The following is a 55,437-nucleotide window of genomic DNA, read 5'->3' as shown; positions in this document are numbered from 1 at the left end:
AAAAAAAAATAGATTTTGTGGGATTTATAGTGGGGTTTTTAAAAAGTGAGGTGAAATTCACATAACATAAAATTAACCATTTGGTGTGTGTGTGTGTGTTTGTGTGTGAGGAAGATTAACCCTGAGCTCACATATGTTGCCAATCCTCCTCTTTTTGCTGAGGAAGATTGGCCCTGGGCTAACATCCATGCCAATTTTCCTCTACTTTCTATGGGACGCCGCCATAGCATGGCTTGGTAAGGGGTGCGTTGGTCTGCGCCCGGGATCCAAACCTGTGAACCCCATGCCACCAAAGCAGAGCACGTGACCTTAACTGCTATGCCACCGGGCCGGCCCCCAAATTAACCATTTTATAGCTAGCAATATATTGGTGTTTGGTACATTTAAAATGTTGTGGAACGACCACCTCTATCCAGCTCCAAAACATTTTCATCACCTCAAAATAAAACCCCATACACTTTAAGCGGTTACTGCCATTTCCCCCTCTCCTGCCTCCCCTGGCAAACAATCTGCTTTCTCTGTCTATGTATTTGTCTCTTCTGGAAATTTCACATAAATGGAATCATACAGTATGTGAGATTTTGTGTCTGGCTTCTTTCCCTTAGCATAATGTTTTTGAAGTTCATCCACACTGAAGCATATATCAGTACTTCATTCCCTTTTCTGGATGAATCATATTCCAATGTATGTATATACCACAATTTGTTTATCCATTCATCCCTTGATGACAACTCATGGACCTATAAGTTGTTTCAACCTTTAAAATATTGTGAATAATGCTGCTGTATTTGTGTACAAGAATGTGTTTGAGCACCTCTTTTCAATTCTTTTGAGTATACATCTAGTAGTGGAGTAGCTGGGTCATATGGTACTTCTGTCTTTAATTTTGTGAGGAACCACCAAACCATTCTCTGCAGCAGCAGAACCATTTTACATTCCCACCAGCAATGTACTGGAGTTCCAATTTCTCTACATCCTCACCAACACTTCTTATGTTCCTTTTAAAAAATTATAGCCATTGTAGTTGATGTGACGTGGCATCTCATTGTGGTTTTGATTTGCATTTACCTAACAATTAATAAATTTTCCTCCAAGCACAGCTTTTGCTGCATCCCACAAGTTTTGGTATTCTGTGTTTCTGTTTTCAATTGTCTAAAGGTATTTTAAATTTCCCTCATGATTTATTCTTTGACCAATAGGTTGTTTAACTGTGTGTTGTTCAGTTTTCACATATTCGTGCATTTTCTAGTTTTCTTTCTGTTATGAATTTCTAGCTTCATTCCATTGTGGTCAGAGAAGATACTTTGTATGATTTCAATCTTTTGAAATTTATTGAGAATGACTTTTGTGGCCTAACATATGGTTTTCATGGAGAATGTTCCATGTACCCTTGAGAAAAATGTGTATTCCAGTGTTGTTGGGTGAAGTGTTCTATACATGTCTATTGGTTACAGTAGATTTATAGTGTTGTTCAAATACTCTATTTCCCTATTGATCTGTCTAGATGTTTTATCCATTATTGAAAGTGGGATATTGAATTCATCAACTATCTTGTGAAACATCTATTTGTCCCTTCAACTCTGTCAATGTGTGCTCCATATATATTGGGTCTCTGTTGTTTGATGCATATATGTTTATAATTATTATATCTTCTTGATTAATTTATGCTTTTATCAATATCTAATGATCTTCTCTGTCTCTTGTAACAATTTTTTACCTAGAGTCTATTTTGTCTGATTTTGGTACAGCCACCTCAGCTCTCTTGTTCTTACTCTTTGGATGGAATACCTTTTTCCCTTCTTTCAATTTCAACCTATTTCTTTTTTTGGGGGGGGATCTAAAGACAGTCACTTGTAGACAGCATATAGCAGTATAATTTTTTGAAATCCATTCTGCCAGTTTCTGTCTTTTAATTGGTAAGTTAACACCACTATGTTTAAAGTGATTACTGATAATGAAGGAATATTCTGCCCTTTTGCTATTCTTTTTTTATATTCCTTGTATCTTTTTTGTTCCTCAATTCCTACTAAAGTGGTTTATTTGTGGTTGATTGATTTTTTCTAGCCTATCTTTTTGATTGACTTGTCACGTATGTGTGTGTGTGTGTAATTTACTTAGTGGTTACCATGGGTATTACATCAACCTTCCTAAATTTTAAACAATCTCTTTTGAATTGACACCAACTTAACTTCAATGGCATACCAAAGTCTGTTTCTGTATAGACACATGCCCCCCCCTTTATGTTGTTATTCCCACAGATTACTTCTTGATACTTTGTGTAACTCTTAACATAGATTTATAATTATTGATTTATGGAATTCCTTTCCAATCATATAGGAAACAAAGCAGGGGTTACAAAGCCAAAATTCAATAATACTTGATTTTCTATTTACCTATGTAGTTACCTTTACTAAAGTTCTTTGTTTCTTCATATGGCTTCAAGTTACTGTCTAATGTCCTTTCATTTCAGTGTTAAGGACTCCCTTTAGTGTTACTTGTAGGACTGGGATACAAACAACAAACTCCATCAGCTTTTATTTATCTGGGAATGTCTTAATTTCTCCTTCATTTTTGAAGGATAGTGTGAAAATCAATAAAGGGAAACCTCATTTAAAATGGAGTTGGGAGGGGGCCAGCCTGGTGGCACAAGTGGTTAAGTGAGTGTGCTCTGCTGCGGCAGCCTGGGATTCACCGGTTCAGATCCTGGGCGCACACTGACGCACTGTTTGTTGAGCCATGCTGTGGCAGCATCCCATATAAAGTAGAGGAAGATGGGCACATATGTTAGCTCAGGGCCAATCTTCCTCAGCAAAAAGAGGAGGATTGGCGTCAGACATTAGCTCAGGGCTGATCTTCCTCACACACAAAAAAATAAAATAAAATAAATAAAATGGAGTTGGGAAACCCTATAAGGGGAGCTCTCACACCCACACCTTCCACCAAAGCTTACTTTATAATTTTGGGCAGGAAGTGCAACTACTTTAGCAGTCCAGCAGGAGGAAGGAAGGTTTTCTCTTTGCCCAGCAACAGCCCAGCCAATGAGAAGTGCCTCACCTCAGCCAGTCAAAAGCCATTGCCACCTTGAACTCTTACTTTCCTCCAATGAATTTTCATTTAGAACAGGCCCTCCCAACTTCCCCCTTTTTTCTATAAAAGCAAGCTCCCCTCCTTTGCTTTCTGGGTTTGCCTATGGTCTGCTATAGCTTGCATTTACTGAATTGCAATTCCTCTAGCTATTCCCAAATACACTTATTTTGTTGGTAAGGTAAATGGCTATTTTATTTTAAAGTTGACATTAAATGGTGTCAGAAAGTGAGATCCAAGGAAGGTGACCCCCAAGTGATGGTGACTCCTGGAATCAAGCGAGGTACCCACATTGAGCCTCTTGTGCTCCTCAGTTCCATGAGTCGCTGCCTACTTTTGGTTTGCTAAGTCTCCTCTCAGATTCCAAGCTCTGCTATCCTTGCGTTTTGAGCTCTCTGACTTTTTTCGGGATCATTAAAGGCTTTGTCCTTTCTGGTTCAAGGCTTTGTCTTTGGTATCAAAACTTCATCCTTGGTGAGTACTCAGTTATTTTCCTTTTAGAAGTGCACTGAAACTTTGGTAAGCTTCCTTTTGGAGTCAAGCTAGCTAGGAATTTTCTTGTTCTTGGAAAAAATTGAGAAATGGGATCCCAGTAATCTAAATGCTATAAGGGCAGCCCTCCTTCAGGGATCCTGGTGGCTTTATGTTTAAAAACTATGGTCCCTCCTCATGAGCATTTTTAACTAAATGGACCAACTTAGCCAAAAATGATTTAGAACACCAATGGCCATTTTGGAGGATTTTTGATCTCCCCAAACTTGCTTTTCTCAGAACTAAATTAGAAAACTGTGATGCTAAAATTCAACAGATTGAATGGGATGCCTATTTTAATTGGTACCTTGAGGCCTCCAAACATATTCAGGACTCTAAAATCGCCTCTCTGCAAAACACCATATCTAAATTCACTGAGACAACCAAACAACTAAAAGAGAACAAAATGGCTTATGAAGACTTGTGTTCTCCTCCTCTGGCTTCTTTGTCTCAGGCTCCACCTCTGATGCCATCTTCGTCTTTTCCTTCTGCACCGCCCTCACCTCTGCTTCCCCATTTTAATTCTCTTGCCAAACTTCCCTTCTTCTCTGAACCTCTCCCTACTCCCTCCTCCTCTGAACCTATCAGTACCTGCCCCTTTAAAGTTAAGTCTTCTGAGGATCCAAATAAACTCTAAATTTCTTATGTTCCCTGGACTAAAGCTGAATTGCAAGCCATAGTTAAAGAGTTTCCCAAAGTAACTGAGGACACCCATAGGTTTGCTGAAAAATTTAACATAGTCATTCAAACTTATCAACACAGCTTCTCAGATTTATATCAATTAGTCCACAAGCCTGTTGGTGAAGGTCAGGCCTAACATTGGATGAAATTTGCCCAATGGAAAAACCCTGAAAGGGATTTAGAAAAACAGACCCCTAACTTTTAGCAAGATACTCAAACTCTCGCTGGAGAGCTTCACTGAACAATTACAGTAGCTTTTCCTAAGCCTGTTGATTGAAACAAAATGCAGGCTTGCACACAAAACCTGATGAACCTGTTCATAACTATTATAATTGGCTTCGGATTGCTTTAAAAAAAAATTCTGGCCTTCCAATGGATGTTAAGTCCACTCTGGTAGCCTTTAATTCTATGTTTATTAATGGACTGAACCAGGACGTTTCCCTTCTAGTCAAAAGGACTAGGATGAAATGGGAGACTATGTCCACTCCAGATTTGGTCAATCCAGCAAATCAGCTCACTCACACCCTAGATGATTCATCTAAAAGGAGGACCACAAAAATCCTTAGTTTTCAATTTCAACAAATAGAGGCCCCTAGACAGAACCAGAAATTTTCCAGTCTCTTCTATTATTGTAAAAAGCCAGAGCATTTGAAGAGAGATTGCCTCAAGCATAAGCCCTCCAGGGTTTTTCAGCCCTCTAACCACCCTTTCCAATGCCTTCTTAATCCCCAATGATGAGGCTCTGAGGAACCACAGGGCCTTTCCCAATCCTTCCCCTTAATCAACTTGGGGAAATCACTCTCCAGATTGGGAATGAATATTTCCCTCTACTTATTGACACTGGAGCCATACTCTTGGTACTGAACCCCACTGTTATTAAACTGCCCCTGCCTCAGAGTAGTAAAACAGTTCAGATAGTAGGAGTCTCAAACAAATCTCAAAAGGTCTCTGTCTCTAAACCCATTCCTTTGTATTTAGGGAGATACCCACCCTTTTCTCCTTAATTCCTCTGCTCCTGTTCATTTATTGAGCTGAGATTTCTTAGAAGAATGCCATGCTGGAATTTCTTTCTCCTAAAAGGAGGAAATAATTCTAGAATTTGACGGCAACAACCAAAATTCAACTAGGTGAATTAAATGGCCCTTCAACATCTTTTACTTGCTCCATCTCTGATGACACTAAAGCTAATTCCAAAGACATTAGTCATTTGTCCCTATTAGATCAGCTACCACCCTCTTTATGGGCACAATCCACAACCAATATTGGCAGAATCCACAGAGCACCTCCTATTAAGATCCAAATAGATCCCTCAAAGCCTCTTCACAGAATTAATCACTATAAATAGAGGTCCTCCAGGCCATTAAGCCAATAAAAAGAGGACTATAAGGCCCAAGGCCTTACTGTCCCCTTCACTAATCCCTGTAACACTCTTATTTTGTGTGTGAGAAAACCTAATGGCCAAGGATGGAGGTTTGCCCAGGACCTCCGAGCAATAAATAACATTGTCACCCCTTGGCACCCGCTTGCTCCTAACCCTAATACGCTGCTGACATCCATCCTAACTGAAGGCGAATTCTTTACTGTAATTGATTTATGCAGCACATTATTTAGTATACTAGTTGATGAAGCTAACCAATACCTCTTTTTTGTTCTTTGGTGAGGAAGATTGGCCCTGAGCTAACATCTGTTGCCAATCTTCCCCTTTTTACTTGAGGAAGATTGTTGCTGAGCTAACATCTGTGCCAATCTCCCTCTATTTTGTATGTGGGATGCCTCCATGGCATGGCTTGATAAGCAGTGTGTAGGTCCGCACCCAGGATCTGAACCCGTGAGCCCTGGGCCCCCGAAGCAGAGTGCATGAACTTAACCACTATGCCACCAGGTCAGCCCCGAGCCAATACCTTTTTGCCTTCACTTGGGAAGAAAAACAATTCACCTGGACAGTAATACCTCAGGGCTTTACTGAAAGTCCTTCTTATTTCTCACAAATCCTGAAGGCTGATCTGGATATTTTAAAGTTTCCTAGAGGCTCTACTTTGTTACAATATGTAGACAATTTGCTTCTTTGCTGTCACTTCCAAGCCTCTTCACAGGAAGACAGCATCCACTTGGTAAAGCTTTTAGCCTTAAAGGGATGCAAGGTCAACAAGGAAAAATTGCAGTTTGTCCAAACCTAGGTTTGGTATTTAGGGCATTTGATATCAAAACAAGTGCTACACCTAGATCCAGACATGCTTCATGGTGTCCTGAGTTTCCCAGAACCCAAAACTAAATGCTAACTGTGAGGTTTTCTCAGGCTAGTTGGTTATTGTTGACATTGGCTTCCAAATTTCTCCCTTTGTGCCAACTTTCTGAATGTTTTCCTAAAGAACAACAACGCCAATCCAATTTTATGAGAAGAACAGGATGACGCAGCCTTTAAAGCCTTAAAGGACAGTTTAATGAACCCCTCTGCCCTTGGGCATCCCAATTATCAGCTTCCCTTTCTCCTTTTTGTATACAAAGAGGAAGGGAAGGCCCCTGGGGTGCTCACCCAAAAACACAAGTTCTGCCATCGAAGCATAGGGTATCATAGCCAGCAACTGGACCCTGTGGCATGAGGATACACCCCTTGCCTTAGAGCCATTCTTGCCACTGCGCTTTTGGTTAAGGCCACTGAGGAAATAGCTGTGGAATCCCCTTTAACCATCCTTGTACCCAATGCAGTGGAAGCCCTCCTAAATTCTCACCATGCTCAACATCTTTCAGACAGCTGTCTTATCTCTTATGAGATCCTCTTACTAACTGCTCTTCATATAACTCTTTCTTGCTGCAATAACCTTAACCCTGCTACCCTTCTCCCCTCCATTACCAATGAGGTCCCTCTTGACTGGTTAACACTGACAGATCACCTCCGGACCCTTCATGATGATTTGCAGGAAACTCCTTTGAGTAATGCAGACTTCTCATGGTTCACTGATGATTCTTAATTAAAGGTGACAATGGCAAATACTGAGCTGGGTATGCAATGTTGACATCTTTTGATGTAATCGAATTAGTACTTTTGCCTTTGGCTACTATGGCCCAACAAGCTGAATTATACATACTCACACGGGCCTGCACCCTAGCCAAGGGCAAAATTGCCAGCATTTATACTGATAGTAGATACACTTTCAGAGTAGCTCACGATTTTGGAATTTGCAGAAGCAATGTGGTTTCCTTACTTCCAGCAGAAATAAAAGTAAAAATGGCCATTATGTTTGAGAATTATTGGACGCTATACCTTTACCAACTGCTTTAGCTATTATTAAGATCCTGGGAGAGTCGAAGCTTGACGCTCTTGAAGCTAAAAGAAATCACCTTGCTGACACTGCTGCAAGGAATGCTGCTCTTAAAAGAATCAACAGCAGCCAAATCTCTATCATGGTTCAATAGATATTTCCCCAAATGATAGCTTAGAAAAACTGGCTAGAGAAGCCCCAAAATTGGGCGTAGAAAAGTAAAAAGAAGATCTTCAGAAAAAGAACTAAACAAAACAGAGATCGATAATCTACCTGATAAGGAGTGCAAACTAATAGTCATAAGGATGCTCACTGATCTTGGGAGAAGAATAGATGAACACAGTGAGAACTTCAATAAAAAACTAGAAAATATAAAAAAGAAACAATCATAACTGAGGAATACAATGATGGAAATAAAAAATTCACTAGAAGGAATCAATAGCAGAGTAGATGACACAGAAGAATGAATCAGTGATCTGGATGAAAGAGTAGAGGAAATCACCCAAGATGAACAGAAACAAGAAAAAGGAGTTAAAAAGAATAAAGACAGTCTAAGGGATATCTGGGACAACATCAAGCACACTAACATCTGTATTATAGGTGTCCCAGAAGGAGAAGAGAGAGACAAAGGGGCAGAGAATCTATTTGAAGAAATAATAGCTGAAAAATTCCCTAACCTGAGGAAGGAAGCAGACATCAGGGTACAGGAAGCACAGAGAGCACCAAACGAAATAAACCCAAAGAGGCCCACACCAAGACACATCATAATTAAAATGTCCAGAATTAAAGATAGAGAATCCTAAACCCTGCAAGAGAAAAGCAACAAGTTGCATACAAAGGAAACCCCACAAGGCTATCAGCTGACTTCTCAGCAGAAACCTCACAGGCTAGAAGGGTGTGGCATGATATATTCAAAGTGCTGAAAGGAAAAAACCTATAGCCAAGAATACTCTACCCAGGCAGGTTATCATTCAGATGGAAGGAGAGAAAAAGAGCTTCCCAGACAAGCAAAAACTACAGGAGTTTGTCAACATTAAACTGGCCTTATAAGAAATGTTAAAGGTACTTATTTAAGTGGAAAAGAAAAGACCACAAATAGGAATAAGAACATTACCAAAGAAAAAATATCAATGGTAAAGGCAAATATACAGTAAAGGTAATGGATCAAGTACCTATAAAGCTAGCGTGAGGGTCAAAAGACAAAATTACTAAAATTATCTATTTCCACAGTAAGAGGTTAAGGGATACCAAAAAAAGAGGTAAAATATGATATCTAAAACATAAAATGTGTGTGTGGGGGGCAATAAAAGTGTAGGGCTTTTGTAAGTGGTCAAACTTAAGAGACTATCAACTTAATATAGATTGCTATTTACATAGGTTATTATATATGAACCTCATGGTAATCATGGTAATCACATGGTAACCAAAAACTTATAGTAAACACACAAAAAATAAAGAGAAAGGAACCCAAACGTAATACTAAAGAAAGCCATCAAATCACAAGGCAAGAGAGCAAGAGAAGAAAAAGAGAAAAACTACAAAAACACCTAGAGAAAAAGTAACAAAATGGCAATAAGTACATACTTATCAATAGCTACTTTAAATGCAAAGGGACTAAATACTCCAATCAAAAGACATAGGGTGGCTGATTGGATAAAACAAACAAGACCCATATATATGCTGCATACAAGAGACACACTTCAGACCTGAAGGCACTCACAAACTGAAAGTAAAGGGATGAGAAAAGATATTCCACACAAATGGCAATGAAAAGAAATCTGAGGTAGCAATACTTATATCAGACAAAATAGGCTTTAAACCAAAACTGTAACAAGAGACAAAGAAGGGCATTACATAATGATAAAGGGAACAATCCAACAAGAGGATATAACACTTGTTAATATCTATGCGCCCAACATAGAAGCACCTAAATTCATAAAGCAGATATTAACAGACATAAAAGGAGAAATTGACGGTAACACAATAGCAGAGGACTTTAACACTCAACTTACATTAATGGATAGATCATCCAAACAGAAGATCAATTAGGTTACATTGGCCTTAATTGACACATTAGAATACATGGACTTAGTAGATATATATATATAGAACATTCCATCCAAAAACTGCGGAATACACATTCTTTTTGAATGCACATGGAACATTCTCCAGCATACATCTCATATTAGGCCATAAAACAATTGGTAATAAATTTAAGAAGATTGAAATAATACCAAGTATCTTTTCTGACCACAATGGTATGAAACTAGAAATCAATTACAAGAAGAAAACTGGAAAAGCCACAAATATGTGGAGATTAAACAAAAAGCTACTGAACAACTGTTGGGTCAAAGAAGAAATCAAATGAGATATCAAAAAATACCTGGAGACAAATTAAAATGAAAAAACATCATATCAAAATTTATGGGATACAGTAAAAGTGGTACTAAGAGGAAAGTTTATAGCAATACATCGCTACCTCAAGTAACAAGAAAAATCACATATAAACAACCTAACAATATGCCTAAATAAATTAGAAAAAGAGGAACAGATGAAGTCCAAAATCAATAGAAGGAAGGAAATAACAAACATAAGAGTGGAAATAAATGAAATAGACACTAAAAAAAAAAAAAAAACTAGACAAAAATCAATGAAACTAAGAGCTGGCTCTTTGAAAATATAAACAAAATTGACAAACCTTTAGCTAGACTCACCAAGAAATGAGAGAAGGCTCAAATAAATAAAATAAGAAACAAAAGAGGAGAAATGACCACAGACACCACAGAAATACAAAGGATTATAAGAGAATAGTATGAAAAGCTATATGCCAAAAAATTGGGTTACCTAGAAGAAATGGACAAAGTCTCAGAATCATACAACCGCCCAAGACTGAATCAAGAAGAAATAGAGAATCTGAATAAACCAATCACTAGTGAGGAGATCGAATCAGTAATAAAAATCCTTCCTAAAAACAAAAGTCGAAGACCTCCTTGGTGAAGTCTACCAAACATTCAAAGAAGACTTAATACCTATCCTTCTCAAACTCTTTCAGAAAATTAAAGAGGAGAGGATGCTTCCTAACTCATTCTATGAGGCCAACATTACCCTGATACTAAAACCAGATAAGGACAACACAAAAAAAGAAAATTACAGGCCATTATCACTGATGAACATAGATGCAAAAATTCTCAACAAAATACCAACAAATCAAATACAACAATACATTCAAAAGATCATAGACCATGATCAAGTGGGATTTATTCCAGGGATGCAAGGATGGTTCAACATCTGCAAATCAATCAACATGATACACCACATTAACAAAATGAAGAATAAAAATCACACGATCATCTCAATAGATGCAAGGAAAGCATTCAACAAGATACAGCATCCATTTATGATAATAATTCTGAATAAAATGGGTTTAGAAGGAAAGTACCACAAAATAATTAAGGCCATATATGACAAACCCACAGACAACATTATAGTCAATGGTGAAAAACTGAAAGCTATCCCTTTAAGAACAGGAACAAGACAATGATGCCAAGTTTTGCAGTTCTTATTTCACATAGTATTGGAAGTCCTAGCCAGAGCAATCAGGTAAGAAAAAGAAATAAAAGGGATCCAAATTGGAAAGGAAGAAGTAAAACTGTCACTATTTGCAGATAACATGATTTTACATATATAAAACCCTAAAGAATCCACCAAAAAACTATTTAGAAATAATAACCAAATACAGCAAAGTTGCAGGGTATAAAATCAACATATGAAAATCAGTTATATTTCTATACACCAACAAATGAAATAGCAGAAAAAGAAATTAAGAATACAATCTCATTCACAATTGAAATAAAAAGAATAAAATACCTAGGAATAAACTTAACCAAAGAGGTTGAAAGACCTGTACACTGGAAACTATAAAGCATTCTTGAAAGAAGTTGAAGACACAAAGAAACTGAAAGATATTCCATGCTCATGGATCGGAAAAATTAGCACAGTTAAAATGTCCATACTTCCTAAAGCAGTCTACAAATTCAATGCAATCCCTATCAAAGCCCCAGTGACATTTTTCATGGAGATAGAACAAAGAATCCTAAAATTTATATGGAACAACAAAAGACCCTCAGTACCCAAAGGAATCCTGAGAAAAAAGAACACAGAAGTATCACACTCCCTGATTTCAAAATATACTACAAAGCTATAGTAATCAAAACAGCAAGGTACCAGCACAAGAACAGACACACAGATCAACGGAACACACAGAAATAAACCCACACATCTATGGACAGCTAATTTTTGACAAGGGAGCCAGGAACTTACAATGGAGAAAAAAAGTCTGTTCAATAAATGGTGTTGGGAAAATAGGACAGCCACACACAAAAGAATGACAGGAGACCATTATCTTATACCATACATGACAACTAACTCGAAATGGATTATAGACTTGAATGTAAGACCTGAAACCATGAAACTCCTAAAAGAAAACATAGGCAGTATGCTCTTTGACATTGGTCTTAGCCGTATCTTTTTGAATACCATATCTCACCAAGCAAGGGAAACAAAAGAAAAAATAAACAAATAGGACTAAATCAAACTAAAAAGCTTCTGCATAGCAAAGGAAACCATCAACAAAACAAAAAGACAACCTAACAATTGAGAGAAGATATTTGCAAATCATTTATCTGATAAGGGGTTAATATTCAAAATATACACAGAACTTATACAATTCAACAACAAAAAAACAGACAACCCAATCAAAAAATGGGCAGAGGATATAAACAGACATTTTTCCCAAGAAGATATACAGATGATCAACAGGCACATTGAAAGATGTTCAGCATCACTAATTATTAGGGAAATGAAAATCAAAACTACAATGATATCACCTCACACCCGTCAGAATAGCTATAATTAACAAGACAAGAAATAACAAGTGTGGAGAGGATGTGGAGAAAAGGGAACCCTCCTACACTGCTGGTGCAAATGTAAACTGGTGAAGACACTATGAAAAACAATATGGAGAGTCCTCAAAAAATTAAGAATAGAACTACCATATGATCCAGCCGTTCCACTTCTGGGTATTTATCCAAAGAACATGACAACTCTAATTCAAAAAGTTATTTGCACTGCTATAATCATTGCAGCATTATTCACAATAGTGAAGACTTGGAAACAACCTAAGTGTCCATCAGTGGATAAATGGATAAAGAAGATTGGGTATATATACACAATGGAATACTACTCAGCAAATTCATGAATATGGGATGCCTTTCCATTTATTTATATCTTCTTTAATTTCTTTCAGAAATGTTTTGAAATTTTCAGCGTAAAAGTCTTTTACTTCTTTGGTTAATTTTTTCTTAAGTATTCTATCATATTCATGCTATTGCCAATGGAATTGTTCTCCTAATTTTCTTTTGGATTGTTCATTGTCAATGTGTAGAAACACAAGTGATTTTTGCATGTTGATTTTTCCATCCTGCTTCTTTGCTACATTTTTATATTTGTTCCAATTGTTCTTTTTTAGAATCTTTAGAGTTTTCTACATATCAGATCATGTCATCTGTGAAGAGAGATATTTTACTTCTTCCTTTCCTTCCATCCATATGATTTTTATTTCTTTTTCTTGCCTAATTGTTCAGCTAAAGTTTCTACTTCTTTTACATTTTTTCTTTATTTTGTTATTTTTATTGCGTATATTTAAAGTGTACAACTGGATGATTTGATATACATTGTGAACTAATCATCACAATCAAGTTAATTGAAATATCCATCATGTCACACATTTACCTCTTTTTTTTCTTGTGAGAAAACTTAGGCTCTATCTTCTTAAGAAATTTCAACTATACAGTACAGTATTGTTAGTAATATATATAGATACCACTTTTTTTTTTTTTTGCTGAGGAAGATTCACTCTGAGCTAACATCTGTTGCGAATCTTCCTCTTTTTGCCTGAGGAAGATTCGCCTTGAGCTAACATCTGTGTCAGTCTTCCTCTATTTTGTATGTGGGTCACAGCCACAGCATGGCCACCGACAAGGAGTGTAGGTCTGCACTCGCGAACCAAACCTAGGTGGCCAAAGCGGAGCACGCCAAACTTAACCACTAGGCCATGGGGCCAGACCCTATACCACACTTTCTTTGTCAATTCATCTGTTGACAGACAATTAGGCTGTTTCCATACCTTGGCTATTGAGAATACTGCAATGAACATAGGAGTGCAGGTATCTCTTTGACATCCCAATTTCAGAAAATTTGGATAAATACCCAGAAGTGGGATTGCTGGATCATACAGTAGTTCTATTTATTTATTTTTAGGGGAAACTCCATACCGTTTTCCATAATGGCTGTATCAATTTACATTCATATCAATAGTGCATTAGAGTTCCAGAGTGTATACAAACACACACACACACACACACACACAAACACACATGCAGTGGAATATTATTCAGCCTTAAAAAGAAGGAAATGCTGTCATTTGAGACAACATGGATGAAGCTATGGGACATTACACTAAGTGAAATAAGCCAGACTCAGAAAGACAAATACTACACAATATCACTTACCTATAAGTGGAATCTAAAAAAAGTCGAATAAAGGTGAACTCATAGAAGCAGGGAGTAGAATGGTGTTTACCAGGGGCTTGGAGGTCAGAAAAATTGGGAGATGTTGTTCAAAGGATAAAGTTTCAGTTACACAGGATGAAGAAGTTCTAGAGATCTAATGTACAGCATGGTGACTATAGTTAATAATACCCTACTGTTCTTTGAAATTTGCTAAGAGAGTAGATCTTAAGTGTCCTACCACAAAAAGAAAGGTAACTATGTGAGGTGATGGAAATGTTAATTAGCTTGAGTGTAGTAATCATTAACCATTTCACAACATGTACATATATGAAAGCATAATAACTGTTATATACTCTTGGTGAATTGACCTGTTTATCATTATGTAACGACTTCTTTGACTCTTGTGACAGTTTTTGACTGAAGGTCTATTTTGTCTGATATAAGTACAGCCACTCCTGCTTTCTTTTGGTTAGCATTTGCATGAAATATCTTTTTCCATCCCTTCACTTTCAGCCTATGTGTCCTCTAAGCTAAAGTGAGTCATTTGTAGGCAGCATATATTTTGATCTTGTTTATTTTATCCATTAGCCACTTTAGGTATTTTGATGGAGATCTAGCCCATTTAAATTTAAAAGAATTATTGATAGATAAGGAATTCCTATTGCCATTTTGTTAATTGTTTTCTGACTGTTTTGTAGTTCCTTTCTTCTTCTCTTGCTGTCTTTCTTTGTGATTTGATGATTTTTTTTGTAGTGCTATGCTTTGATTCCTTTCTCCTTATGTTTTGTGTATCTACTATAGATTTTTGCTTTGTTCTTACCATAAGGCTTATGTAAAACATCTTGTAGTATAAGTCTGTTTTAAGCTAACAACTTAAATTGTTTACAAACCTCTCTACACTTTTACTTTTCCTCCCCCCCCTTTTGCGATATTGATGTCACAGTTTACATCTTTTTGCATTGCAGGTCCATTAAAAAATTATTGTAGCTGTACTTATATTTAATACTTTTGCCTTTTAACTTTTATACTAAAGTTAAAAGTGATTTATATACAACCATTACAGTTAGAGTGTTAGAGTGTTCTGAATTTGACTATGTGCTTACCTTTACCAATGAGTTTTATACTTTCATATGTTTTCATGTTGTTAATTAGTGTCCTTCTGTTATAACTTAAAGAACTCCCTTTAGCATTTCTTGTAAGGCAGGTATAGTGGTGAATATCTCCCCCAGCTTTTGTTTGTCTGAGAATGTCTTTATCTATCTTTCATTTCTAAAGGACGGCTTTTATGAACAGACTTGTCTGTTTTTTCCTTCAGCGCTTGGAATGTTTCACCCCACTCTCTCCTGGCCTGCAAAATTTCTTCTGAGAAATATCCTGATAGCTTTATGCTGTTCCCTTGCATGCGAAAAGTGATTTTCTCTTGCTGCTTTCAAATTTCTCTCTTTGTCTTTGACTTCATATTTTGATTATAATGTGTTCTGGTGCAATCTTGTATGGGATGATTTTGTTTAGGGACCTTTGAGCTTTGTGAACTTGGATGTCCATATCCCTCCAACTATTTGGGAAGTTTTCAGCCATTACTTCTATGGATAAGCTTCTGCCCCTTTCTCTCTCTTTCTTCTCCTTCTGGGATACCCATAATGCATATATTGGTTCATTTGATGGTTTCCCAAAAATGCGATAGGCTTTCTTCGCTCATTCTCATTCTTTTTTTTCTTTTTTTCTCCTCTGACTTGATAATTTCAAGTGACTTGTCTTTGAGTTCACAGATTCTTTTTTCTGCCTGATGGAGTCTGCTCTTGAAACTCTCGATTGTATTTTTCATTTCATTCATTGTATTCTTCAGCTCCAGAATTTCTGTTTTGGTCTTTTTTTATAATTTTTATTTCTTTGTTGAACTTTCCATTTTCTTCAGGTATTGTTTTCTTGATTCCATTGAGTTGTCTATCTCTGTTGACTTGCAGCTGGCTGAATGTCCTTAAACAATTATTTTGAATTTTTTGTCAGGCAATTCATGAACTCCATTTCTATGGGGTTGGTTACTGGAAAATTTGCTCATTTATTCTGTGGTGTCGTGTTTCCTAGACTTTTCGTGTTTCTTGAAGTCCTTGTTGCAGTCTTTACATATGAGTAAGCAATCACCTCCTCCAGTATTTACTGGCTTTCTTCAGGAGAGAAAGACCTTCATCAGTCAGCCAGGCTAGGAATTCTGGGGGTGTCTGAGGCCTTTTCTATGGATCCACCCACTCTACTTGTCTTGTTCATTCTTGTGGGGGAGGTGTTAAACTTGTATGTGTTCTCTCAATTATGCAAAGCCCAGCCACTCGCTAAAAGCCTCCTGTTGATATTCGTTAGGGCAGTGCCCTGAAGTATTCAAGGTTATGTGCCTTATCCCAATCCAGCAGAGTCCAGCCAGTTTACTTTGTGTTCTTGTGCATGATCTGCAGAGATTTGAGTGCACCGTCTGCAAGGGTACACGTGGGGCACTGGCTCTGGGCGGGGAGTGGCACATGGAGGGCTGGGGATGCTTTTAGGCTAGTTGGGGGTTCTGTAGGTGATGTGTCTTGAGGTTTGTGAGCGGGCCTCTTGGTAGAGTCCATGAGGGGATTAGTAGAAACTGCATCCCTTGGTCAAATTTGGTGCCCTGTTTGCTGTGAGCCTTTGCCGCTTTTCCCTGCTCCTTGCTCTCCCCAGACTATTCAGCCGTGCTCATCCTCTCTGTGTTCTGGGTGAGGCAAGAAAGAAGCGGGCCTCTTGGACAGTGTCTAGCACAGCTGGGGAACTCAAGCACTCGCAACACTCTCATTCTCCCTCATGGGAGACATTGCAGGCCGAGAGGGTCTCTCTCAGCATTGAGCTGTGCAGCCTTGGAAGAGGATTGAGGTTTGTCAAGTGAAGCTGTTCTCACCCTCATGAATGTGTCTGTTCTTAGATATTTTTCCTCCAACAGAGTGCTGGACTTCTCCAATGGACACCAGAGCTTCCACAAAGGTACTCTTGTCCATGATTGATTGGCAAAGTAAGTGTTTGTTTGGGTGTATGAGGGCTGAAAACTCCTATTCTGCCAACTTCCTGACGTCATGCTCTAGAACTATTTTTTGAATGGCAAAATATAGTTTGAGTGAACAAGAGGCAATCCAGAAAAAATTGCATTCTCTACTAATAATATATGAATGTGTGAAACACAATTGTTTCTTTTTAATGTTCTGCACTTGGAGGGGGTCATCAAAATGTGCTGGAGAGTCATATCATCACAAATGACACAGCTCATGAATAAAATACTCTATACAGAATCCCTATCTTCTCAAATCTCTCTGTCCTCTGCCTGGAAGGAGTTTACACTGTGGATGTAATCTTCTATTTCCATGCCATGGTAGTCCCCAAAGAACGAGCCTATTACCCAGAGCTATTGAATTGTACATTGTGATAGGGGATGGGTGGGCATACTCAGCACTTTGTCAGGGAGCATTACCTGCAACTCTTTCTCTTCTTTCCCACTGCTTAACACTGACAATAAAGTTACGTCTAGATAAGGTAATGAATTCTGCAAAGGAACAAAGAAAAACATTTTTTGAATGCAATTTCCATAACGATACAGCCCCATCTGATGCCATCTCCTGTATACAATTGCTAGGTAAGTCAATTTTGCTTTCTGAAAGTAAATTCACATAGGACATCTAGTTCAGTTGTACATATTTGTGTTAGAACCAAAAGCATTTGAGTATTTATATTTAAGTTAACAGCATCACAACTATTCTGTTGCTCCCCTTTCCCACTTCTCTGTTAGATAAAGCCACTCCTCCTAAAGCCACTAGCTCTGACCTCCAAAGTGTCCACCACAAAACAAAAAAGAATAAAGAAGAAAACGTTGTTTCCATTAAATCCTGCCAAATCACATGCAAGAGAAATGGCTTATCGTCCTGCCTTACCTAAATAAGCAGAGTGCCTGATAAATGCAATGCCTAAATTGGACACACAGATCTTTAATCATAGAGTTTTTTCCCTGCCCCTCCTCAATGTGGAGAGTGCTGACAGAGTCCCACTGATGGAATCAAATGTTTTCTGAAAGATCCTAAGAAACTCTTGATAGTCTTCTCAGAGAAAGAATGATTGATTAGATTATCGAGTCTGATAGGATCAAAATCTGACTTAAAGAAGAGTTATAACTAGAACCCCAGGATTTGTCTTTTGGTGAAAAATGTTGATCCCAATCACCATCAGTTGAGCATAGGTGGAGTAGACAAAATTCTTCTGCATCTTACACTGTCAATCTGTTCATTTGTTTCTAATGTTAAGAACTAGGTTTGGGACAGATATCAGGTCTTGATGTCAGATTCCATCCTGTGACTGTATATAGATGCTTGCGAAATCCAACTTAAAGTTTCTTAATAGGCTCTATTGTAACTAAACATGTGCCTCCATTTTTGTATCCTGAATTTATGTGTGTCCCACAAATAATTCTCCACAATTACAGGAGACACAGTGACTTGCACAAATACTGTGTTCTCTTACTATTCTTCACTCCAAACATTTTGACTTCCTTCAGTAGGCCTAGAACCACAAACACAGTCTTTTGTCTTGACTAAATTCCTCACTTTTAACCGCAGTGGAGAATTTAGTCCGTTGCATTCTCTTCAGTTTATTTATGCAGCCATGGCACATTGCAGGGAGCTAGCAAAATAATCCCAACACATGTATAGCATTGTTTGCCTAAGCCAGCAAACCAGAAACAGCAGATGAAAAATCTTTTTGGACATATAGTCAAAGCTGCAGTTTCCCACACTAATCAGCAAAAGACGTGTTTGTGGAATTGCAATTTAAAAAAACTACAAAGTATATTTTCCTTCTCCTTTATCTGTCCCTTTCTCGGGAGGCACAGACAATATAAATACAGTAAAATCTAATGAATTCAGATTCCACTCACTTGTAATTGTCGTAGTGCAGGCAAAGGAACAGGTGTGATGTTTAAACTTTACGATAGTTCCCTTTTCAGTGCTTATTTAAAAGGAAATGTTTTCAACTAACATGAACCATTTTATACACCATTCTTATATATATACATATTCCACATATTAGTGATAGGTTTATATCTATACATAAACCTTAATTAGAGGTCATTAAGTAGACTCAACTTTGACTGGGTGTAATTACCGATAGTACTTGAAATTACTTAAGTGACATTTCAGAGATCTCCCATGATCTCAACTTTTCAGTAACTGGGGCTGGTTTTCCAGGTTTGCTGAATTGGTAAGGCTGAACTAATACCACTCTCTGTCAAGGAACCTGGCGGGTGACCAGAACACAGAGTTGGAGCCAGACTGCCAATAGGCAACTCTTGGTTTGCCACCTACAATATCTGTGACCTCTTAGGCAAGTGATTTAATACCTGTGTACATCTATATCCTCATTTGTAAGTTTCTGTAACATTACTCACTCTATAGAGTTACCTCTCTTGTATGAGTTATCATTTTAAAGTGCTTGGCGCACAGTAATCACTGTACATTTTTTTTCAAATTAACAACTAAAACTCATCAGATTTGCTTTAATGTCCTTTAGGCTTGCATGGAATTTAAGTCAACCACGCTTACCTGTACCCACTGCTTAGGCTCTTAAAGTAGTGTCTACAGTATGCCCACGATCATGGTTTTGCTGAAGATGTATTTCATTGTTATGTATTAAATTTCATGTGTCATTAGGGAAAAATCACATAAAATTAACACATTAAATAGGGATGGGAGTAGGTAAAGCCCAAGCTTGTGTGTTGTGGAAGGTCACCTGGAGGCACCAACATCACAGAGGAGACCAGGCACGTGGGCAATCTCAGATCTCCGGTTCTCCTGAAGCTATTTTCCTGAAACATGCAGATCAGGAGAATCCTACTGTCTTGGACCCTACTATCAGGAAGCTGACTCAGCCCTCCCAAGCACATGATCATTGTGGGTTCCTAAGGCTATGGGTCACGTGGATGCTGCCGTCATGTGGCCAATACTTATGTGGCAGTCCCAGCCCCACCTGTCGTGTCAGCACGCTGGGCTCTTAAACCCAAAGGTCATGCAGTCTCTTTGGCCCTGTTGCCGCTATGGTCATGGGGTCAATCCAGCTCTTCAAGTCACTAGAGCATCCTGGACTCCTAAACCCTGCCTGTCACATAGATCCTTCTCTCATGTGACCCTTACTGGCTACGAGCATGTGGAAGCCTAAGCCGTTGATGTCATACAGGTGACCTACTGCTTAGGGTCATGTGGATGCTATGGCTATGTACCACCACCTCCCCCCATGGTATATGTGAAACTCAACCGTCTCTGTCACGTGAAGGTAGTGGGCTACTGAACTCTGCAGATCCACATATAGGCAGCATTGTGGCTCCTACCACAGGTGGCAGAAAAAGCCCTGGCAGTCACGTGGAGCCTGTGGTCATGCGAGAGTCAGCCGACTGAGTCACGTGAAGACTGAAGACTCCTGAACCCTGACGGTCACGGGGATCCCGAGGTCATGCGACCCCTTGTGGTCGTGTAGCTCGGCTTGGCCTTCTGAGGAGGCGCCGCTATTAGGAGGGAAGACTTTAGAACTGTGGTGTGCCCCCGGCTCAGGTAGAACTTTGGTGAGACTCTGGCTCAGATCCCAACCTTTCCACCAACTTTCATATCCTGCCGCGGTGAGCAGTAGTCGGGTAGCGGGGCCTGCAGCCGGGACTAGAAGTTTAGTCAGAGAATTGGCTTTTTGCGGGCGGCCAAGTGGCCTCGGGCCAAGGCCTGGGCAAAGGGCAGAGGGCCCGAGAGGGGGTTGGGTGGAGGTAGGGGGAGAACTTGTGAATGTGGCCTCACTTTCGTACGTCTGGCAGAGAAAGCCTGTGGGTGTGTGCGACCTGATCCTGGACTCACGGGAGCTGTTGTCGGTAGAGAGTGAAGTGGAGGAGGAGAACGTCCTGCCTCGGAGGGTGGGGCGGCGGTGGAGGGGGCGGCCGGGGTTCGTGGGCTTCTATGGAATCTCTCAGCATCTGGGCTCTGGAAGCCCGATGGGACCCCCTTCCCTGCCCCCACACCAAAGCCTTACCCTTGCTTATCACCCCGCCATGTTCACTGTCCGTGTGGTGTGGTGGCCTCCTCTGACCATGTTCTGATTAAGGACACCAGAGACCTCCTAGATGCCAATTTGTATAGAGGATTCCAAACCAGATCTTAATTTCTGCCACGTATTCGATTTTGTAAAGATTCTCTTTATTCCCTTGATGTACTTTTCCCTCAAAAACATTCTAACCATGTGCTCAAGAAAGAAGCAAAGCAGAGGCAGCTGGTGGCCTAGTGGGTAAAGTTCGGTGCTCACCACATGGGCAGCCTGGCTTTGTTTCCCGGTAGCAGAACCGCACCACCTCCTGTCAGTTGCCAGGGGATTTGGGGAGGAAAAAAAGATAAAGGAAGATTGGCAACAGACGTTACCACAGGGCGAATCTTCCCCTGCAAAAAAAAGAAAGAAAGAAGCAAAGCAGAGCTAGAGGGAGATAGAAAGGGGAGGGGGAGGAAGGGGAGACGGAAGGAGGGAGGATATGAGAGAGAAAGAATTTATTTTCGAGAATTTGATATTTCAGTAAAAGTGTCAAAGTAGCCATGCTGTGAAGATTCAGACTTTCTTATACTTAATTTGAAGTTCAGTTGTTTTACAAAGTACATCTGGGAGCTGGGCAACAATCTTTTTTGTGCTTAGGATCTCTAAATGGCTTAAAGCAGTTCAACCAGACACTGTTCGTTTATGGTCTCCCCCCTGATTTCCTAACCATTGCTTCTTAGACTCCTTCTTGAAAACTCCCTCCTTTCCTTCACTGGGAAAATAATAGTGAACTGATTTAACAAAATATTAGGTCAAATCGTAGGTGATACTCACATTTGGTACATCATGAAAATGGTATTGAATGAGTAAAGTTGAGCAAATAGCAAGATTGTGCTGACATTGATGGGGGATTTAAGTACTTCTTGACACATGGTTCAAGAATATTGTCACTTGTGATAGTTTATATTACATGTAACTTAAATAATACACTTTATTTTTCTGTCATTTCAGCATTTCCAAGTTTGTTCTGCAGAACACTAGGGCCAAGAAACAGCAACAACAAAAATGTACTCTACATTAGAGAAGTATAGGACAAACAGGACTGAAGGTAAATGAATTTCCACACAGTAGGATTTTTTTAGAGAATATGCTAATATGCAATATGAATCTCAAAGGGAGGGGTAGTTTCCCCAACTTATATGGGAATGGAACATTTCTCCACAGAGCATCTGAGGTGCTAGTGTTCTTCAGAAAACATTTTGGGAAACGCTGTCCAAACTAAATCCTCTACCACTTTAAAATCTGTGCCTTTGTTTACTAAGAGCATTGAAATGTGTGTATAATAACTGTAATTTACTCTTCCTTTCATTAAGAAATTACTTATTGCTCTTTCATTCATTTTATCTTATCCATTGGCCAGTCTGTCTCCTGCTTAAATCTTTTCATTCTTCAGAGATAACCACAATTTCTAAGCGTGTTTCTGATAGCGTGGTGGCAAAAATAAGTGCATAAGTGCAAATCATTAGTAAGTCTTATCTGTAGCAGCAAATATAGTGCCTCCCATCTAGAAAGCAAGATACAACTTATCTATCAGGACCAGCAGACACAGTGCCTCTCATTTTATACAAATATTCCACACTTCTTCAAAGCAGTTCTGTTATTATTATTTAATAATTATAGCTGCCATGTTTTGAGTCTCTATTATATGTCAAGCACTGTGATAACCTTACCATATAAGTTAACCCATTTAATCTTCAGAAAAATCCTGAAAGGATTTATTTTAATTTACAGATGAGACATCTGAGTCAGGAGAGGCTGGGTTATGCCGTGATAATAGACAATCCTCAAATCTCAGTGGCTTATTCCTCACACCTACTACATGTCCATGGCAGGTGCACATCCATCACAGGATGGTGGATGTTGGGGGTCTGAGCAGTTCTTATTGGAGACCCAAACTGAAAAAGCAGCCACCATCTAGAAAACTGTCAGTCACTATGCCTGAGAGGAGGAGGGCCCTGGGGGGGCGGGTCTCAAACCAGCATCCATAGGTTCTGGCCCAGAAATGACACATGTCACTCCCAACCTATTAGCCATCACTAGTCACATACACGGCCCTGCTCAAACAAAGGAGTTCAAGCAAGAGGTGCAGTTCTGCCAGGTGCCTGGAACAAGGGATAAGTGGAAACACTTGGCAAACAGCACCACTGACCACTGCGTGATGGAACTGAAACTCAGAGAGACTGAGTACCTGCCTAAAATCACATAGGCAGTAAGTGACAGATCCAGGATTTGAATCCAGAGAAGTATGTTTTCAAAGTCAGTGTTCTTGCTATACTCCTTTCAACATTGTATGCTATTCTCTTAAACGACATTCATATATTTTTATAATAGAGATTCCATTACTTCAGTGCTCCAGTTCCCTCTTCCTTAATCATCTGATGTTCCAACAGTGGAACTGAATAGACAAGAAGGCATTGGCTAAAAACAACATCATTGCTAAGCTGCAGGTGTCTTCCAAACAAATGAATGTACTGGATTTTTGAGTGTCCGTTATATTCGAGAATAAAAATTAGAAAATAAAACCTGATGGTAGATGAAAGGACTGTTCATTGATGATTTACTTAATAAAAATAATCACGTCTTTCCACTATTGTCAAGGAAAAATAATAAAAATGAGAACAGGATGAAATTGATAACAGATATGACAGAATTCTACAAAAATGCTAGATGTCAGCATTAAGAGAGATAGGATAATAAAGAAACCTCTGGCAACACGGGTCAAGAAAATTACAGATAAGGCACAGATAAGCCACTTTGGGAAAGAAAAAGCTTACAGTTACATGCTTACAGTTACAGCAAAGATTTAAGAGGTAAGATAATATCATGAAAAAGATATGCTGATAAATTTAAAATTCAGATTAAATAGATAAATCCCAGAAAAAATATAACTTTCCATACTGAAAAAATAGAAAATCTTAATATTATTAAAAGTATTCTTGACAAGGAATACACCAGAAGGCAAAATTATTAGCCGATCTCAAATAGTTACATAAACGCAAAAAAGTATAAATAAATTAATAGCAAATTAAATCCAGCAATGGCTAAAACAGGTAATACAGCATGACAAAGTTGTGTATAATCCCAAGCACGCGACATTGGTTTAACATTAGGAGATCTGTAACGCAATTTAACACATAGTGCAATAAAGGAAGGAGGAAAGGACAATTATCACAAAATATCCAGTAAAAAAAGATATACAAAAAATCAAACAACCAATCAGGATTAAACAACAACAATAATAATTCTCAGCAATTAATGAATGAAAGATATTTCTTTAAACTGATAACAAGTAGTTAAAAGGAACTACATCAAACATCACACTTAATAGTGAAACATTAAAAGCATTCCCTTTAAAATCAGAAAAGAGACAAAGATGACTCATATGACCACTTCCCTCCAGCATCATACTGCGTCTCCTAAGCAGTACAGTAAGCCAAAATACATACATGCATATATACTACATCAAGAAATAAGTGTATACAAGTTACAATAAACAAAGCTGTCAATATGATGGTTATCTTCATATAAATTCAAGAGAAGCTACAGAAAATTAAAATTAAAAATAGAGATTAATAAGTTTGTTGGGTGTAAGACTAATATACACAAAATAATTGTAACAAATACAAAGTACCATTTTCATTCAGAATATACCATTTACGATAGCAAAAATTTTTTTTCACATTCTGTGAGATAAACTGTGAGTCGGCTCCCTTGGTGACTATTCCAACATCCGTAAACACTCTTATATGCTTTCCTGTTCTAGAGACTAGAAAGCTGACAACATGAAAAGAAACCTGTGTGTGTGTGTGTGTGTGTGTGTGTGTGTGTGTGATACACACATTAACCAGAGCCCCTTGCAGCTAGGGTCCCAAATGGAATCTTGGTTGTATCAAGCATAGGCACCAACCTGAGACAGCTAGGGTCCCAAATGGAATCTTGGTTGTATCAAGCATAGGCACCAACCTGAGACTTGGAGGTGTAACTGCATGACATGGGAGCCGCATATGGCTCCATGAGGTGGTCAGCTATGTGTGATGAGAGAGGTCTCTGGGTTGTGTGGAGTAGCCATAGCAGACGCCTAGGATTCAGTCTCTGTCGTACATGTCAAGTAGCGGGCAGGCAGCAGTGGTGTTTCAGCTGTAACAGTCCCATAGTGAGAGTGAGCTTCCCCTGGCTGTGCAACATCCAAGCCTGCTTTTCTGGCCCTCACAGAGTTTTTGTAAGCTATGTAATATATTTTATTAACATATCTTATGTTTCTAAAATAACTAGAATGAATTCTGTCACAGGCAAGTGGAAACCTTGATTAATAGAGTCCTTGACACCAAAATTGGTTGCAAGCATAGGGCCCTGAAGGAAATGAGGATCTGGGATAGGTTGTGTGATCTGTGTGCTTCTGAAGACACTAAGGATCCAGTTGACATGAGAGGATGAAATATTGGTATTCCGTGGCACACAATGGTGAAAGAGTTGCAAAAGTTATCACCTGTGGTCACTTGAATTGAAATGCCTTTGAAGTCAGTGTGTCAGTGGACCAAGCAGCTGCTGTTAGGGACTCAGGGGACACTCCTCTCCCACGGTGTTGAGACACGTATTGGTGCGGAGGGCATCTTCACCTCTGAAGTGTTCTGATGTGGCTGACTTGTGCAGGCCACAGATGAGATGGGAGATCCTGCCATTGACATGGTCACCTTCGTTTCAGTGGGGATGTTGGGATCCTGGAGACACAGGCCAAGTAGAAGCACTTAACCTCCTGGGTCAAGGTGAGTGCTGTTTACCTTAATAGGCAGCAGAGATGGAAGGACAGTCACATTGGTTTGACCTCCAGTAACATTTGAAGGTGGCTAACTGATCAACAGATCCCTTGGATCTTGAAATATCTGAACATTCTCTAAAGTTGCATTTAATCAGTGTAAAAATAAATAAAATATAAATGAATATTTATTTATAATAAAATGTAAGAACATAAAATACAAATAAATAAAACTCTAGATCTGGTGACTTGAGCCATCTTGATGGCAAATGATGGTCCCTTACTCAGCTCCCACACCTGACCCACAACACCGTGAACGAATGGACTACTGAAGAAAGACTCCACAATGAAGTCACAAGTAACTACAGTCAATCTTCTTCCTGGGCTTAGCCAAGGGGATCTCCAGCCATTTACCACAGATACTGTGCACTTGCTTTCAGGACACTTGCTCTAAGCCAGAGCTCAACAAACTTCCTGGAAAGGGCCAAATTATAAACATTTGAGGCTTTGCAGGCCTTTTGGTCTCTGATGGAGCTATTCATATCTGCCGTTGTAGAGCAAAAGCTGCCATAGACGCAGCATGGCTACGTTCCAATAAAACTTGATGTATGGACACGGACATGTGAATTTCAAATAATTTTCAGGTGTCAAGAAATAATATTCTTGTTTTGATTTTTTTCAACCATTCAAATATGTAAAAACCATTCTTAGCTTGCAGGCCATCCGAAAACAGGCTGCAGGCCAAGTTTGGCTCATGGGCCATAGTTTATCAGTCCCTCTTCTAAGCTAATGGAATCACTATGTCCCCAAAACAGCACAGAGTGGGAAGTCAGCAAGATGAGGTGGCAGCCATTCCTAGGGTCTTCTGGTAAGCATCAACCAAAAGCTGATGCTTTTTGACAGAGTGGTTTTCAAACGTGGTTGCACACTGCAATCACATGAAGAGTTTAAAAATGTGGTTGCCTGGGTATGCCTCCAATTCTGCTCTAATTGTTCTGGATGTAGACTGGTGCTAGTGATTTCTTCAGTCTCCCCAAGTGGCTCTAGTGTGTTAACAAAGTTGAGAACTACCTGAACAATTTAAATGATGAGAGTGCGAGTATTTCACAATATTTGATTTAAAAATCTTACAATTGTGGTTTTAGAATAATAATATTCTAATACAAATACGTATAATATTCTAATAACAATAAATATGTAGCCATGCTGAAAGTATGAAATAAGAATTCCCAGGTAAGAAATGGAGAGGACTCTCTGAAAAAAACAGGAAATGGGAAACACAGTGGTAAAGCAGGGGCCACCAGTGGTAGGGCCAGGGAGGACGCTAAACCACTGGCGAGGCCAGAGCAAGGTGTAGGTCAAAGCCAAGCACCCGGGAGCCCAGGGCTGACTCAGCAGTGAAGCCTCCTCCACAGGAGACAGTCGGAACCCAGGGTAAGCACGCAAGGGATGGAACAAACTCAACAAATGGAGTGATTTGTACTGAGTGAATAGAAAAAATAGACAAGGCTGGAAAAGACCATAAGATAATATTTCCCCGGAGAGATAAAGGAGTGATAAAGGAAGAAATTATATCCATTACATAAGAACAGAAGACTGACCAAGAAGATGGCTGATCGAACACAAGGATCTACTTTCACTTCCTCCTGAAACTTCATTTAAACAACATTAAAGGTAAACAAATCAACACAATGGGAGACTCAGCAATAAAAAGGCAAGAACGTGGATGGGTCTCAAAAAAATTTAGGCTGAGTTAAAGAAGCCAGACACAAAGAAGTACAAGATGTATGATTCCATTTATATGAAATCATAGAACAAGAAAAACTAATACAGAGAGACTGAAAGCAGATCATGGTTTGCATGGGGCCAGAGAATGGAGCGGAGTTTAACTGGGAACCTTTTGGGGTGTGGTATATGTTCTATATCTTCATTAAGGAGGTGGTTGGCCCTAATCCCTGATTTTTACCTAAGGAACCCAGGACCAGGAGAGGTTGAGTGAATCGTCTAAAGTGATGCAGCTTATTAATCAGCAAGAAGATACTCAGATCTGCTTATTAATGACAAATTGTTCCTATTATGCTGCGTAATGAGACAGTAGGAATAGTGCTTCCTCCACGCACATGGCAAAACCCCGACCCAGGCATAAACATCCTTTTATATAAGTAAAGCACAGATATGAAAGTAAAACTATCACGCATTCCAGTCACCCATTTTTAGACACAGTTGACATTCTCTCATGTCCCTCTACCTTGACTTCTTTATGTTCATATTTACACATAAAAACATAAATATTCCCTAATATCTTCTTCTGAGGAACCATACTGTAATATACAGTTTTTCTCCGACTGTTTTTCTTTCACATTGTATCATACGGTGTGAGGAATATTACATCTCACTTTTTGTAATCTACCACTTTAGCCTGAACCATTTCTTGAATAATAATACTTGTTTTCAAAGTTTAAAGTTTGGAAATGGGAACTTAAGCCCCCCACTTAATCCTTCCATATGCCCGATTCAGTCTCTGATCTTTTAATTTTAGTTCCGTTAAACAGTATGTCAGAGTATTTCCTACCAGGGGTGCCCTGTTTTAGCATTGCCACTTTATAAGATACGTTAAGAGCTGGCACTGCAACCTGCCCCCATACACCCATCCGTTTTCCTTCTCATAACAACAGAATGGGCAACTAACACACATTCATCCCTTACTAAACACCAGGCGTTGTGCTAAGTACCTGACTTAGTAATAGCTAACTTATTTGTAGTGCTTATTAGGTCACAGGCATTTCTCTAGGGGTTTTCTGTGTATTTCCATATATTAACTCACTTAATTCTCACAATTACTTCATGAGGTAGAAATTATTACTATCTTCAGTTTAAGGGCGGAAAAAAGAATTTGAGTCACTGTGAGGTCCAAGTTACTTGCCGTGGACCATGTAATTTAGCAGCAGGATTCAAACCCTAATTGATCTGACCTCAAATCCTATGCCCATAACCAGTAATGTGTGGCTCTGTGTTAGGGGTGGAATGAGCACTGGGATGGGACTCGCTCAAGTTCCGGTGGGCAGTGATGGGTGTGGTGTCTGGGACCAAGATGCACAGAACTCTAGTCTTCTGCCTAAGAGACCCATCATTGCATGCTGTTCCCCTGTACTGTCTCTCCTTTCTCAGACTGTGTGGGAACTGTTTCTCCCGCGTTCAACTTGAAGGTGAAGTAACAGAGACAGACAGGATCTACTACAGGGAAACAAAGGAAGGTTCCCAGAGGGGTGCATATTCCCAGGATGGACTCCGTTCCTCAGATGCCTTTTCCATTTGTGTTTCATTCTCTTCCCAATGCTCACCCTCATCTTACTGACCTTACATCCATCCTTGGCCTTTTCACTGTCTATGTCAGGTACTCACATCCCTTCTTTCCCATCTCTCCTTGATTCCAAGGACAGTCATTTCTACCCCTCTTGTGACAATATCAGCCACTCTCTGGTCCCATCCTCCTTCTGTGCCAAAGATCCGGTAAAGCACCGCCATATAACTATAGGTATATATTTAGGCAGGGAATATTTTGTATGATAAATCTAAAAAGTGAAATGTCTGGGTCAAAGTGTAAGAATGACTGTCGAATGGTCTAAACATACTGTAGGCAGTTAGGCTCTCATACCCTGTTAGTAGAAATGCATATTGGTGTAAATATCATCAAATATCCTTAGGAAACTATCTCTTACATTTAAAAATATATGTGTGCTTCTTCTGGGAAGCTGTAGAGCAGGGACTCAAATCCTGGACCTGCCCTGAAGCCCAGGTTGTGCTCCAATGGGTCCCTTGGCCTCCACCACTGGGGATGCTCTGCAACCCTGGTCAACCCATGGGCATGGGTATTGTTCCAGTAATGTTTTTTGTACAGAGAACTCTATTACTTTTGTCATTAAAAAAAATCAATTCAAATATTCAAACACCAATTAAAAAAAAGGATTAAAAAGAATATTAAGGCCAAGGAGCAAAAACCAGTCATATATATGGTCATATAGGATCCAGAAAATGTACAGTCAGATCTAGTCTTGTGTGGCAATGCATTTACCTACATGATTTGGAATACGTGTATCTGTAAATGAATTATAAAAGCGCATAATGCAAATATTAACATATGCCCATGCACACTCTTCCCTTCCTCTGAGACAGTGGCTGTACTTACTGTCTGTCACAAAGCTGAGCACTCACAGACAAGCCTGCAGGTCCAGACTCTTCTTCCTACACACACCAGACATCCAGGAAGCCATGTCTGCTGGATTCAAGGAAAGCTTCTCCTCGTTTCTGTCACCACTGTTTGCAAAAGCCTCCCTTCCTGAGATCAGAAAAGCTATAGTTTTAGCATTAGTCAACAGGGAAGTACTTAGCCCTATTTCTATCTGGATGCTAACGAAAAATATTAATTTTGCAAAAGGAAAATTCAACACATGCTAGTTTTACAAGCAGGTTATAAAACAGTTCTGCAGCACAAATTTTTCTGGAACAAATAGATGTGGCTAGAAATGGTTGAGAGGTATGGATCCTTGAAAGCGGCATTGTTGATGATCCCAAATCTACCTTACATACATTCATTTAGCAAATATTAATTAGGCCCCTTATATGCCAGACATGGCTAGCCCAAAGTGACTCCTAATCTGCAAACCCTGTCATCCAAACAGATTTCCCCATCTGGTGCAAGACAGACACTCCACTTGATCCAAGACACCTGGGCCCACCCAAGCAGGAGTGACTAGCTCCTGGTCACAAAACTTCATCCCCCATAGCTTACAGGAATCTGTCCATGAGACCTGAAAGTTCACCATTAAAGGAGAACCAGTGCAGTAGCTGGAGGACCACTTAGGATGTGGAGGCAGACCAATAGGTGAGGACACGATTCGTGCTCTGCCACCTGCTTGGCTGAGAAATCCTGAAAATGTACCTAATCCCTGTGAGCTTAATATTCATGATCTGAAAAGGGGCCGTGGCTACAATCGTCACGGGGTTTCTGCGTGTAAGGAGGTCAAAGAAATCTAGTGAGTCTGCCCAACACTGAGCAACTGTTGGTTGCCACTGGCTTACTGGTCACCCCCTTCTTTCCCTACCATAGCAGGGATGCTGTTGCCATGCACTCAGTGGCATAGCAATGATGTAGGTAGAATTCCAACATGACACAGGAAGTAGCCATATGAACACTCATGATGTCATAAAGGATACTCATGACTATTTCTTCGTGGGAGGATCAGCTAGCATATGGTGGAGCCTGAAGGGGAACGCAGGCAGCCTGGGTGACAGGCACTAGCTGCTTTATAATGCTCCTGTTATCACCTTTGATTCCGGGAGAAGAACTGTGAGACAGGGATTGTGTGGAGATGCAAACACACAGTAAGTGGATATATATCTGTGTCTGGGTGTGGGGTCTGTGGTCCCCCTGTGGCTTTTTATCACATGCCCACTCTCCTGTGAGATTCCCAAAACAAGGCCATGCCTGAGATGGCTCGTGTCTGAATCACCTTGATGAGGGAGGGCCCTGGCCCTGTCCAGGCACCCGACTTAATTGGTCAGTCTGGGGATTGCTGTAGCCATCAGCTGGCTCACTTGGACACTTGCCCTCGGTGACGGTATTTCTGAAGTAATGTTAGTTCTGGAAAATGACTCTGACCCTTCCTATATGCCATATGTTGACTGTGTGCCCTTATTCCTCCCTTTAATATTTGATTCTTTACTTTAATTGATGGATTGTCAGGAAAACGAGTTGGTTGCCTGGCATTCTCCAGTGGTCACCAATAAGGGTCCTCTTTGCTGTTTAGTATCTTTATGAAGTCATGGCTTTTTAACATGGTGATGGGCTTCAAACCATTGTTATATGGTTTTGAGCAGAGGAGTGAAATGATTTGACTCATGGTCTGCTGCCAGGTTGAAAACAGATGGTGAGGGAGCAAGGATAAAAGCAGAGGGACCAGTTGGAAGGTGGTCTAATCCAGGAGATAGATATCTTGGCTAGGGCGGTAGTAATGGAGGTGGTGAGAAGCAGCTAGAGTCTGGATATCCTTTGAGAGAGGGGCCAAGAGAATTTCCTGATCAATTGGATGTGGAGTGTGAGAGAAAGAGAACACTCCAGGCTGCCTCCAAGTTCTGGGGACTGAGCAAGTGGCATTTCTGGGTCAAATGCTCGATTCATGTCTAATTTCACTTCCAGTGCCACACAGGGAAGGTCCCAAAGGTTGTGAGCAGCAGGATTGCCCTGACAGTGGGCCACACAGTGAAAGGAGTTCATCTGAGGCCTGGTCATAATCACTACATCGTGGAGTGATCAGCCGTGAATGGACTTTTACTCATAAGGGTGCCCTCAGACAACATGGAGTAATTAATGTACAAAATGCACAACACACAAACCTAGAGAACCTTAAATATTATAACCCAAAAGGAAGCTGGTTTCTAACAGCCTAGTTACCTGAGTAATCCTCCCTCCCCCAAACCACTAGGATTATTACCTGCTGGTACACTGTTTCACTTGAATGTGGTAAAAATAAAATACCCTTAGTGAATCCACCCATGGGAGACAGAACTGAGACTATCTTATTTCTGTAGATGCCAAAAAACTCTTCCGAATCTCTCCAAATGGTGAATACAAATGTTGGTGGGGAGTGTTTTGGGGGTGGGCCGCAGTGAACAGCAACACAAATCCTAGGAGTGAATACAGGGTGAAATACAACCAAGACACTCTACAAGCATACCTCCTGGGCCATCAAACAAATCTCAACAAATTTAAAAAGAATTGAAACCACACAGAGTATGTTCTCTGACCATAACGGAATCAAATTAGAAACCAGTAATAGAAAGAAAAAAGAAGAATCCCTGAACACTCAGATAAGGTAGTTGATACATCATTCCAGTTGGTCATCCAGACCTTTGTTGTAGAAGAGCTGAAGTTAGAAAGAGTTGTCTCCTGAGCTGAAAGGCATGTCAGTCTGAGCAAAAGGAAAGCTCACTCTGGATATTTCAAACAGAGTATTGTTGAGAGCAAGGCTGGAGGCTGTTACATCAGTCCCACCTGACATGAAAGCTTGTCCCACACTGACAAAGGAAGGACAGCTTGCTGACTGTTAGTGCAATCAGTTTGGTGGCTGATTGGATCTGGGAAGCGGGAGAGAGGTTCCCTCCCAGGTACTGCTGTGGTTGTTAGGCTTGAGAGAAGGCAGGATTCACATGCTTTCCTGGTGTAGCTGGTGTCCAGTGTAACCCATGGACGCACACACCTCTGTTCTTTATAAATCCTGCTCCATTTTTTAAAAGGTTCAACACAGTTTCCCTCTTCCACTCCTCCTGCTCCTTCTCCTCTAAGATTCCTTCCCTGAGAGTGCCATCTGTCAGATAATGCTCTCCTATCTGGACAGGCAGAGGAGTTTCCTTTCTGGGGTTTGTGGGATTGGTCCCTTAGGGTAGGTTGGCACTTTGCTTGCCCTCCCTTGGTGTTAGCCTAAAACGTAGTACATGGTAAGTGGACCACTGATGTGTCTTCAAACGTGTATTTTTGTCCCCTTTCTCAGAATACAATGATGGCGGTAGCTCACCTACAGGAAGAAATAAAAATTGGAGTTCTTTCCGAGGTAATTTTGGCAAAAGGAACCCTCGTTATGAACATGGTGGATATGAGCCTTGGACTTCACACCGCCGGGAGGATGATGGAAACCTGGTGATGAGGGATATCCAGGAGGACCCCCAAGTAAGACAGTAAGTGACCAGGCAGCCTGGTTTGCATGTAGCAGCCCCTGGGACTATGCAGCTCTTTCACTCTCCATGGTCTTTTTCTTCTGTCACTGGAAAACTGAAGAATACTGGAAGTGGAATAATGGTTGAGCAATCCTAATTGTAGTCCTGCTGTCAAAGAGGCAAAGGTGTATAGAAGACTTTCTTACCATGTATGGCCACTCACTTTCTCTCCACTTCCCCCATGCAGCATTCCCTATACCATTCGACACAAAAACAGAAGAGTGAAATGGTATAATGAAGACCACATCCGTATGGCTGTGTGGAGAAACAGAAAACCTCTGGAGAGAGAAGTTGGGGGGAACACAAGAGATGGAACCCCAGGGAGCTGGTTCAAGATCACAGTGAGTGTCCTAAAAAATGTATGGAATGTGCAGGAGAGAAAGGTCAGGAGGGGTGGTGTTGATCTCATGTGGAGACGCTAGGTACTTTACTGGGGACAGTTTGTAATCTGTCCTTTTTATTACAAGGAGTTAACATTCTTGTTCATCTAAGGGCAAATTCAGAGAAGCCATATAAAGGAAACAGGCTGACTGTAGGGCGAACAGAGGAGACTGCTTACAGGCAAAGACGGAAACTACGGCCAAGAAGATGGAGCAACTCCACAATGGATGTCTCAGTTTGGCTCAAGCTGAGTGTGGAGGATGGGGTGTCGAGTCTCTGGAGACCCCGTCTGAGGTGCAAGCAGGGTCTTCACTAGTTAGAATCGCCTGGAACTTTATAAAAGGAAGATCATGCCTAACACCTTAAGTTGATCATTTGGAGGAGAGATTTGGATGGAGAGAAAAGGAATTTAGGAAACCCATATTTGGCACAAAAATAAGAAGTAGTTGTCCCTGACTGTGTCAGTAGTCCCTTCTTTTCAAATCCTTTAAAGCTCAATAGAAGGTTGGAAAAGAACACCGCTGGGTCTGTTCTCCAGGCTTAATTCCACGTTGTCTCTCTTCTCTCGCATCCCTTCTTTTCACCCTTAGATACCCTATGGGAGAAAGTATGACAAGATGTGGCTAATGGATTCAGTCCAGAGGCATTGCAGTGTCCCTTTTACTCCAGTGGATGTAAGAGAAGATGGTGAAGGCAGATGAGTGGGCACAGGGAAGGGGGAGAGACCTGGCTCAGCAGGGGCCATTGGCCTCTGACACTGTTGCTGTTTCCTTTAATCCCTGTAGTTCCACTACGTGGAAAACTGGGCTCGGTTCTTTGTCCAGGATGCTGGTGCTGCCTCTGCCCTGATGGATATCAGCTACAAGATTTGTGACGACGAGAAGCAAAAGGTGTCTGCTGAGGGCATTACCTGTATCCAGTCTCAAGGGAGGAGGACAGTCCAGGGGCCGGTTGTCGTCTTTGGAATTAGAGTTCCCGGTGCTTACTCCACCTCTCCTTCCTGCAGATATCTATCTTGGTCAGTCCTTCCGCTGAACCTCACTCTGTGCGCTATAAGTTGGAGCCTGAAGAAATGGAGCAGCTAAAGGTAATGCAGACTCAAGGTACACTGTGCCCACAGCCAGACCCACTTCTTCTTCCCCCAGCCCCTGATTTCCCTATCACCACTACAGCCTCGGAGCAGCTCTCTCCATCTCTCTCTGCAGCTGACCATGAACAAACGATATGATGTCTCCCAGCAAGCTCTTGATCTCCAGAGGATTCGCTTTGACCCAGGTGTGGCTGACAGCAGTAATTCTAGGGTAACTGAGGGCAGAGAGATCTGCCTGGGAGGGAGACTTAGGGCTGGTAACGTGGGGAGGGGTTGGTGCTGGCCCTGGACCCCTCTCAGCCTTCTGATTCTCTCTTCTTGGCTTTCTGAAGACTTGGTGGACCATGATATTGATATAATCCTGAATCGAAGAAACTGCATGACTGCCACCCTGCAGATCATCGAGAAGATTTTCCCCAAGGTGAGGCCTTAGGCTTAGTGCTGATATTATGGTAGAGGGTGGAACAGATGGGCTGGAGGGCAGATTTGTCTCCCAGGCCCTAGATAGTAACCATCACTCTAACTCTTCATCCCCACAAGCTATTGTCTTTAAACTTGTGCGACAACAAACTGTACCGGCTGGATGGCCTGTCTGACATTATACAGAAGGCCCCCACAGTCAAGATCCTGAACCTCTCCAAAAATGAGGTGGGAAGAGGGAGCCAATCAAAGTTGGTTGAGAGTGGGTGGTGGTGCTCATCAGAGTGATGACAGGAGGCAGGTGAAGATACTTGTGCAGAGAGTCAGGGCTGGGGTGCAGGGCCCAGGGTGTCTCTCTTTCCCTGGGACTCCTTTTCTCATTTCCTCCCCGTATTTCTCAGCTGAAGTCAGCCAGGGAGTTGGACAAGATGAGAGGACTGAGACTTGAAGAGCTGTGGCTGGAAGGGAACCCCTTGTGTTACACCTTTCAAGACCAGTCCACCTACATAAGGTCAGTGTGAACCCCTGTCATGCTTTCTGGGGACTGTCACCCATAGGAGCCTGAACGACCCCTGACAATGCCCCTCCAGAGGAGGAGGCAGCATTGGTCCTCTGGGAAGACCACAGGCCCTGCTTTCTCTTTTCTGTATCCCTCATCTATGCTTAGAGAGCTACTTTCCTGCCTCTGACCAGCTCACCCCTTCAGGTGCTCTGGGGACTGTTTCCCGACTCTGCACCTAGCTTTCTCTAGCATGCTCTCCCAAGAGCGTGCTCCAGGCAGCAGGGCTCCCTCTACTCACGAGGACCGGGAGTGACCAGCCTTGAGCCAGATGCTGGTGCCCTGGACTGAGAAGGGTCCTCCCGACCAAGGTCTCATGCTGACACAGGCCTTCCTGCTTCTGAGCCAATATGAAGTTTCTCTCCCCTACCCTGAGAGGGGTTCTCTTTCCCTTGCTCCAAAAGGGTCTCCCCTCCAATCCCAGGCTGCCATGGGGGTTTCACTGCCCCATGCTGAGGTCCAAGGCCCCAGCTGGGTTCTGTCGTGACATCTGTTCCTCTGGCACAATGCCAGGAGCTGTGCACTCGTTGGGGGAAACCTGAGTTCCCAGAGTCAAGGGGCCAGAAGTGGGTCACTGCCAGTGAGAGGGCTTCCTGAGGCAGGAGTGGAGGGCAGAGGGCAGAGGTGGTTGAGGAGACAGAAGGACAGGCCTCTCAGGGGCACTTCCCCTCCCTCCATCCACACATCACATCATCCTGCCTGGTCCTTCAGAGGATCCCTGGATCACCCAAGACGGGTGTGATTCCTCAGACAAGGAATCAACTAAGACAGGCACAGGCGCACAGGGCCCATCAGTAGAGAAGGCAGTGATCATAAGAGGAGGCCATGGACCGGCAACCCCATGCTGAGCTGGGGCCTGACCCTGACTCCTTCTGGGGAAGGTCTCCTGCCCCCAGGGCTGCTCCATTTCCCATTCCCAGCTCAGACTGAGTTCACACAGGTGACAAAGTGTCAACCACTATCCAATGGGCCCCCAGTCCAACAAGGGCATATTTTCGATTTCTACCTTGAGTCCAGGGCCAACCAGAGCAGATGAAGGAAAGGGCTGCAGCAGGGGAGACATTACCCCTTTCTTCTCTCTTCTTCCCTGACCTCCACCACCATGGCAGAGCTACTTTCCCTTCCTTTTGCTTTCTCTCTCTCCCTTGTCTCTACACCCCTGTGTCTCTCTCCTGTCTCTCCTCTCTTACCTTCATTACCTCTCTGTCCTCATCCCCTCTCGTTCCCTCCCTGCCTCCTGAGCCCAGCCTCACTCACCTCCCTGCCCCAGCATCCTGGGCCATCCATGGGGGGTGTCTTGGTCCTGGCAGAATGCTCTACCCTCAGTGAGGTAGCCGAGCCCTGGGCTCCCATCCCGTTCCCTCTTCTCTCTAGAGACTTCAGTGGGGACTTGGAGGAAGGAAGGGAAGTAGGGAAGAGAAGGAAGCCCTGGAGCCTGGGCTCCAAATGCTATGTTGTGGGTGGGAAAGGAGTCAGAGCAGTCTAGGTGAGAGCCACCCAGGAGGAAGGAGAGGGAGGGAGGGAGGGACAGAGGGAGAGAGAGATGGAAGGGAGGGACAGAGGGAAGAGAGGGAAGGATGGAGGGAGGGACAGAGGGGAGGGAGAGAGGGAGGGAATAGGAATGTGAAGGTTTGGAGAGAGAAGAAGAGACTGTGCCTTTCAGACAGTTCATATGGCAAATGCTCAGTTCTCAGCAGGGAAGTGGACCCAAAACCCTTGAAATCAGAGGCTGAGGTGGGCAAAGGGGCTTCTGGATGGACAGAAGACACTGGGGAGCGTTTACGGTATCAGTGTTTTAAATCAAAGGAAGCATTGCAGCCCCAAACCATCAACCACTTCTTTCTGTTTTTGGTTTTGGACAGTGCCATCAAGGAATATTTCCCTGACTTGTTACGCCTGGTAAGTGCCTACGTTCATCATTGTCTCTTACTCACATTGAGGACCTCCACACCTGCCCTCAAGCCCTTTGGATCTCGCCTAGATTATATGTTTGCATCAGACCCTTATCCACTTTAGGGGACATGGACTCCTGAAAAAGACGTGAATACACTCTCTGGAAAAATGCCCATACAAACAGACACACGTTGCATAAAATAGTAGAGACTTCCAGGGCCTCATGATGAAGACGCCCACTGTAGTCTTGCCCATGGAATTTCCAGGGCCCTTTCACACATGACCTCTGACCCTCACCCTCTCCTGGGCCCATCCTTTTGCCTGATCACCCAGGGCCACCTCGCTGGTCTGCACTGCTGACTTCCTCTTCTCTTCTCCAGGATGGCCAGGAGTTACTCCAACCAATTATGGTTGACATTGACACCCCCTACTTAATAAAGCCCTGCAAGGTAAGGAAGAAGGATCAAACAACATGTGAGGTATTACAAGGGAGGCTTTATCAGCCACATGGTCTCAAATGTCTTTTGATTCCAGGAAAGCTATAAAGGATGCGAGACCCTGAAGAATCTAGTCCTGCAATTCTTGCAGGAGTAAGTACTCCTGGGACCACGAGGAATGGGGAAGGCTGGGACAGGCATGGCCACCCAAGCACAGGTCTGCTTGTGGGAATGTTCAAGTCTCATCTGAGGTCCAGACCACAGAGATAGACTGTCTTCATTGCTCCCCCACAGGTATTATTTGATCTATGACTCTGGAGACAGACAGGGTCTTGTCGGTGCTTACCACGACGAGGCCTGCTTCTCCCTGACCATTCCCTTCGACCCCGAGGATGCAGCTCCGTGAGTATCACAGCTCAGACTCTGCTCCTGGGCTCTGTAGCTCCCCAGCAGACACAGGCCAGCTCCTGGAAATACCCACACTGGACAGACCACCACCTCCTGTTCCTCTTTCTCTCCTAGAAGCAGCTTGTGCGAGTACTTCAAGGATAACAGGAATATAAAGAAGCTCAAGGACCCCTGTGAGTGTGTGATGGGGAAGACAGGGCAGGGAAAGGGGGCGTGGAGGGGTCAATCATAGGACACAGGGTGTGGCAGCCCCTGACCTTCGCTTTCCTCCCCCCACAGACCTGCGGTTTCAGCTGCTGAAACACACAAAAGATGACATCGTGCGCTCCCTCTGTGTGTTGCCCAAAACTCAGCATGACTTCAGCTCCTTCTTGGTGGACATGTGGATCCAGACGGTGGGCACCTGCTTCCTCCCTCAGGCAGGCCCAGAAAGCAGCAGGTGGGTAGAGGATTAGGTGGTGACTAAGCATCTGTGCTCTTCCCTTTCAGGAAAGGATGCTCTGCTTCTCTGTCAATGGGGTGTTCAAAGAAGGTGAGTGTGTGTGGAGTCCCCACCCCAGATGCCCCACTTCTCCCTCCCCCTGGCTGGGCTCCCTCTCAGAACTCTCCCAGCTTCCCTGATCTCTTCCCCCCTCTTCCTATTCCCTCTATGTTTTTCAGTCCCCACTCTGCCTCCAAACCATCCTGGTCTGACCTGTGTCCATGCCTGTCTGTGCCTCACAGCTCAGGCATCAGGGACACAGGCTATGGAGTTTGATGGCTCTCATCCCAGTCCCTTACTGTGAGAACTTGGTCCAATTACTTAACCTCTCATTTTCCTCATTTGCAAAACGGGGCTAATAATACCCACCTCTTGGGTAGCTGTAAAAAATGAATCCAATTTGTAAGGCGGTTGTCACAGAGCCCGGCACGTAGTAGGGTCCCTGTCACTGGGAGCAGATTGTTCCTATTGTTGCCCCCCCCATTCCCAACACCCTGACTCCCAGTGAACAACTGTCCAATTCAGCATGAGTATCAAGTCAGACCCTGACTGGACAACACTGTGTGAGCACGTAAAGCACGTGCGACTCTAAGGAGGTATTGTTTGTTGTTTGGTTTTGATGTGGTAGGAGAGTCTCAGAGTACTGTCCATGCCTTCACACGGACCTTCATCACTATCCCTGCCAGAAATTCCAGGTGAGTACTGTGTTATGAGTGGGAACACCCATCCCAGCCTGGGCCCAGAGGTGTGGGAATGTGGTGGTGCAGACCTCAGGGTTTTCTCAAAACTGTGGAAAGCCAACAGGTAGATCCAAGGAGCAGTCTAGCCTAGTGGGTAAGAGCATGGGCTCTGGAGTCAGAACGCTGGGTTCTCTTCCTGGCCCCAGCACTCACTAGCTGTGTGACCTTGGTCAAGTCACATGACCTCTTTGTGACTCAGTGTCTTCCTCTGAACATGGAGATTAGACTGTCCGCTCCTTGGGCTGTTGTACAGGGTAAATACGAGTGTAAAATTGTCCCTGGGTTGCAGGTAAAGTACAAATCCAGTGAAGCTGGTAGACAGTCCCTCTAAAGTTGGGCTCTGTGAGAGGGGTAGAGGTACCAGCCAAGGGATCTGGGGGGCAGGCACAGTAGAGTATGGAAGGAATCTGGTTGCTGAGTGGTGCTGGGAGGAGGATCGTTGTTGGGGGTGTGGGGTTGTCCATCCATCAGTTGTCTGGGGGCCCATTTTTCCTCCAGTCTGTGCATCGTGAATGACCAGCTGTTTGTGAGGGATGCCACCGTCAATGAGCATCAGAGTGGGATCTTCATCCCAGTGCCCACACCCACCTCTCCGTGCACACCCTCTGTGCCCACCCTCTCCCAGGAGCAGCAGGAAATGGTGCAGACTTTCTCCACCCAGTCTGGGATGAAACTCGAGTGGTCTCAGAAGTGAGTGCTGGGTGTGCATGGGGATAGGGGCGATTTGGGACAGCTGGGGTGTGAATCAGTGAAACTCGCAGGCAATTTGGAAAAATAACTTTTTGGATATTTTGCTTCCAAAAAAAATTGGGCCCATGAAAAAGGTATCATAGTATTATATATGTAAAGGATTTAAAAAATAGTATAATGCTCAATGACATTATCATCTTATATATGGAAAATCTGAAAGAATCCATCAAAAAACTACTAGAACTAATAAGAAAGTTCAGCAAGGTTTCAGGATACAAGACCAACATACACAACTCATATGTATTTCTATGTACTTGCAATGAACGATCTGAAAATTCAGTTAAGAAAACAAGCCCATTTACAACAGCTTCAAAATAGCAAAATACACAGAAACAAATATACCAAAAGAAGCGCAAATTTTATACTCTGAAATCTGTAAAACATTGTTGAAAAAAATTAAAGAAGAAATAAATAAATGGAAAGACACCCCATTTTCATGGGTTGGAAGACTTAATATTGTTAAGATGCAGTAGTACTCAGGGGAATCTACACATTCAACGCAATCCCCATCAAAAGCCTTCCATGCACAAATTGACAAGGCTATCCTAAATGTCATATGGAAGTGCACCAAAACGATCTTGAGAGAGAATAACAAAGTTAGGAGACTCACACTTCCCAATTTCAAAACTTGCTACAAAGCTACAGTAATCAAGACTGTGTGCTACTGGCGTATGGAGAGTATATGAATCAATGGAATGGATCAAAGATCTAAAAGTAAGAGCTAAAACTATAAAAATCTTGGAAGAAAATAGAGGTGTAAGTCTTCATGAATTGGGCAACCATTTCTTGTATATGACACCAAAAGCAAGAGAACCAAAGAAAAAATAGATAAATTGGACTTCATCAAAATTAAAAGCTTTTGTGCATCAACAGACACTAAGAAAAAAGTGAAAATCCCACCAACAGAATGGGAGAAAATATTTGCAAATCACATATCTGACAGGAATGTAAAGAACTCTTGCAACTCAACGATAAAAAGACAAACCAAGTAAAAAATGGAGAAAGGGATTCATCATCAGCTTGGTGGTGTGAGAGGATCCTTTTGTCTGTCCCCTTCAGTCTACAGTGAATAAAACATCCATAACCCAACAAAGGCTACATTGCACAATACACCAGGATGCTGGCAAGATCCACACTTTGGTACATATAAAGGTGGCTGAATTGGAGCACATAAAGGAGGCCAAACGGGGCAACAGCAGATGCAGAGCCCAGGATCCTGGATCCTAGCAGCAGCAGCTGAGCCAGCCACCCTCAGCCCCAGAGAACTCAGTGGGCAGCTGCAGAGGTGCAGGTGTGATGCCAGCCAGCCAGCTGCGGTGGTACCTGTGGCCACAGGAAGCAGAGCAGCAGCAGAGGTGGAGCCCTATGATCCTGGGCCCCCAGCCTCAGCTCAGAGCCTGGTAGCAGTGGCAGAGGTATGCACAGGACCCTACATCCCAACTACTGCAGCACCTGTGACTGCAAGGTAATAGGTAACAGCAGAAGTGGTGTCCGTGAACCTGGCTCCCTCCCCACTTTTCCCCTCCCCCCACCACAGAGTTGGAGCTTCTGACCCAGGTGATCCCTGATGAGGCTGAGGCTGTCAGCCATCCCTGTGACCCCAGCAGCAAATCCAGTGACTGACTGCAGCAAAACCAGCAACAGCAAGGCATTGGTGACCCCAGAAGCACAGGCAGTGACGCCGAGAGTACCAGCAACACCCCCAGATAGAGGCGGTGGAGGGTTGACCATGCAGACCCTCAAATATAGCCTGAGGCAGCTCAGGTAACAGAAACCAAAATCTAGCACTATAGCACCACCTATCAAAAAACAAAAGAAAGGCTTCTAATAACCAAGCAGTTGAAAAGTTTGAACCAAAACAGAGCTACCTAAGTAAAAAATGTGTTTACTACAGGAAATGTGCCGGTAGAGGAATAGCTCAGGAAGCACCACAAAAAGCCATGGTACCATGGCATTACAGAAAGAAAACAATTCTCCAGAAACCAAACATAAAGTCATGGAAGATTATGATCTAAATGATAAAGAATTCAAAATAGCTATAATGAAGAAACTAAAGGAATTATAAGAAACCTCAGAAAAGCAGTTCAGTGAGCTCAGGAATAAAATCAATGGACAGAGGGAATACTTTACGAAGCAGACTGAAACTTTACAAAAGAACCAAACAGAAATTCCAGAACTGAAGAATTCAATAAATGAGATTAAGAATGCATTCGAAAACATTGGAAATAGAGCAGATCCTATGGAAGAAAGAATTAGCAAGCTCAAAGATAGAAACCTAGAAATGATGCTTGTGGAAGTGGAGAAACAACTAAGACTTAAAAAAAATGTGGAAATTATATGAGAATTATCTGACTCCATTAGAAAGGGCAACACAAGGATAATGGGTATCCCAGAAGGAGAAAAGAGAGAGAAGGGAGCAGAGAGGTTATTTAAGGCAATAAGGCTGAGTACTTCCCAAACCTGGGGAAGGAACTGAATATACAAATCTATAAAGCTAATAGAACACCTGATCATCTCAATGTAAAAAGACCTTCTCCAAGACACATGATAATAAAACTGTCAAAAATCAATGACAAAGAAAGAATATTAAAAGAAGCCAAGGAGAAAAAGAAAACAACTTACAAAAAATACCCATTAGGCTATCAGCAGATTTCTCAGCAGAATCCCTACAGGCCAGGAGAAAGTGGAAAGATATATACAAAATATTGTAAGATAAGAACTGTCATCCAAGAATACTCTGTCCAGCAAAGTTATCTTTCAGATATGAAGGAGAAATAAAGGCTTTCCCAGACAAACAAAAGCTGAGGGAGTTCATTGCCATGAACTGCCTTATAAGAAATGTTGAAAGGAGCCCTCCTACCTGCAACAAAAAGGCAAAGGTATACAAAAGTATGAGCAAGGTGATAAAAAGATAGAATCAGAAAATTGCAAATCTGAATGAGAATAGGACAGTATATATTTAATTATAACCTAAAGGTTAAAAGGAAAGGAAGCATTAAAAATAACTATGACCACTTCGATTTGGTATCAAACTCACAATACAAAAAGGGGTAATTTGTGACAATGAAAACATAGAAGGGGAAGAGGGAAAGGATAGAACCTGTGTAGTCAAATGGAGATAAGATGCTTTCAGCAGAAAAAGGACTATCTTATCTATGAGATCTTTTTTTTTTTGTGAGGAAGATCAGCCCTGAGCTAACATCCATGCCAATCCTCCTCTTTTTGCTGAGGAAGACCGGCCCTGAGCTAACATCTATTGCCAATCCTCCTCCATTTTCCCCCTTTTTCTCCCAAAAGCCCCAGTAGATAGTTGTATGCCATAGTTGCACATCCTTCTAGTTGCTGTATGTGGGACGCCGACTCAGCATGGCCAGACAAGCAGTGCGTCGGTGCGTGCCCAGATCCCAACCTGGGCCGCCAGTAGCAGAGCGTGCACACTTAACCGCTAAGCTATGGGACCAGCCCCATATGAGATCTTTTATGCAAACCTCATGGTAATCATGAAACAAAAATTCAAAACAGAATCACAAAACATAAAAAATGAGAAACACATCGCAGAAAATCACCAAACTGAAATAGCAGACAGAAACTCAAGGAAAAAGAAACAACAGAAATATAGAACAATCAGAAAACAAAAGATAAAATGGCAGTATTAAGTCCTCATATATCAATAATTACCCTAAACGTAAATGGATTAAATTCACCAATCAAAAGACACAGAGTGGCTGGATGGATTAAAAAACAAGACCCAGCAATACGCTGCCTCCAGGAGACCCATCTCAACTCTAAAGGCAAACATAGGCTCAAAGTGAAAGGATGGAAGATGGTACTCCAAGCAAATGGCAACCAAAAGAAAGCAGGTGTAGCCACAGTCAAATCAGACAAAATAGACTTCAAAAAAGATAACAAGAGACAAAGATGGAAATTATATACTGATAAAGGGGACAATCCACTAAGAAGACATAACTTTTTTTAATATATATGCACCTAACATAGGAGCACCAAAGCATATGAAGCAGTTATTAACAGATCCAAAGGGTGAAATTGACAGCAACACAATAATAGTCGGGGACTTTAATGCCCCACTTACCTCAATGAATATATAGATCATACAGACAGAAAGTCAACAAGGAAACATCAGCCTTGAATGAAAGGTTAGACCTGAGGGACTTAATAGATATACATAGAATATTCCATCCAAAAGCAGCAGAATACACATTCTTCTCAAGTGCACATGGAACATTCTCAAAGACAGCCCATATGTTGGGAAACCAAACAAGTCTCAATAAACTTAAAAAGATTGAAATCATATCGAACATATTTTCCAACCACAATGGTATGAAACTAGAAATCAACTACAAGAAAAAAAGCTGGGAAAGTCACAAATATATGGAGACTAAACAACATGCTACTGAACAACCATTGGATCAATGAAGGAATCGAAGGAGAAATCAAAAAATACCTAGAGACAAATGAAAATGAAAACACAACATACCAAAATCTACAGGATGCAGCAAAAGCAGTACTAAGAGGGAAGTTTATAGCAATTCAGGCCTACCTGAACAAACAAGAAAGATCTCACATAAACAATCTAACATTACACCTAAAGGAACTAGAAAAAAGAACAAATGAAGCCCAAAGTCAGTAGAAGGAAGGAAATAATAAAAATCAGAATGGAAATAAACAAAATAGAGACTAAAAAGACAGTAGAAAAGATCAATAAAACTAAGAGTTGGTTCTTTTTGAAAAGACAAACAGAATTGACAAACTTTAGCTAGACTCACTAAGAAAAAAAGAGAGAAGACTCAAATAAATAAAATCAGAAATGGAAGAGGAGAAATTACAACAGATACCACAGAAATACAAAGGACTATAATGGAATACTATGAAAAGCTATACACCAATGAATTGGGTAACCTAGAAGAAATGGATAATTTTTTTGTGTGTGTGAGGAAGACCAGCCCTGAGCTAACATCTGCTGCCAATCCTCCTCTTTTTTGCTGAGGAAGACTGGCCCTGGGCTCACATCTGTGCCCATCTTCCTCTACTTTATATGAGATGCCGCCACAGCATGGCTTAACAAGCGGTGCGTCGGTGCACGCCCGGGATCCGAACTTGCGAACCCCAGGCCGCCACAGCAGAGCACACGCACCCAACCGCTTGTGCCACTGGACCGGCCCCTGGATAAATTCTTAGAATCATACACCATTCCAAACAGGATCAAGAAGAAATAGAGAATCTAAATAGACCAGTCACAAGTAAACAGATTGAAACAGTAATCAAAAACCTCCCAAAAAACAAAAGTCCAGGACCAGATGGCTTCTCTGGTGAATTCTACCAAACATTCAAAGAAGATTTAATACCTATCCTTCTCAAACTCTTCTAAACAATTGAAGAGGACAGGATGATTCCTAACTCATTTTATGAGGCCAACATTATCCTGATACCAAAACCAGTCAAGGACAACACAAAAACGGAAAATTATAGGCCAGTATCACTGATGAACATAGATACAAAACTCTTCAACAAAATATTACCAAAGAGAATACAACAACACATTAAAATGATCATGTCCCACCATCAATTGGGATTTATTCCAGGGGTGCAAGAATGCTTCAACATCCACGAATCAATCAATATGATACACAACATTAACAAAATGAGGAATAAAAATCACACGATCATCTCAATAGATGAAGAGAAAGCATTTGACAAGATTCAGCATCTATATATGATAATAACTCTCAATAAAATAAGTATAGAAGAAAAATGCCTCAACATACTAAAGGCCATATGTGACAAACCCACAGCTCACATCATACTCAAATGGTGAAAAACTGAAAGCTATCCCCCTAAGGACAGGAACAAGACAAGGATGCCCACTCTTGCCACTCTTATTCAACATAGTATTGGAAGTTCTAGCTGGAGCAATAGGCAAGAAAAAGAAATAAAAGGTATCCAAATTTGAAAGGAAGAAGTAAAACTATCACTATTTACAGATGACATGATTTTATACATAGAAAACCCTAAAGAATCCACCAAAACACTATTAGAAATAATAAACGAATACAGTAAAGTTGCAGGGTACAAAATCAACATACAAAAATCAGTCACATTTCTATACACTAACAACAAACTAGCAGAAAGAGAAATCAAGAATACAATCCCATTTATAATTGCAACAAAAAGAATAAAATACCTAGGAATAAACTTAACCAAGAAGGTGAAGGATCTGTACAATGAAAACTATAAGACATTGTTGAAAGAAATCAAAGAAGACACAAGGAAATGGAAAGATATTCCATGCTCATGGATTGGAAGAATTAACATAGTTAAAATGTCCATATTACCTAAAGCAATCTACAGATTCAATGCAATCCCTATGAAAATCCTGATGACATTTTTCATGGAAACAGACAAAGAATCCTAAAATTCATATGGAACAACAAAAGACTCCGAATAGCCAATGGAATCCTGAGAAAAAAGATCAAAGCTAGATGCATCCCACTCCCCAATTTCAAAATATACTATGAAGCCACAGTACTCAAAACAGCATGGTACTGACAGAAAAACGGACACACAGATCAATGAAACAGAATTGAGAGCCCAGAAATAAATTCACGTATTTATGGACAGCTAATTTTCAATAAAGGAGCCAAGAACATACAATGGAGAAAGGAAAGTCTCTTCAATAAATGGTGTTGGGAAAACCGGACAGCCACATGCAAAAGAATGAAAGTAGACCATTATCTTACACCACACACAAAAATTAACTTGAAATGGATTAAACACTTGAATGTAAGATCTGAAACCATAAACTTTCTAGAAGAAAACACAGGCAATATGCTCTTCAACCTCAGTCCTATAAGTGTCTTTTGAATATGTCTTCTCAGGGAAGGGAAACAGAAGAAAGAATAAACTAATGGAACTATATCAAACTAAACAGCTTCTGCACAGCAAAGGAAACCATCAACAAAACAAAAAGACAACCTACCAATTGGGAGAAGATATTTGCAAATCATATATCCAAGAAGAGGTTAATACCCAAACTATATAAAGAACTCATACAACTCAACAACAAAAAAAACAAACAACTCGATTAAAGAAAGGGCAGAGGATCTGAACATTTTTCCAAAGAAGATATACAGATGGCCAACAGGCACATGAAAAGATGTTCAACATCACTAATTATTAGGGAAATGCAAGCAAAACCACAATGAGATATCACTTCACGCCTGTCAGATGGCTGTTATTAAAAAGACAGGAAATAACAAGTGTTGGAGAGGATGCGGAGAAAAGGGAACCCTTGTACACTGCTGGTGGGAATGTAATCTGGTGCTGCCACTATGGAAAACAGTATGGAGATTCCTCAAAAAATTAAAAATAGAACGACCATATGACCCAGCTAGTCCACTTCTGGGTATTTATGCAAAGAACACAGAGACACTAAATTGAAAAGATATTTGCACCCTTATGTTTATTGCAGCATTATTCACAATAGCCAAGGCTTGGAAACAACCTAAGAGCCCATCAACGGATGAATGGATAAAGAAGATGTGGTGTATATATATATACAATGGAATACTACTCAGCCATAAAAAAGATGAAATGTCGCCATTCACAACAACAGGGATGGATCTTGAGGATGTTATGCTAAGCGAAATATGTCACACAGAGAAAGACAAATACCATATGATTTCACTCATGTGGAAGATAAACAAACAAACACATAGATACAGAGAACAGATTGGTGGTTACCAGGGGGAAAGGGGAGGTGGGGTGAGGGCAGAAGTGGTAAAGGGGCATATGTGTACAGTGACAGATAGAAACTAGACTTTTGGTGGGGAACACGATGTAGTCTCTAGAGAAGGCAAAATATAACATGTATACCTGAAATTTACACGATGTTATAAATCAGTGTTACCTCAGTAAAAATAATGGGGAAGATCTGAATAGACATTTCTCCAAGGAAGATATACAAATGGCCAAGGAGCACATGAAAAACTTCTTAACCACCATTAGTCATTAAGGAAATACAAATTAAAACGACAATGAGTTACCACTTCACACCCACTAGGATGGCTTTAATCAATAAAACGAATGGGAACAAGTGTTGGTGAGGATGTGGAGAAATTGGAATTCTCATGTGTCACTGGTGGGAATATAAAATAGAGCAGTGGTTGGGGAAAACATTTTGGCAGTTCCTCAAAATGTTAAACATGGAGTTACCATATGACCCAGTAATCCCACTCCTAAGTTTCTACCAGGCGAAATTACTACACGTGTTCACTCTAAAACTTGTACAGGAATGTTCATAGCAGCATTATTCACAATGGCCACAAAGTGGAAACAACTTAAATGTCCTTTAGCTGATGAACAGATAAATAAATCTGGTACATCCATATAGTAGAATATTATTCAGTTATAAAATAGAATACAGTTCTGATATATGCCATGGCATGGATGAACCTTGAAAGCATGCTAAGTGAAAGGAGCCAGTCACAAAAGGTCGCACATTATGTGATTCCATTTATATGAAATTTCCAAAATAGGCAAATCCACAGAGACCAAAAGCAGATGAGTGGTTACCAGGGTCTGGGGTGAGGGGAGGAATAGGGAATGATCTCTAATGGTTAAGGAGTTTCTTTTTGAGGTGATAAAATTATTTTGGAATTAGATAGTTGTGATGGTCGCACAATCTTGTGAATATACTAAAAAGCACTGAATTGCACACTTTAAAATGGTATGTGCATTATATCTCAATAAACAATGATTGGAAGCTTGTATTTTTAAAATTTTCATTTGTTAGTTTCTTGAGCATCTTTCTTTATCAATATATATTAAGCTCCCTTGTTCTTCTGAACAGCTCTATTATTCAGTTTTGCATTCGGGTGGGCGTGAATGCTAGTGATAGACATTTTGGTTTTCACTAGGTCTTTCTTTGTCATTACACATAGTGTTCATTCTGGTACATGTGTCCCGGCAAATATGTGGCATAGATTTAATGGCGGCATTGCATGGTCAGCGTGTCTGTACTGCGGTACTAATGGAGATCACCTGTTCTTTTCCCACTCCAGGTGCCTTCAGGACAATGAGTGGAACTACACCAGAGCTGGTCAGGTCTTCACTATGCTCAAGGTGAGGTCTGGGAATCAAGTGGGTTCAAGAAGGCCATTTCTGGGCCTTCAGGAAGGCCGGGAAGGTGGAGGCAGGTGGCCTGGGAATGAAACTCAGGGAGTCGGCTCTTCTGACATCCTGATTCCTTCCCTCCAGACCGAGGGCAAGATCCCAGAGGAGGCCTTCAAAGAAATCCCCTAAAAGGAGCCGTTGGATGTCGTCTTTGTCTTCATCCCCATCATCTTTGTTTCTCTTTTCTCCAGCCTAAGGCCATGCCCATGACTGGGGGTGGAGGCCTGGCTGACCAAGAACCCAAAGTTAACTCGTGGGCCAGGTAACATAACGACCTGAAGGGTCAGTTGTTCTGTGTATTTTCCCCACTCATGATGGCTGTTTATTTTCATAATAAAGAGTGATGTTGCACGTTGTATGTTGTGTGTCCTGGATCACTCTTCCCCTGCCCCAGCCATGAGCCAATGGGTCCAGAACTGAAAGGCCCTGGCCTCTCCTCCTGCCCTCCATTCACCCTGGCAGTCCCTAGCAGATACATCAGGCTTGGCTCTATAGGTAGTTTGTCAGTAAATCCTATGAGAAGGGACACGTGCTGCTTCCAGGGATTGGCCTCTGGAGACAGTATGACTCAGCCTGATGCTCTACCTGGAGGCCCCCAGAAGCAGGCGTGTGACCTGGCACAAAGGGGCTGTGCAAGGGATGCCTACTGGCTGCTGAGGGCTGTGGAAGGAAGGAAGGTGAGGACTCACATATTTCACTTCTTATTCCCAGTCATTTGAATGTTTTCAAAGACCACACCATGAACAATTTTATGATTTGCACAGCTCACACCATGCTTCCATGTGTCTTCTCATCCATCCACTGTGCTGCCTCCTCCTCCTTTCTGAAGGTGCCCTGTGGGAGGGATCTCGCTTTAGCACCTGAGAGGGAGGGAGAGCCAGCCAGTCTGCCCAGTGCCTTTCTCAGAGAGCTGACACCAGGTGCTCCATTTCCATGTGCTTTGTTTTCAATTCCACACAAACCACAGTGGCACCTGATCTCACATTCTGGTCAGTTCTGTGGGACCTTTCTCATCGACTGGCAATTAGTAGTTCAGAATTGCAGGCAAGAGTGGAAAGGGACACTTGCACAATTTATTTTCCACACTTCTGTAATGTTTGCACATCCGATGACAAGCAGGCATAATTTTTGAAATTAATAGTAGTACCAAATTTCAACTTACAATCCTATAAAGGATGACATAGGTGAGGTACCACCTGTTTACAAATTATGCCTCTAATTTGGGGTCTCGTATATGTTATTTTCTACCACTTGCCACTTCTCCTTTCTTTATGTATATTTACATGAGGGATCCATATATTGGCGTGTGCTTGTCTTAAAAATATGAACTAAGGGATAATTGCCATTATGTAAGGAATAACCCCATGTTATTCCACGTAGTGCCTCAATGATCAAAGACTAGTCTTAGCCTTCTCACCTAGAGAACAGAGACCACAGTGCACACCTCTCAGCTGCATTGTGAGGAATAGAGGCAGTGTCACATGTCAGCGAACAGTCGCAGTGTCTGGCTCAACTCAGGCTCTCTGAGCTATCTGAGTTCCCTCATGGGCAGGGACCATGGAACCCATCACATGGCCCCTCTACTTCCTCTCTGCACATCATCAGGCTTCCACATCCTTGGACTCCTTCCCTAGCCAGCTCAGATGCCATGGTCTTCCAGTCACTCATTGTCCTGCCATTCCCTCAATTCCCTTGGTCCCATGACCTGGGCAAATGCTAACCCTGCTGTCTTCCTCCTCATACACAGGTCTCTGTGCAAACAGTCCTGCAGGACAGGTTTTTGGAACTATAAATGCTGAGGCAAAATGTGTGCTTTGCAAGATTATTTCTGAAGTTGGGGGGCAACAGATACTCTCATACATTGTTTCTGAGGATGGAAATTAGCGTATCAATTTCTTAGTGTCACTTGGAACAATTTATCATATATGCACACATAAGTATGTATGTACACACATTTTATATAAATAGAATCATAATGCAGACACAGTTTTGTACCCGTTTCATTTTAGTTTCCAAATGTATTGACACAAAACTGTTTATAATATTCACTTGTTTTGCCTTAAGTTTTTGTAGGATGTCTAGTAAGGACTTTCTTTTATTCTTGACATTAATTTGTGTGTTAATTGTGTGGAGTGTGAGATAGAGGCTGATTAGGAATGAAGGCAGGGGGCTGGCCCCGTGGCTTAGCGGTTACGTGCGCGTGGTCCGCTACTGGCGGCCCGGGTTCGGACCCGGGCGCGCACTGATGCACCGCTTGTCCGGCCATGCTGAGGCCACGTCCCACATACAGCAACTAGAAGGATGTGCAACTATGACATACAACTATCTACTGGGGCTTTGCGGGGAAAAAAAGGAGGAGGATTGGCAATAGATGTTAGCTCAGAGCCGGTCTTCCTCAGCAAAAAGAGGAGGATTGGCATGGATGTTAGCTCAGGGCTGATCTTCCCCACAAAAAAAAAAAAAAGGAATGAAGGCCGGAAATGGGAGTCCCGGCCAGGAGGGTCCAGCAGCAGCTGCTCTGTTCATTTCCCTGGGCCCTGGCACATCCTGCTGGCACACAGATAGGGTGGCAGGGAGGCTGGGGCTGTGGAATTCATGTGGGATTAGCTTCACAAAGAGACATTATTTCCTGTATGTCACTTCTCTTCCTGCCCATCAAGTACAAAGGCATCAAGTTCATGGACATCCCCAACAAGGTGCACTTCTTACAAAGGCTGCTGGGGGGGAGTGGACCCCTCGCTGTCCTCCACCAGGTCCCACATCTGTGGGGAAGGAGCCCCAGAAGTAGCTGCAGGAACTGCAGGGGAAGTGGCCTGATGATACCATTTTCCATCTCTCATCTTCAACTAACTCATGCCTTCCCTCAGAATACCTCTCCGGCTCCTGTGTGGTACTCTCCATTCCCAACACTTTGTCCCTGAACTTGTCTCTGAACTGCTGCCTTTATCCCTGGGATCCCTGCCTGTAGCTCCCACCTCCAGCCCTGGTGCATAATTGCTGCTTATCTTCCTAAATATGGATTCCATTTATGCTATTTGCCTGCTCATAAGGCTTTAATGGTATCATTCACTTAATGGTCACAGAATTTCCCTCCAGCCACTGCTCCTCAGGATCCTCCCATCCTGTAACCCCTGTGCTGAAGAAAGCCAGTGGTTGGATGTGAACACTTCATCTCCTCAGTGGCCATATCCAAAGGCATAAACTTCAGAGCTATATCATGCAAGGTTAGACACTATCCTCCACCTCCACCAAAATAAAATAAAGCAAGGAGAAGTGGTGTTTGGCTGTTCTTAGCACTCTAAGCTGCATCAAAGAAAGATGGTGAAGTAATGGTAGGAGGGCATGCTTTCTGGGGGTTGAGGAGAGCAAGTGTCTGTGGCAGGGCCTGAAATTCTGCAGTTGCAACAGGATCCCAGGAGTGATGGTTAAATTTATGTATCAACTTGGCTAGACCATGGTACCCAGAGATTTATTCAAACATTATTCTGGATATTTCAGTGAAGGTGTTTTTTGGGTCAGATTAATATTTAAATCAGTAGACTTTAGTAAAGCAGATTACTCTCATAATGTGGGTGGGTCTCATCCAATCAGTTGAAGGCCTAAATAGAAAAAAAACTGACCTCCTCAGAGGAAGAGAGAATTCTGCCAGCAAACGGCCTTCAGACTCGAACCACAGCTCTTCCCTGTGTCCCCAGCTCCAGCCTGCCAGCCTACCCTGCAGATTTGGGACTTGCCACGTTCTAAAATCACATGAGCCAATTCCTTAAAAAGAAAAAGAATGAACAACTATATGCCATCAAACTGGACAACCTGGAAGAAATGAAAAAATTTTAGAAACATACAACCTACAAAGATAGAATCAGGAAAAAAGTAGAAAATCTGAACATACCAATTACTAGTAAGGTGATTGAATCAGTAATCAAAAGACTCCCAAAAGGGGCTGGCCCAGTGGCATACTGGTTAAGTTCGCATGCTCTGCTTCAGCAGCCCAGGGTTCACAGGTTCGGATCTCAGGCATGGACATACGCACTACTCATCAAGCCATGCTGTGGAGGCATCCCACATACAAAATAGAGGAGGATGGGCATGGATGTTACCTCAGGGCCAATCTTCCTCACCAAAAAAAAGAAGACTCCCGGGGCCGGCCCGGTGGCGCAAGTGGTTAAGTGCGTGCGCTCCACTGTGGTGGCCCAGGGCTCACCGGTTCGGATCCCGGGCGTGCACCAATGCACCGCTTGTTAAGCCATGCTGTGGCGGCGTCCCATGTAAAGTGGAGGAAGATGGACACGGATGTTAGCCCAGGGTCAGTCTTCCTCAGCAAAAAAGAGGAGGATTGGCAGTGGATGTTAGCTCACGGCTGGTCTTCCTCACAAAAAAAAAAAAAAAAAAAGATGACTCTCAACAAAGAAAAGCCAAGGAACACGTGGCTTCACTGGTGAATTTTATCAAACATTTAAAGAAGAATTAATGCCAATCTTTCTCAAACTAAGAGGCCAGCATTACCCTGATACCCAAACCAGAAAAGGACACTACAAAAAAATAAAACTACAGGCCAATATCCTTGATGAATATAGATGCAAAAATTCTCAACAAAATACTAGTAAACTGAATTTATCAGCACATTTAAAAGACCATTCACCATGATCAAGTGGACTTTATCCCTGGGATACAAGGATGGTTCAACAAACACAAATCAATAAATGTAATTCATCACATTAATAGCATGAAAGAATAAAAATCATATGATCATCTCAATAGATGAAAAGAAAGCATTTGACAAAATTCAACAACTGTTCATGATAAAAACTCTTAACAAATTAGGTATAGAAGGAAGGTACCTCAACATAATAAAGGCCATATATGACAAACCCACAGCTAACATCATACTCAATGGTGAAAGTTTTAAAGCTTTTCCTCTAAGATCAGGAACAAGACAAGTGTGCCCACTCTCACCACTCCTATTCAACATAGTACTGGAAGTCCTAGGCAGAGCAATCAGGCAAGAAAAAGAAGTAAATGGTATCCAAAAAGGAAAGAAGAAGTAAAATTGTCTCTGTTTGCAGATGACATGATTTTATAGAGAGAAAATCCTAGAGTCCACCAAAAAAACCTGTTAAATCTAATCAGTGAATTCACAAAAGTAGCAGGATACAAAATTAACATACAAGAATTTGTAGCATTTCTATGCACTAACAATGAATTATGTGAAAAATAAGGAAAGAAAATAATCCATTTGCAATAGCACCAAAAACGATAAAATACTTAGGAATAAATTTAATCAAGGAGGTAAAACATCTCTATGCTGAAAACTACAAAACACTGATGAAAGAAATTGAA

At 41.7% G+C, this 55,437-nt stretch overlaps 1 protein-coding gene across 1 annotated transcript; it reads left to right on the top strand.

Annotated features, from left to right (window-relative positions):
• The first annotated feature begins 22,191 nt into the window (after nucleotides 1–22,191).
• LOC101389863 (nuclear RNA export factor 2-like) lies at nucleotides 22,192–50,456 on the top strand. Its single transcript, XM_087427371.1, has 21 exons — nucleotides 22,192–22,277; nucleotides 33,530–33,713; nucleotides 33,940–34,093; nucleotides 34,724–34,807; nucleotides 34,919–35,023; nucleotides 35,140–35,220; nucleotides 35,339–35,408; nucleotides 35,556–35,644; nucleotides 35,764–35,871; nucleotides 36,045–36,154; nucleotides 38,065–38,101; nucleotides 38,476–38,544; nucleotides 38,630–38,685; nucleotides 38,827–38,934; nucleotides 39,055–39,113; nucleotides 39,220–39,335; nucleotides 39,430–39,472; nucleotides 40,050–40,116; nucleotides 40,660–40,851; nucleotides 49,989–50,049; nucleotides 50,185–50,456. Exons 1-21 carry the CDS (start codon nucleotides 22,235–22,237, stop codon nucleotides 50,227–50,229), a joined length of 1,881 nt encoding a protein of 626 aa, XP_087283497.1. The 5' UTR covers nucleotides 22,192–22,234; the 3' UTR covers nucleotides 50,230–50,456.
• Nucleotides 50,457–55,437: the final 4,981 nt, after the last annotated feature.

Source organism: Ceratotherium simum, chromosome X, assembly GCF_057802395.1.
Source record: "Ceratotherium simum simum isolate JZ-2026a chromosome X, ASM5780239v1, whole genome shotgun sequence".
In the NCBI taxonomy this organism is placed as follows: Eukaryota; Metazoa; Chordata; class Mammalia; order Perissodactyla; family Rhinocerotidae; genus Ceratotherium; species Ceratotherium simum.
Note: the sequence above shows the minus strand (reverse complement) of the source record. Positions and strands in the feature narration are given on the sequence as shown.

Coding starts and splice junctions, on each gene's coding strand:
- LOC101389863 (XM_087427371.1), top strand. CDS start 22,235: ATGTACTCTACATTAGAGAAGTATAGGACAAACAGGACTGAAG. Junction 22,278..33,529: donor TAGGACAAACAGGACTGAAG/GTAAATGAATTT, acceptor CCCCTTTCTCAG/AATACAATGATGGCGGTAGC. Junction 34,808..34,918: donor TCCCTTTTACTCCAGTGGAT/GTAAGAGAAGAT, acceptor TAATCCCTGTAG/TTCCACTACGTGGAAAACTG.